The sequence below is a fragment of the Heterodontus francisci genome, chromosome 38 (assembly GCF_036365525.1).
Source record: "Heterodontus francisci isolate sHetFra1 chromosome 38, sHetFra1.hap1, whole genome shotgun sequence".
NCBI classification, from domain to species: Eukaryota; Metazoa; Chordata; class Chondrichthyes; order Heterodontiformes; family Heterodontidae; genus Heterodontus; species Heterodontus francisci.
The window spans coordinates 39519581-39591669 of record NC_090408.1 but is presented as its reverse complement, the minus strand read 5'-3'; the positions used below and the strand labels follow the sequence as shown (position 1 = coordinate 39591669).

The 72089-nt window shown below is 45.0% G+C and overlaps 1 long non-coding RNA gene across 1 annotated transcript; it reads right to left on the bottom strand.

The window, feature by feature from the left end:
* Positions 1 to 24151: 24151 nt before the first annotated feature.
* On the bottom strand, positions 24152 to 53615 carry LOC137352354 (uncharacterized). Its single transcript, XR_010969686.1, has 3 exons — positions 53533 to 53615; positions 52038 to 52141; positions 24152 to 24406 (listed from the first exon to the last, which is right to left on the bottom strand). It is a non-coding gene; the product is annotated as an uncharacterized lncRNA (long non-coding RNA).
* Positions 53616 to 72089: the final 18474 nt, after the last annotated feature.

Here is a 72089-nt window from a genome sequence, read left to right as displayed (position 1 = left end):
AAAAGCACAATGTTGTGGGAAAATAAATCATGCCTTCAGCATCCATCTCTTCTTTCTCTCATGTCTAAATCACCACAGTTGCAACATATGTTTTTGTGTGCTACCATAAAACTGATGGGATGTCATGTATGCCTGCAGCCCATATTATGCCAAGCCCATGTCCCGCTGCACTTTCATTCAACCTCCTTGTCTTTACGTATCCAAGGTTTATATTCAGAGCTATTGAACTGCCAGATTTTTTAAGCTGTTTGCCAGCTTTTGGTAGTTTCCTAAGTAGGCATGCATGCATTTGTGTCCTAATGACATGTCGCTGTGCCAAGCTGCAGCACTAATGCAGTACTTCCTGCACTAACCCAGGAATGTGTGCATGAACACAGGAGTCCCCGCACTAATGAGGAGTTCCCATTCAAGTCAATCAGAAGTCAGAAAATGTCAACTATGTCTGCTCTCTGAGCACCGTTATGGCCTTAAGTAAAATCACATCTCCTTTTGAGTCAGGAGCAAGTTATCTCCAAAAATTAAAATGTATCTTAGATTTCTCTTTGTGTCCAAAGGATGTTTCAAAGCATTTGTTTTCATTGCATGACAATAGTGTTTTTCCCTGGCAATCCATTAATGGAGCAATAAACACTGCATCCTCAATGGGAACAGGTGTCTTTACACAGCTGTTCATTCTCTGGTAGGTTAACCTGTCAGAGCCAAGTCTCTATCAGGAGCTGTTAAATCCTTATTCAGCTCAATAATAGGCCATTCGTTATTTTCTGCAGTTTTTTCACCACTTTGGCACTATTCTCCAACGTAAATCCCCAATTTTTGTTTTGTTTATTGCCCCTGGGATTGAACTGCAAATACGCTGTCAAACCCCACTCCAGAACACACAACCCAGGGTGCCAGGTTCAGTACTGAAGGAGTACTGCAATGCCAGAGGTGCCGTCTTTCAGACGTGGTGTTAAACTGAGGCCATGACTAGCTGTTCAGCTGAATGTAAAAAAAATCCCATTGCGCAGGGAGTTCTCCCAGTGTCCTGGCCAATATTCCTCCCCTCAACCAAGATCACCCAAACAGAATAATTGATCACTCACCTCCTCTTCTGTTTATGGAATCACACTGTGGACTAAATTGGCTGTTGCCATAAATACAGTGAGAGTGCTTAAAAAGTAATTTGTGTGTTATAGTGCTTCTAGAAATCCTGAGAACGTAATAAGGTATAAACTTATATTTTTACTTCATGCCCCATATTCCAATTCTTAGGCAATCCAAATGTGAGACTTTTGCCTTTTGCACCAAAACACGTGTGCACACAGGTGCACATGCAATACACTGTGGCATGCACACACACATGTGCACATACACACACACGATACACTACTTCTTTTCAACTGTGTTTGGTGATTTTTCTCCTCTCTAATTTCTTTTCCCGCAATTAAAAACTATAAACAGGGAACGCTACTCCTTAAAGGTGCCGTGTAGTATTATGGAAAGGGGTCCTTGCATTTATATAGTGCCTTATCGCATCCCTTGCAAATTCTCTCACTGCACTGCACTTACAATTAATTCATTTCAAGTGACAGTTATTTCCATAGGTGCTGATTTCTTAGGCTGCAAATGGAATGTTGCCATTTATTGCAAGAGGAATGGAATCTAAAAGTAGGAATGTTTTGCTACAGTTGTATAGGGTATTGAAACCATATCTGGAGTACAGTGTATATTTTGGTCTCCTTATTTAGGAAAGGATATAAATGCACTAGAGGCAGTTCAGAGAATGTTCCCTCGACTGATACCTGGGATTATCTTATGAAGAAAGGTTGGACAGATTGGGGCTATATCCATTGGAGTTCAGAAGAATGAGAGGTGATCTTATTGAAACATATAAGGTTCTGAGGGACTTCACAGGGTGAATGCTGAAAGGATGTTTCCCCTTGTGGGAGAGACTAGAACTAGGGGACACAGTTTAAAAATAAAAGGTCACCCATTTACGACAGAGATGAGCAGAATTTCTTTCTCTAGAGGGTTGCGAGTCTTTGGAACTCTCTTTCCCAGAGAGCGGTGGAGGCAGAGTCACTGAATACTTTTGAGGCAGAGGTAGATAAATTCTTGACTGACAAGGGAGTCAAAGGGTATCGGGGGTAGGCAAGAAAGTGGAGTCGAGGCCACAATCAGATCAGCCATTTTTTTCCCAAAAATATACTTTATTCATAAAAATCTGTACAAAATGCATTACAAACCAGTTCAAAATAACACCACGTTGACATTCCAAAAAGTGCAAAGGAAATCAGTTTTCTTCGATACAGGAGTGAATTGCCTCACAACCCTTCCATTCCATTTTACATGCCATGTACATTTTACAGCAAACACATATCTAGTGTATGCAGCCCAAGGGGTTTCCCATGGGTCCAGCCCCTCAGTTCACTTTTGTGGGATGACCTTACACAGTGGTCTTATTAAAGGGCAGAGTGGGCTCAAAGGGGCCAAATGACCTCCTCCTGTTCCGAAAGGTGTCTAGGGGTCCCTCCACCTCCTGATCGTTATGACCCAACTTCAGGTGTGCCAGCCTCCACCCGGTACTTCGCCCAAGTGACCATTTTTTGTGCATGAAGATGGGGCGTTGGGAGGCAATTTTCAACTTTCACAGTCCATCAACAATGCATCATAGTTGAAGCATCACCCAGGCCAACCTGGGACCCATTAATGTGACAAGACCTGGAATCATTTCCAAATCCACAAGACAAGAATGAGATACCATCCAGAGTAACAAGAAAAGACTTACAGCTATGTTTTCCCTGGCTGGGGAATCTAGAACACAAGAGTCACAGTCTCAGAATAAGGGGTTGGCCATTTAGGACCGAGATGAGAAGAAATCTCTTTACTCAAAGTGTTGAGAATCTTTGGAATTCTCTATACTAGCGGGCTCCATCCTGGAATATATTCAAGACAGGTCGATAGATTTTTTGGCACTAAGGGAATTAAGAGATATGGAGCTAGTGCAGGATGGTGGATTTGAGGTGGAATTTCAGCCATAATCCTATTGAGGTGAGGTGAGAGTGATGGAATACTCTGTGTGATATCAAGAAACGACTGAAGGCACTGGATACTGCAAAGGCTATGGGCCGTGACAATAGTTTAGTTTAGTTTAGAGATACAGCACTGAAACAGGCCCTTCCGCCCACCGAGTCTGTGCCGACCATCAACCACCCATTTATACTAATCCTACACTAATTCCATATTCCTACCACATCCCCACCTGTCCCTATATTTCCCTACCACCTACCTATACTAGGGGCAATTTATAATGGCCAATTTACCTATCAACCTGCAAGTCTTTGGCATGTGGGAGGAAACCGGAGCACCAAACCCACGCAGACACAGGGAGAACTTGCAAACTCCACACAGGCAGTACCCAGAATTGAACCCGGGTCGCTGGAGCTGTGAGGCTGCGGTGCTAACCACTGCGCCACTGTGCCGCCAATAGTACTGAAGATCTGTGCTCCAAAACATGCCGCATCCCTAGCCAAGCTGTTCCAGTACAGTGACAACACTGGCATCTACCCTGCAATGTGGAAAATTTCCCAGGTATGTCCTGTACACAAAAAGCAGGACAAGTCCAACCCGGCCAATTACCGCCCATCAGTCTACTCTCGATCATCAGTAAAATGATGGAAGGTGTCATCAACAGTGCCATCAAGTGGCAGTTGCTTAACAATAACCTGCTCAGTGACGCTCAGTTTGGGTTCCGCCAGGGCCACTCAGCTCCTGACCTCATTACAGCCTTGGTTCAAACATGGACAAAAGAGCTGAACTCAAGGGGTGAGGTGAGAGTGACTGCCCTTGACATCAAGGCAGCATTTGACCGAGTATGGCATCAAGTAGCCCTAGCAAAACTGAGGTCAATGGGAATCAGGGGGAAAACCCTCCTCTGGCTGAGTCATACCTAGCGCAAAAGAAGATGGTTGTGGTTGTTGAAGATCAATCATCTGAGCTCCAGGACATCACTGCAGGAGTTCCTCAGGGTAGTGTCCTAGGCCCAACCATCTTCAGCTGCTTCATCAATGACCTTCCTTCAATCATAAGGTCAGAAGTGGGGATGTTCGCTGATGATTGCACAATGTTCAGCACCATTCGTGACTCCTCAGATACTGAAGCAGTCCTTGTAGAAATGCAGCAAGACCTGGGCAATATCCCGGCTTGGGCTGAGAAGTGGCAAGTAACATTCACGCCACACATGTGCCAGGCAACGACCATCTCCAACAAGAGAGAATCTAACCATCTTCCCTTGACATTCAATGGCATTACCATCACTGAATCCCCCACTATCAACATCCTAGAGGCTACCATTGACCAGAAACTGAACTGGAGTAGCCATATAAATACCGTGGTTACAAGAGCAGGTCAGAGGCTAGGAATCCTGCGGCGAGTAACTCACCTCCTGACTCCTCAAAGCCTGTCCACCATCTACAAGGCACAAGTCAGGAATGTGATGGAATACTCTCCACTTGCCTGGATGCGTGCAGCTCCAACAACACTCAAGAAGCTCGACACCATCCAGGACAAAGCAGCCCGCTTGATTGGCACCCCATCTACAAACATTCACTCCTTCCACCACCGACGCACAGTGACAGCAGTGTGTACCATCTACAAGATGCACTGCAGCAATGCACCAAGGCTCCTTAGACAGCACCTTCCAAACCCACGACCTCTACCACCTAGAAGGACAAGGGCAGCAAATGCATGGGAACACCACCACCTGCAAGTTCCCCTCCAAGTCACACACCATCCTGACTTGGAACTATATCGCCATTCCTTCATTGTGGCTGGGTCCAAATCCTGGAACTCCCTTCCTAAAAGCTCTGTGGGTGTACCTACCCCACATGGACTGCAGCGGTTCAAGAAGGCAGCTCACCACCACCATCTCAAGGGCAATTAGGGATGGACAATAAATGCTGGCCTGGCCAGCGATGCCCACATCCCATGAATGAATAATAAGAATGGCGGAGCAGGCTCAAAGGGCCAAATGGCCTACTCTCATTCCTATTTCTTATGCTGTTATGTTCTTTTATAGTGCCTGTCAAACCCTCAGAATGTACCACAGTGCTTTGCAGCCAATGAAGTACTTCTGAAATGTAATCACTGTGCAATGTTGGAAGTGTACCAGCCTATTTGTGCACAGCAAGCTCCCACAAATAGCAATGTGATAGTGATCAGATAATCTGCATTTTGATGATATTTGTTGAAAGATAAACATTGTTCAGGACACTGGGGAGAACGCCCCTCCTCTTCTTCATAATAGTGCCATGGGATCTTTTACATACACCTCAGAGGGTATGGTTAAATGTCTCATCCAAAAGATGGCACTTCCGAGACTGCATTGCTCCCTCAGTACTGGACTGGAAGTGTCAGCCTAGAACTTGTGCTTAAGAATCTGGAGTAGGAACTTGAATACAGGACCTACTGACTCAGAGGTGAGACTGCTACCCACTGAGCTCATGTGAGTACAGCTAATGATTGATTTGGTGCAAAATGATTCCACATGCCATTCAAGTGTAACATCAGCATTTCAGATTGAGCGCTTATTCTAGAAAGTGCCTGATTTTTATCTCCATTAATAAATTGCCAATCCGCTTCCTGCTCAGGCAGTGAGTTGTAAAATCTACCCACCTATGTTTAATCCCTTGATACACGTCTAATAATCCCCAATTCTACTCAGAGAAATGTGGTAAACACATCTCTATTCAACAGCTATGTCATTAAATATAATTTAGCCATGGGCTTTATTCATATTGACTGAAATATTCTCAGATCCTTTCTTTATCAAGAAGACCTGTTTAAGTGTTGCATTTGCCTGCAGTCATACACCTCCATTTATCTTCTGCCTTTGAAAGAAAAAAATATTTGTGAGAAAGTAAAAGCCAGATAGAGCCAGAGGGGGAACAATGCGGTTTCCAGATGGGTCAACTGTTTTAGACATGTTCGAGCTGAGTAAAATCATGTCAGGAAGTATGTTAATAAAAACATGTGTCTGCAGAACAGATGCTGTTTAGGGTGTTCAAGTACTGACCTGGAATATTGGATTCGACCAAGTCAAGGAAAGATTCTGCACAGCAAACCTGAAATTATTACAGATTTCAGCTCCCCCCGACATCCCAATTGGGTTAAAACATCACCTGGTGAGGTACTGAGGCTTACAAACCAGGAAGGTTCCAAGTTCCAGATTCAATCTCTGCTGGTTTAGCTTATCTCGGTTGGGTCAGTAGCAGGAGTACAACAATTGGCCTCATTGCTCCTGGGATAAATTGGGGAATAAACCCAGCCTGGTTTCCTAATCCAAACTGCTTTCCAGTGAATCCTGCTAAAGAGAGCACTTGTGTGGATATGTGAACAGAGGAATTAGAGGAGGTCATTCAGCCCCTTGAGCCTGTCCCTCCATTCAATTAGATCATGGCTGATTAGTACCTCAACTCCATTTACCCACCTTTGCTCCACATCAATTATCCAACAAAAACCTAATCAACTGGGTCTAGAAAGTTTCAATTGTCCCCATGCATCCATAGCCCTTTGAGGGGCTCGTTCTGGATTTCCACCACACTTTGTGTTGGACTTTTTGCACCCACCGCCGGGAGTGGCAGCAGGCAAAAAAAATGGCAGCCCCCCCTTGCAGACCACACGCTGCCGTACCGCCGCGATCTTCCTTGTGGCAGCCCACAACAATATGCCAGTCGGGCCACCCAACCCCCCACAATCACGTGGAGGGGGCGGACTCGCTGATGCTGGCAATGGCATCAGCTGTCTGTGCGCAGGCGTTGATGCCATTTTTAAAGCCCTGCCAGCTAATTTAAATTTTTAAAGTTATATTCCCCCCAATAGCAATAAAATTCATGATTTGCCCTCTCACCCCCCCCCCCCCCCCCAAAAGCACTTACGTTCCACAAGACCTTCCCCCCCTGCAAACTGAACAAAGTGCACAGGTCACCCCTTCCCACCATCCCCTATACTGATGATGTAGATTTGACCCAGTTTCCCCCCCCCCCCATACTAAAAATTTTAAGTTCCCCCCTTCCCCATCATTGCAACGCCTACTTTCCCCAGACAGGAAAGTGAAGGAGCGTGAGTGCTGGTTGCCACTCTGAACATTGCAGCCCGATGGTAAGATTGGAGTTAATTTTATTTAAATATATGCATTCTGCTAATTTGAATATTTTAATCCAGGTCCCATCGTCCAATGGCAAGGGGGCCGCCCCGGAGCCTTGCCGCCGCCGGGAAGATCGGGACTGGCCCTCCCATCGCCGGGCTCCATGGCGGGCCATTGCCGGAATAATCTTCCAGCCCCCCACTCTGCCACAGAGCCCGCGTCAGGAGCTTTGTAAAATCCCAGCCTTTGTGTGGAAAAATTGCTTCCAGACTTTACTCCTGAATGGCCTAACTCTAATTTTAAGATTGTGCCCCACTGGAGGAAATCGTTCCCTACACCTACACTATCAAATCCTTTTTATCTTTTAACCATCTCGCTCAGGTGACCTCCCCCCCCCCCCCCCCCCCCCCCACCGATCTCCACTACTCAAAGGAGTACAAGCTAAGTTTATGCAATCGGTCCTCATAAATGAACCTTTCCCGCCCCAGTATCATTCTGGTGAATCACGCTGCACCCACTCCAAGTTCTCTACATCCTTCCTGAACTGTGGTGCCCAGAACTGAACACAGTCCTGCAGTTGGAGTCTGTCCAAGCCTCTGGATGAGAGAAGTATTTTTTTCTCCCCTTTGTATTCCAGCCCCCTTGAGATATTGGGGAAAAGTGAGGATTGGAATCAAGTGTGTTGCCTGCTTCCATCAAATATTCTCTGGACACTGAGCTTGGACATGAAGAATGGTCACTTGGTCAAGGTGCCAGAGGGCAATCGGCTCCCATAAACTGAGGACCAACAAAAAATATGTACACTTTTACCAGGGGCCCCATTGGTCTGGTTTTTGCACCATCCCAAATCCCAAGGGTATGATTGTAGCCTTGTGGAGGGATGTGGCTCGGTTCATTTGATTTCAGCCATGGTGTGTAGGGTTTGATTGCTGTAATGTGCCCCAACTCAAGCATATCCCTTGTCCCACAGAATTTCATCAGACTGGTCTAGACATTCCTTTAAACAATTGGGATTGTATAGACTGGGGAGAATGTGCCAGCTACCTGGCATCCACCCATCCAATTATCTCATTATGTGGCTCAATGTCAAATTGTATTTGATAACGATCCTGTGAAGCGCCTTGGGACATTTACCATGTTAAAGGTCCTATAGAAATGCAAATTGTTCTTCTTGTTATTGTTGTGTAGGCATAAAGTCACTTTTGTTGTTAACTATGTGCTAATCACACCTACAACATTTTTTCATTTTCCCATGGTACTTTACCGCTGCCAGTACAATAAACCATCAAATGTCTTTGTTAATCTGTTTAACCAGTTTACCCAGTCAGAAACAAGACTGTTGACTGCTGGAAGGTATCGAGGCTCAATCAATCTGACTACTATTGTACATCAGGCCAACTTCATTGAGAATGAGAAAGTCAACATTTGTTGAACTGGATGTCCATCTGATCATGCAGGAGATGCTAAAGATGCAACAGATGAAGTGTGAAAATCACAACAGTGACTTGCACCTTTAACCTTACACAAATCAACGATTCTCGGAAGACCGCCATCATTAACAACGAGCTCAGTAGACTCAATGTGGGCATTGCAGGACTTCAGGAGATACGCCTCCCTGCAAGCGGATCTCTAAGGGAGCAAGACTACACCTTCTTCTGACAGGGTAGGGATCCTGAAGAACCAAGACAGCATGGAGTGGGCTTCGCTATCAGAAACTCTTTGCTCAGCATGATAGAGCCACCTTCAAATGGCTCGGAACACATACTGTCCATCCGACTGTTCACCGCCTCTGGTACAGTACACCTCAGCATCTATGCTCCAACACTCTGCTCACCACTTGAAGTTAAAGACCAGTTCTACAAGGAACTCCATAATATCATCAGTAGCATTCCTAATACCGAACATTTGTTCCTGCTGGGAAACTTTAATGCCAGGGTTGGGGCCGACCATGACTCTTGGCCCTCCTGCCTTGGGCGCTATGGCATTGGAAGGATGAATGAGAATGGACAGAGACTGCTGGAGTTGTGTACCTATCACAACCTCTGCATCACCAACTCATTCTTTCATACTAAACCCTGTCACCAGGTTTCATGGAGGCACCCATGATCACGTCGTTGGCACCAGCTGGATCTCATCGTCACAAGGCGAGCCTCTATAAACGGTGTCCAAATCACACGCAGCTTCCACAGTGCGGACTGCGACACCGACCACTCCCTGGTGTGCAGCAAGGTTAGACCAAAGAAGTTGCATCATTCCAAGTAAAAGGGCCACCCGCGCATCAACACTCACAGAATTTCTCATCCACAGCTGTTACATAAGTTTCTAAGTTCACTTGAAAAAGCCCTTCAAAACACTCCTGCAGGGGATGCAGAGACCAAGTGGGCCCACATCAGAGACGCCATCTATGACTCAGCAATGACCACCTTTGGCAAACATGAGAAGCAGAATGCAGACTGGTTTCAATCTCACTTTGAAGAGCTGGAACCTGTCATAGCCACTAAGCGCATTGCACTATTGAACTACAAGAAAGCCCCCAGCGAGTTAACAACCGTAGCACTTAAAGCAGCCAGAAGCGCTGCACAAAGAACAACCAGGCACTGTGCAAATGACTACTGGCAACACCTATGCAGTCGTATTGAGCTGGCCTCCGACACCGGAAACATCAGAGGAATGTATGATGGCATTAAGAGAGCTTTTGGGCCAACCATCAAGAAGATCGCCCCCCCCCCATCAAATCTAAATCAGGGGGCACAATCACTGACCAATGCAAGCAAATGGACCGCTGGGTGGAGCACTACCTAGAACTGTACTCCAGGGAGAATGTTGTCACTGAGACCACCCTCAATGCAACCCTGTCTCTGCCAGTCATGGATGAGCTGGACGTACAGCCAACAAAATCGGAACTCAGTGATGCATTGTTTCTCTAGCTAGTGGAAAAGCCCCTGGAAAGGACGGCATTACCCCTGAAATAATCAAGAGTGCCAAGCCTGCTATACTCTCAGCACTCCATGAACTGCTTTGCCTGTGCTGGGGTGAGGGAGCAGTACCACAGGACATGCACAATGCCAATATCATCACCCTCTATAAGAACAAGGGTGACCGCAGTGACTGCAACAACTACCGTGGAATCTCCCTGCTCAGCATAGCGAGGAAGGTCTTTGCTCGTGTCACTTTAAACAGACTCCAGAAGCTGGCTGAGCGTGTCTACCCTGAGGCTTTCGAGCAGAGAGATCCACCATTGACATGCTGTGCTCCCTTCGTCAGCTACAGGAGAAATGCTGCGAACAACAGATGCCCCTCTACGTTGCTTTCATAGATCTCACCAAAGCCTTTGACCTCGTCAGCAGACGTGGTCTCTTCAGACTACTAGCAAAGATCGGATGTCCACCAAATCTACTAAGTATCATCAACTCATTCCATGACAATATGAAAGGCAGAATTCAGCATAGCGGAGCCTCATCAGACCCCTTTCCTATCCTGAGTGGCATGAAACAGGGCTGTGTTCTCGCACCTACACTGTTTGGGATCTTCTTCTCCCTGCTGCTCTCACATGTGTTCAAGTCTTCAGAAGAAGGAATTTTTCTCCACACAAGATCAGATGGCAGGTTGTTCAACCTTGCCCTTCTAAGAGTGAAGACCAAAGTACAGAACTCCTCTTTGCTGACGATGCTGCATTAACATCCCACACTGAAGAGTGTCTGCAGAGACTCATCGACAGGTTTGCGGCTGCCTGCAACTAATTTGGCCTAACCATCAGCTTCAAGAAAACTAACATCATGGGACAGGACGTCAGAAATGCTCCATCCATCAATATCGGCGACCACGCTCTGTAAGTGGTTCAAGAGTACACCTACCTAGGCTCAACTATCACCAGTAACCTGTCTCTAGATGCAGAAATCAACAAGCGCATGGGAAAGGTGTCCGCTGCTATGTCCAAACTGGCCAAGAGGGTGTGGAAAAATGGCGCACTGACACGGAACACAAAAGTCTGAGTGTTTCAAGCCTGTGTCCTCAGTACCTTGCTCTATGGTAGCGAGGCCTGGACAACGTATGTCAGCCAAGAGCGACGTCTCAACTCATTCCATCTCTGCTGCCTCCGGAGAATACTTGGCATCAGGTGGCAGGACCGCATCTCCAACACAGAAGTCCTCGTGGTGGCCAACATCCCCAGCATATACAGCCTACTGAGCCAGCGGCGCTTGAGATGGCTTGGCCATGTGAGCCACATGGAAGATGGCAGGATCCCCAAGGATGCTATGTACAGCGAGCTCGTCACTGGTATCAGACCCACCAGCCGTCCATGTCTCTGCTTTAAAGACATCTGCAAACACGACATGAGGTCCTGTGACATTGACCACAAGTCATGGGAGTCAGTTGCCAGTGATCGCCAGAGCTGGCAGACAACTATAAAGGCGGGGCTAAAGTGTGGCGAGTCGAAGAGACTTAGCAGTTGGCAGGAAAAAAGACAGAAGCGCAAGGGGAGAGCCAACTGTGTAACAGCCCCGACAACCAATTTTATCTGCAGCACCTGTGGAAGAGTCTGTCACTCTAGTATTGGCCTTTATAGCCACTCCAGGCGCTGCTCCACAAACCACTGACCACCTCCAGGCGCTTACCCATTGTCTGTCGAGATAAGGAGGCCAAAGAAGGTTGAGGATAAATATTGGCCCAGGGCACCGGGAAGGTCTACCCTGCTCTTCTTCCAAATAATGTCGTGGGATCTTTTAAGATCACCTGAGAGGGCAGATGGTGCCTCTTTATTGTACATTTTCTCCTGGCCTTTCTTCCTTTCCTTAATAGTTTGTGGAGTTAAATCACACAATGCCCTCAAAGCACAAGTATGAGTCTGAAACCCACTCTCCTGGACAAATATTTGGCCAGTATTTATCCCTCAATCCACATCACTAAAATAGATTATCTGGGCATATTGCTGCTTATGGGAGCTTACATATTGGCTGCTCCATTTACTACATTGCAACAATTATACACTTCAAAACTTCTTCATGAAAGGCGCTATATAAATGCAAGTTTTCTTTTTTTCCTCATGCCTACTTGTCCAACCTTTACCTGGGCATCTCAATTAAAAACTAAATACAACCTGGGAATATGTCACACAAATGTTAATGCACAAGAAGACTTGTCATTTTATGTTTCAAATAAAATTGTTAGATTTTGAAAAGGTTTGTAACTATGAAGATATCCCAAAATACCTGGAGTTTGAATTTGCAGTCTGGCTCTTCATCTGGTCTTGCCCCCAGCCTGTAGCCTTCAAGACAAAACATAAAGCAGGACTGCTCAAGTAAGCCGATAATGGCAGTCAAGCAAGACCAAGTGTAAATGAAATCTGTGCCCTTATGTGTTTCCATGCGTGCCTTCTGAAAACTATGGCTTCCAGGGTCCCCCTTCCTCCTTTGTGTTTTCTATAATAACAAATCCTTGCAACTAAAAGATAGCCTTTATACCAATTGCTCATGTACTGGTACTTGAAATCGCAAGGGCTCTCTATTTAATCCTCTTATCACAATGTCATCTCTCTCACTGACACATTATAGTCAACTGAGTATGATACTATTATCTTGAGATATTAACTAACAGTTACTTTTTTCTCTGTTTTGCAAAAAGAGTGCAATATTTCAACTGAAAAATGATGTTATCTCTCAGTATTTCTCCTAGGGTCTGGATAACCTGTCAAACATTCTGAGCTCGACACAGAGAGTAAAAAATATTATTTGTAAAAGAAAGAACCTGCATTTATATAGCACCTTTCATGATCTCAGTCTGTCCCAAAGCACCTCAAAGCCAATGAAGTACTTTTGGGGTGTAGTTACTGTTGTAATGTAACCAGTTTTGTGCACAGCAAGGTCCCACAAATAGTCTTCTTGGGTGGATGCAAAAGATCCCATGGCACTATTATGAGGAAGAGCAGGGGAGTTCTCCCTGGTGTCCTGGCAAATATTTATCCCTCAACCAACAACACAAAAACAGATTATCTGGTCATTATCACATTGCTATTTGTGAGTGCTTGCCGTGCGCAAATTGGCTGCTGCATTTCCTACATTACAACACTGACTACTTTGCATTAGCTGCAAAACATCCTGAGTTCATGAAAGGCGCTATATAAATTCAAGTCTTTCTTTCTTCAGTAATTCTATTTGGAATATCCAATTTTTTTCCCTGATTTCCATAACTTTTTATTGATGAACACGACCACGTTCACTACACGACCGCCACACACCTGTATTGCAGACTTTTTGCCCAGTGTCAGTCAGATGCACGTTTACAAATGGCTGTAAAGATTGTGTTTGACACTGGGTCGGATGAATAATTAATCAGAAAATCTTTAAACCCTTACTAAATATGAAACATATATACATGTCATATGTAAGAGTCAAAACACATTCTACTGCCTGACTATAATGCTTATGCATAGTCCGATTAATGTCTGAATGTATGATTTATGAATACAATGGGTTTAAGTTACAGGGAGCTGCATGCATTGTAAACTATACCTTTAGCAAACTCTGCACCTCGGTTACCATGGGGATGTGTAACTCAGATTAAAATAACAAATCTTCAATATGCCAAAGTCAGAAAAATGCTGATTTTTCTTTAGGCGAGGGGCTGTGTTAGCAGTGGAGTATTTAGCCCACTCCAGGTAAGGTATAGCCTGGTTCCAAGCAGATTAAGGTTCACTCTGTTCTGTCCCAACCTTAGAAATGTTCCCTACAAGACACCAGAGTGACAATTTTCCATTTCCTGCCAGTTTTCCTGAAGTAAGGTTTTCAATTAAGTGCCAGTGTCCACACCCACTCAGGACTAGATCAAGTCTATCAAGACTTATTTCAGCCCGAACAGCCATCAGAGATGAGTTCCATTCTGTCCGTCAGGAGCTAGATTTGAACGTGGGCCTCAGAGGTGCAAGGTCAATATACCACCCAGATTAACCAGGCTTCTAATGGAGAAACACCATAGGAAAAAATAGTTAGGGTTTAACATTTATGGTCTAGGGATTGAAAAACATATTGAATTGGAGAATGTTGTTAAAATGTGTTTAAAGGAGGTTTTAGTATAAATGTATCAAATGATTTGAAAAAATTAGCAGCAACACACTCTAAGACGTACTCCTAAAAAACCCGACCCTTGTCCTCCCCAAGCTCAGTGGGTAAATAGTATGGTACTGAGCCACACAGGCCACGCCCAACACTCTGCGGTGAGTCATTTGGACTCAGCTATCTTACAGAACTGGGGAGGGAGAAAAATCATCAGACGGGGGAAGAATTTTGCAATTCATGTCATTATCTAAAGAGATCTGCTGGAGATGAAGGCACAAATATGGGGAGATGAGAGAGAATTCCTCTGGCATTAGAAATGGACTCAAAACGAACATTTTTATGATGGCATTCCTCCAACTCTGGCCACGTTCATCCACCACACCCTTCGCCCCATCATTGGCGGCCATGCCTTCAGCCATCTCGGCCCCAAGTTCTGGAATTCCCTCCCTAAACCTCTCCATTTATCTCTCTCTGCTCCTTTAAGTTCCTCCTTAAAAACTACCTCTTTGGCCAAACTTCCGATCACCTGACCGAATGTCTTCTTCTTTGTCTTGGTGTCAGTTTTTGTCTGTTTACGCTCCTGTTAAGTGCCTTGGGACACATTACTACGTGAAAGGTGCCATAGAAATGCAAGTTATTATCGACATATATGGCAACCCAGACCTATACTTGGCCCCACCAGGTGAGCATTGGATCTGGCTCGGTTACGGTACCCCCTGTAGTGGTGCAACCAACCTACACTCATTGACAAGACTCAGATGTGAAGAATGGGTATTTAGGTGGGATTCTGGGGGGGGGCCTGCATGCACCCCACTGGGATTGTACCCTAGCATAGAGTTTCAGAAGGAGGAAGAGACTGGGACAGGGGAGATAAACAGAATTTGGGGATCGTTCTGAGTTCCCCCAGCCCAGAAATCTGTGAGCAATGAATGTCAACAAGACAAATTCACTGCTAAAGAATATGGTCTGTGTTACTAAATCACAATATGTCTGTGTATATTATATTTTGTTTCTGAAATGAGTCATATAATCCCTTTGCGTTATTGTTCCATTTTTTACATTTTTGTGAAATTAGTCACAGCGTGAGACATTTTCAATTATTGCGAATAATCTTTTTAAAACTTCCTCCCATTGTGCAATCTATTCTCATTTCATTAGATAAAGATCGAGAATCCATCTGTGCCAGATAAAACACGCAGGGAAAGTTAAATGCCACATTAGTGTTAGTGCAAGAAAATGTTCCCAATTTTCTCTCCTCCTGAAGGTGCTATGTTTTCTGATATGTCCTCAGGATATGAGCAATCTAGCAAGGCCACTAGCTCTGACTCAATTGGTAGCACTCTTACCTCTGAGTCAGAAGGCCGTGGGTCCAAGTCCTTCTCCAAGATATGAGCACCTAATCTAGGCTGACACACCCATTGCAGAGCTGAGTGCTACACTGTCCGAGATGCTGGCTTTTTTTTTTATCCAAGCAATGTGGGGGTCTTTGGAAAGGCCAGCATTCATGTACAATCCCAAATTGCCCTTGAGAAGGTGATAGTGAGCAAGCAGCCTTTGTGAATACAACTGAGTGGCTTACTAGGCCATTTCAGAGGGCAGTTAAGGGCCGACTGTATTGCTGTTAGACTGGAGTCACATGTAGGCCAGACCAGGTAAGGACAGCAGATTTCCTTCCCTAAGGGACATTAGTGAACCAGGTGGGTTTTTATGGCAATCCAGCAGTTTCACCATCACCATTACTGATAGTAGCTTTTTATGCCAGATTTATTAGTTGGATTAAATAAAAACAAGAAATGCTGGAAATACTCAGCATCTGTGGAGAGAGAAGCAGAGTTAACGTTTCGGGTCACTGACGGATGCTGCCAGACCTGCTGAGTATTTCCAGCATTTCTTGTTTTTATTTCAGATTTCCAGCATCTGCAGTATTTTGCTTTTATTATTAGTTGGATGTTGGATGAGATGTTAAGCTGAGGCCCCATCTGCCCCCGTAGGTGGATGTAAATGCTACTATCTACAGCCACTATTTCAATAAGAGCAGGGGAGTTGTCCCCAGTGTCCAGGCCAATATTTATCCCTCGACAAACACCTAAAAACTGATGACCTGGTCATTTATCTCATTGCTGTTTGTGGGATCTTGCTGTGTGCAAATTGGCTGCTGTGTTACCTACATTACAACAGTGACTAAACTTCAAAAGTAGTGCAGTCATTGATTGCAAAGCACTTTGGGGAGTCCTGAGGTCGTGAAATGTAAATGCAATTATTTCTTTTATAACCAACCGCGAGTTCCCTGTCTGCTGAGTGAATTGTTAAGCTGCTGCAGAGGATATTACAGGTCAATCACAGAACATGGACGAGGCCAGACAACACAGGATCCCTTCATTAAATGTCACAAGTGAACCAGTTGAGTTTTTACTAACCCACCAATGACCAGATTCATCAAACTTAACTTCCACAGCAGGTTTGAAATCACAATCTCTGAGCTCACTTCCCAGAGTGATTAGCACACCCTCACTGGGATACCACTCCACAGACAGTCCCTCACTGGGGTACCACTCCACAGACAGTCCCTCACTGGGGTACCACTCCACAGACAGTCCCTCACTGGGGTACCACTCCACAGACAGTCCCTCACTGGGGTACTACTCGACAGACAGTCCCTTGCTGAGGTACTACTCGACAGACAGTCCCTTGCTGAGGTACTACTCCACAGACAGTCCCTCACTGGGGTACCACTCCACAGACAGTCCCTCACTGGGGTACTACTCGACAGACAGTCCCTTGCTGAGGTACTACTCGACAGACAGTCCCTTGCTGAGGTACTACTCGACAGACAGTCCCTCACTGGGGTACCACTCCACAGACAGTCCCTTGCTGAGGTACTACTCCATAGACAGTCCCTCACTGGGGTACTACTGCACAGACAGTCCCTTGCCAGGGTACTACTCCACAGACAGTCCCTTGCCAGGGTACTACTCCATAGACAGTCCCTCACTGGGGTACTACTCCACAGACAGTCCCTTGCTGAGGTACTACTCCACAGACAGCCCCTCACTGGGGTACTACTGCACAGACAGTCCCTTGCCAGGGTACTACTCCACAGACAGTCCCTCGCTGGGCTACTACTGCACAGATAGTCCCTCGCTGGGGTACTACTCCACAGACAGTCCCTTGCTGAGGTACTACTCGACAGACAGTCCCTCACTGGGGTACTACTGCACAGACAGTCCCTTGCTGAGGTACTACTCCACAGACAGCCCCTCACTGGGGTACTACTGCACAGACAGTCCCTTGCCAGGGTACTACTCCACAGACAGTCCCTCGCTGGGCTACTACTGCACAGATAGTCCCTCACTGGGGTACTACTCGACAGACAGTCCCTTGCTGAGGTACTACTCGACAGACAGTCCCTCACTGGGGTACTACTGCACAGACAGTCCCTTGCTGAGGTACTACTCCACAGACAGTCCCTTGCTGAGGTACTACTCCACAGACAGTCCCTTGCTGAGGTACTACTCCATAGACAGTCCCTCACTGGGGTACTACTGCACAGACAGTCCCTTGCTGAGGTACTACTCGACAGACAGTCCCTCACTGGGGTACCACTCCACAGACAGTCCCTTGCTGAGGTACTACTCCACAGACAGTCCCTTGCCAGGGTACTACTCCATAGACAGTCCCTCACTGGGGTACTACTCCACAGACAGTCCCTTGCCAGGGTACTACTCCATAGACAGTCCCTCACTGGGGTACTACTCCACAGACAGTCCCTTGCCAGGGTACTACTCCATAGACAGTCCCTCGCTGGGCTACTACTCCACAGACAGTCCCTCACTGGGGTACTACTCCACAGACAGCCCCTGACTGGGGTACTACTCCACAGACAGTCCCTTGCTGAGCTACTACTGCACAGACAGTCCCTCACTGGGGTACTACTCCACAGACAGTCCCTCACTGGGATACTACTCCACAGACAGTCCCTCACTGGGGTACTACTCCACAGACAGTCCCTTGCCAGGGTACTACTCCACAGACAGTCCCTCGCTGGGGTACTACTCCACAGACAGCCCCTCGCTGGGCTACTACTGCACAGACAGTCCCTCACTGGGGTACTACTGCACAGACAGTCCCTTGCCAGGGTACTACTCCACAGACAGCCCCTCACTGGGATACTACTCCACAGACAGTCCCTCGCTGGGGTACTACTGCACAGACAGTCCCTCGCTGGGGTACTACTGCACAGACAGTGCCCCCCATACCCCCCACCGAACTTTGTTCAATTCTTGGTGACCAGGGAGTGCAGCCATCCTGTTCAAGAGGGGAATGATAGTGACTCCCAATCCTCTTCACCCACACTGCCACCACCTCCCCTCCCCATCCACCCCCAGCGGCCCTACTTCCAAGCTGCAGACACTTTCCATACCAGCAGGAAGGAGAATTCGTTTTCCCCCTCCCTATCCTTAGGAGCACCGGAGGGGCAATTGTAAAAGCCTGTCTGCTTTCCTGGCTTAGATCAGTTATATCAGCACAGCCCTGTGTCCTAATGGTCTATGCCAATTAGTACTATACTGGGCCATAACTCTCCCTGCTATGTCAGCAGGCACAGTTAAAAATGTACACTTTAAACAAATAATAAATCATTAATCTCGATGTGTTGCAACTCGATGTAGAGGCCACATTTTTTTTATTTATTCTTAGGATGTGGACGTCACTGGCAAGTCCAGCATTTATTGCCCATCCCTAATTGCCCTTGAGAAGGTGGTGGTGAGCCGCCTTCTTGAACCGCTGCAGTCCATGTGGGGTAGGTATACCCACAGTGCTGTTAGGAACGGAGTTCCAGGATTTTGTCCCAGCGACACTGAAGGAACGGCAAAATATTTCCAAGTCAGGATGGTGTGTGACTTGGAGAGGGACTTGCAGCTGGTGGTGTTCCCATGTGTCTGCTGACCCTTGTCCTTCTAGGTGGTAGAGGTCGCAGGTTTGGAAGGTGCTGTTGAAGGACCCTTGGCGAGTTGCTGCAGTGCATCTTGGAGGGAGTGAATGTTGAAGGTGGTGGATGGGGTGCCACTCAAGCAGGATGCTTTGTTCTGGATGGTGTTGAGCTTCTTGAGTGTTGTTGGACCTGTACTCATCCAGGCAAGTGGAGAGTATTCCATCACACTCCCGAGGGAAGGTCATTGATGAAGCAGTTGAAGATGGTTGGGCCTAGATCACTACCCTGAGGAACTCCTGCAGCAATGTTCTAGGGCTGAAGATGATTGATCTCCAACAACCACAACCATCTCCCTTTGTGCTAGCTATGACTCCAACCAGTGGGGAGTTTTCCCCCATTTCCCATTGATTTCAATTTTGCTAGGGCTCCTTGATGCCATACTTGGTCAAATGCTGCCTTGATATCCAGGCAATCACTCTCACATCACCACCAGAATAAGAACCCATTAGGAATTATAAAATCATAGAAACCTTCAGTTTGTCTCAGTATTGTAACTGTCAGGAGATAGTATTGGATCCAACCTGCTCTTTCTTCAGTTAATAATTGTTGTCTTCCAATTCCTCCTTCACTTTGTCAGGGCAGCCATTTTCAATTCAGGTCTCCAAGCCTTCCCATCATGCAGCTGGCTTTACCTCTGGTAAATATCATGGAGGGTGAAATTGGGAGTGAGCACAAAATGGGTGAATCAGTGGCTCATTTTACACAAGTGCCCAAGAGGAAGACATTTCCAGTTATGAGATGCCTCCATCAGAGACAGAGGAGGAAATAAAGTAAGCCAGTGTTCCTTATCACTATTGCTGGATTGTGTGTGATTGCTGAACTCCTCCAATTTAGTCCTCTAGAGCATCCTGATTCCATCGTTGATAAGTAAATTGGCCACTGTAAAAAAAAAAATTGCCCCTAGTGTAGGTAGGTGGTCGGAGAATTGAGGGAAGGTGGGGATGTGAGAGGGAAAAATAGGATTAATATAGGATTAGTATAAATGGGTGGTTGATGGTCGGCACGGACTCGGTGGGCCGAAGGGCCTGTTTCGGTGCTGTATCTCTCTGTGACCATTAGCAGCCGTGCTTCAGCTGCTTCCACCCTAAGTTCTGGAATTCCCTCCCAAACCTCTCCATCTCTCTTGCTCTCTCCTTCTTTAAGACGTTCCTTAAAACCTAATTCTTCGACCAAGCGTTTGATCACCTGAACTAATATCTCTTTATATGGCTCAGGTTAAGGGGAGATTTAATTGAAGTGTTCCAAAATCATGAAGTGTTTTGATAGAGTCATTAAGGGGTAACTTGTTTTCAGTGGCAGAAGGCGAGACAGATTTAAGGCAATAGGCAAAAGAACCAGAGGGGGAGGTGAGGAGAATTTTTTGACACAGCGAGTTACTTTGTCTAGAAGGCACTGTTGGAAAGAGTGGCGGAAGCAGATTTAATCATAACTTTCAAAAGGGAATTGGATAAATCCTCGAAGGGGAAATAATTTGCAGGGCTATGGGGGAGAGAACAGCAGGGGGAGCAGGATTAATTGGATAGTTCTTTCAAAGAGTTAGCACAGGCACATGGGCCAAACAAGCTGTAACTGTTCTGTGTCACTCTATGATTCTATAAGAGGAAGCTAATCGGTGAAACAGAGGAGGTCAAGTGAGATATGTGTGGAATGGTGACTATTAGCAAGCTGGGAAGATAAGACAGTCAATACTGGGTAAACTATCTGAGGCGCCAGGTATTATAAAGAACCAAATCTATTTTATAGCTGTGGTTAAATATTATGCAGGAGTCTGTGGCTCGGAGCTGGTGTAAGCGCTGATCAATGGAGTGCTGCTTTGTTATATTACTCCTTATCACCACAGACTGAAGCATGCAAGCTGTTTTCATTAGGTTCCAATGCAGATTAAAAAGTCATTAAAACAGCTCTTGCATTCAGGTCTTGCTGCTGCTGTGACTGATGCATCATTGATTCAAGGCAGTAAGAAACAGACCAACAGCTGGCCCTGACCTCCTGTATTATCTGATGTATTCAACATTTATAGCCCAATGAACAGAGAGAAAAAAAAAACAAGCTCACAGCAGTCAGACCGACGGGCTCCTCTCAATCCAGTTGTACAGACAAGAGTGGGGGTGGGGTGGGGAGGGGACCTCTCTTTACAGGCATTGCATTCCCTGGGGTCAGCCAAACGCACTCCTGCACCCCTCTCCCTCAGCATCCTCAGATGCAAAAAAAAAGCTTGCTGGGACCTGTCACTATCTGTGCTATGAGCTCAACAGTCTGCAGGGAGAGTGATTCTGAAAGAAGCAGGTTTGCATTTGCAAATATTTCACAAGGTGCCTTACAACCAGCAGAGCTCCTAACTCTTCCCCACTGTGAACCATTCATTGCAAAAGCAATATGCACCTGCCTAAAGTGATTTTTTTTCTGCAACGTATATCCTGCCAATGTTTAGATAATCGACTTAAAAAAGCCACCTTTCTTTCTCATTTAAATGCCACCTTCCTCCTCCCCTCTATGCGCCCGGCTATTTTTAGCTGCGTTCCTGGAATCTCCCACCTCGTCACCAGACAATTGCCCGTATCTCAGACGTCAACCATCGCCTGCGTGTTGTCACAGAGGTTACATTTCCCAGTCACGAAGTCTTAGGAGATTAAACTGGAGAGGTAGCACCAAGTTAACCCTGTCCGTGCTGTAGCCGAAGCTGTTATTGAAGAAACATTTGTATTTGATCTAGTACCTTATACATCTCTCAGAAGCATCTCCAAGCGCTTTGCATGCAATGAATTCTGTTTAAAACACGGTGACCATTGTAATGTAGGCAATTTCGGCAGCTATTTTGCATACAGCAAAGTTCCACAAGTAACAATGAGACGTATGAATGATGAGCTGATCTTGTTTTTCTGTGGGGTTTTCGTCCTTGTTTCCAAATCTCTCCCAAGGCCTTGCCCTGCTCTTTAATCTCCTCCAGGCCCACAATCCTCCAAGATCTCTGCACTCCTCCAATCCTGACCCTTGAACATCCCCAATTTCCATTGCTCCACCATTGGTGGCTGTGCCTTCAGCTGCCGAGGCCCTAAGCTCTGGAATTCCCTCCCTAAACCTCTCTTTCCTCCATGAAGACCCTCCTTAATACCGACCTCTTTGCTGTGTCCTAATACCTCTTTATGTGGCTTGATGTCATTCTGTTTGATGATGCTCCTGTGAAGCACCTTGGGACATTTTATTACATTGAAGGTGCTATATAACGCAAGTTGTTGTTGGGTTGAGGGAGGAAGGAACTTTTTTGAAGTGTAGTCACTGTTGTAGGAAGCGGTGCAGTCAATATGTGCACATTAAGCTCCCACAAACAGAAATTTAGTTAAATGACCAGGCAATCTGCTTTTTAGTGATATTGGTTGAAGGATAAATATTGTCCAGGATACCGGGGAGAAGTCCCCTGCGCCTCTTCGAAGCAGTGGCCACAGGATCTGCTACATCCACCTGAGGCAAACGGGGTCTCAGTTTAACACCTCATCCGAAGGCTTTTGAATACAGGCAGGTTAGCAGTAAGAGAAAGCTGTTAAACTTCAAAGGCGTCTGAAATAAACTGTGCAGAACTAAAGAGTCCTCAATATTTTCAGTCAACAAACCGTGACCTCTGTTCTGCAAAGATGACAAGTGTCTTGTTGGAAAATCAAACAAGCTGCAGAACAGACTTGGGTTGCTATTCTTCCAGGATTATCCTGGAAACTGCTGTGAGCAAAGGCCTGGGAGAAAATTCATCGGGGGCAATATAAATAATTGTGTGTTGTTTATTTTCATTCTGCTTTGAACACTTGAGTTAAGATATTGGAGATGGTGGGGAGGGGGTTGAGGAAAAAGGCTTTTGGACCAGACGATGAAGTTGGAGGTGGTGTTATCATGGTATGTGATATGGCAGAGAAAGAGGTAATTCGGCCCATTGTGCCTGTGCTGTCTCTTTGGTCGCACTGTCCAGTTAATCCTAATACTCCTGCTCTTTCCCATCGCCCTGCAATTTTTTCCCTTTCATGTATCTATCCATTTCCCCTTTTGAAAGTTACTATTGAATCTGCTTCCACTCCCCCTTTCAGGCAATGCATTCCGAATCACAAGTCACTGCATTAAAAAAAATACAATTCAGTGAAATCTCCAGAAATATGTCCAGCCAAAGTTGGCAGCCCTAGGGCAGGTCCCAGAATTACTGACCAACTATTTTCAGTCTGTTGATTTAAATCAAAAGTGCAGCAAGATGAGTTTGGTCCTGCGCACAGCTTTATTGACTTTCAACAAACATCTGTCAACATCTGGCATGAAGGACTCAGGGGAATTATGAAGACGTGTGTCTTCTGTCCCCTGACGTCGTTAACCTTGCAAGGAAGTCCAAATATCCCAAAGTGAAGTGAGAGTTGCTGGAGTGCTGACTGTGGCTGTTTTCAAACAATACTAGGCATGTGTCAAGGTTGTATTTCCTCGCCATATCTATTCAACGTTGTGCTCTGAACTACAATATAATGGACATGATTTAAGAACTTCTCTTGTTGCAAATGATTTTCTTTTTTTTGTGTGAGACCCTCTGCAAAGGTTACACACCCCCGAGAACCCCATAAAAAGTTAAACACTGCCAAGGACCTCCTGTGAATAGTTACACATTCCTGAGAGCTTCCTGCAAATATTTACACACTTTCAGGGACCCCCTACTAAAGGAATGACATTAGTGGGAACCCCTAAAAATAATTACACTTTCCCAGGGAACCCTGCAAAGAGCTACAACCCCTGGGAGTCCCCTGCAAATACTTCTAGGATGTCCCCTGCAGTTACATACATCGAGGGACCCCCTGCAATTACACATTCTGAAATGATTACAGACCCCTGGGGACCCCTGCAAATGCCTGACTTTCCTGGGGACCCGCTGACCTCATTTCTGATAGAAAGTATCATTTGTCCAAAGGAGGACTGCACTATCATTGAGAACAACATTTTATTTATTAGATCACAGCAGAGTGACAAAGCTCTTCGCCTTCATGAGCCACATACTGGTGCTCTCAGTGACTGTGGGCCATGTCTGTGGGCTAGTGTAGTGAGGCTGTGATCCTGCTGGGAAAAGAATTCAGGTGTGGAGGTCAGTGCGTCCGAATTTAAATCCACAGAATCCTACAGCACAAATGGAGGCCATTTGGCCCATCATGCCTGTACCGGTTCTTTGAAAGAGCTATCCAATTAGTTCCACTTCATTAAAAGCAAAATACTGCGGATGCTGGAAATCTGAAACAAAAACAAGAAATGCTGGATTCACTCAGCAGGTCTGGCAGCAGCTGTGGAAAGAGAAGCAGAGTTAACGTTTCGGGTCAGTGACCCTTCTTCGGAACTGACAAATATTAGAAAAGTCACAGATTATAAACAAGTGAGGTGGGGGTTGGGCAAGAGATAACAAAGGAGAAGGTGCAGATTGGACCAGGCCACATAGCTGACCAAAAGGTCACGGAGCAAAGGCAAACAATATGTTAATGGTGTGTTGAAAGACAAAGCATTAGTACAGATTAGGTGTGAATATACTGAATATTGAACATCAGCAAGTGCAAACCTGAAGAAAAACAACCTGAAAAAAACAGTGGGTAAGCAAACTGAACAAACTAAGATGAAATGAAATAAATGCAAAAAAAGATTGTAAAAAATGTAAAAAGGAATGCAAAAAAAAAGGAAGAAAAAATAACTAAAAATGACTAAAAATGAAAGTAAAGTGGGGGGCTGTCATGCTCTGAAATTATTGAACTCAATGTTCAGTCCGGCAGGCTGTAGTGTGCCTAATCGGTAGATGAGATGCTGTTCCTCGAGCTTGCGTTGATGTTCACTGGAACACTGCAGCAATCCCAGGACAGAGATGTGAGCATGAGAGCAGGGGGGAGTGTTGAAATGGCAAGCAACCGGAAGCTCAGGGTCCTGCTTGCGGACTGAGCGGAGATGTTCCGCAAAGCGGTCACCCAGTCTGCACTTGGTCTCCCCAATGTAGAGGAGACCACACTGTGAGCAGCGAATACAGTATACTACATTGAAAGAAGTACAAGTAAATCGCTGCTTCACCTGAAAGGAGTGTTTGGGGCCTGGGATAGTGAGGAGAGAGGAGGTAAATGGGCAGGTATTACACCTCCTGCGATTGCAAGGGAAGGTGCCCTGGGACGGGGACGAGGTGGTGGGGGTAATGGAGGAGTGGACCAGGGTGTCGCGGAGGGAACGATCCCTTCGGAATGTTGACAGGGGAAGGGAGGGGAAGATGCGACTGGTAGTTCCACTTCATTGTTCTTTCCCCAAAGCCCTGCACATTTTTCCACAAACATTTCCATGTTGTGAATAATTAGCAAATAGATCTCAAATTGCAGATATTGATAGATCTTGATGCTTGCATTTAGGGCATCTTCACTAATAAGAAGACGTATTTATATAACAATTTTCATGACCTCAAGATGCCAATGAAAAACTTTTTAAAGTGTAGTCACTGTTGTAATGTAGGAAACGGAGCAGCCAATTTGCACACAGCAAACTCCCACAAACAGCAATAAGATAATGACGAGATAATCTGTTTAGTGATGAACTCCCCTGCTCTTCTTCAAATCATGCCATGGGATCCTTTATGTCCACGTGCCTCGCTTTAAAACTCAGCCGAAGGACTGCACCTCTGGCAGTGCAGCACTCTTTTAGTACTGAACTGGAACGTCATCCCAGATTATGTGCTTGTTGCACTGCACAGTCCCGTTAAGATTGCTGTGCAGCCGCCCACATGTGCATCTTAAAGGGTACATTGCGTGGCTGTTTATTGCCTGCACAGTACGTTCTAGATTGCTTCGTGGCCACGCATCTGTGCAGCTTAGAGGGAACATTAGTGAGGTAGGGTGGAGGGCAGAATCTAAAGTTGAGATATAATCGAGAAATGATGGTGGGTGAGTGTGGAATACGTTTCTCCAACATACTGCTATATGAAAATGCCACAGGGGATTATCCTATTTCTTTATCTAAGTGGAGTTGCACTATTATCCGTTGGCCATCATAAGTACTATTCATTAACTGGCCTGCCACATGGCAATGATATTACCTTCCTGGGATGTAAGAGTTTGCCTTGGAGGAGAGATTGAGTAGAATGGGCCTATATTCTCTGGAATTTAGAAGAATGAGAGGTGATCTCACTGATTCATATAAAATTCTTAGTGGCTCAATAGGGCAGATACTGAGAGGTTGTTTCCGCTGGTTGGAGAGTCTAAAACTAGGGATCATAGTCTCAGAATAAGGGATTGATTAGGGATTGATCTCAATTAGGATTGAGATGAGAAATTTCCTTACTCGGAGGGTTGCGAATCTTTGGAATTCTCTACCCCAGAGAACTGTGGATATTCAAGAATTGTTGAGTATATTCAAGACTGAAATTGATAGATGTTGGGCACTAAGGGAATGTAGGGATAGGGGGGAAAAGTGGAATTGAAGTAGAATATGAGTCATGATCTTATTAAATAGCAGAGCAGGTTCGAGTGGCAGACTAGCTGACTCCTGCTCCTACTTCTTATGTTCAATCTGGACTGTAGCATTTTCACACTGTGTCAGTAATCATAGCAACACAATAATTCCATTTCTTCTGGAAAATTCTGTCAATGTTGCCTTTTCAGCCATTATCCTTTTCCTTTCTTGATAAGGTCCACAATGGAAAATGGCCAAACAACAATTGAGTGCAGCCAAGTAAAACTTTGTATAAAAACACAAATCAAGCCACAATCCACATAAGAAATTGGACAGTGGAAGGGTTCCATTTTAAAGCTGGAGTTTCCTGTTCGGCCGAGTTTGTACCATCATATTACAACCAGGCCTACACTTGAGAAACAACGTGAGGATAATGTCTTGACAAACTCCCTCAGTACCCACATCCCAGTACCAATCTGGGATAGCTTTTTGTTAGATGCTTCCGTTTGTAATGGAAGGGGTGTCAGTCTTGTGTATGTAAACATGTATTTGGTGTGAGTATGAAGCACTCCCTGCTGAGTCATGGCACAGATTACATACAGACCAAAGATCCCTTCACTGTGTCTGAGCAAGGTGCCAGTGTCTCGTTTTCCTTGTGATCTCTCTGAACAACACTGCCAATTTAATACCTATTTATCCATCCATCATTCATTCTACTTGTCCATCCATCTATCTGTCTGTCTATCATTCTAGCTATCTAACTGCATGTCTATTTGTCTATTTATTTACATCTGTCTATCAGTCTTTCTATTATTCCATCTTTCTATCTATCTATTTACTGTTACAAACTCTTATTGTCCCTGTAATGTAGTGTAGTGGGACTTCACCTTTAAGAAACTGTACCTTTAAGAGATCAGGCCACTGAAACAACTGATGACATCATCATACATATATAAGGAGGTGATACCATTTTGAGAGACACCCTCAGCACATGGCTTGCAAAGAGTACCTACATACACCAGCCAGGAAAAGACCTGGAACTGAGATCATGCAATGCAATGCAATGTAAGTAAGTAAATGCTTGTGTTGAATCCGAATAAAAAGTCTGTGGTCATCATTTAATGAAGACTTAAGAACAGAGCACAACACCACAGCCTATAACATTGCAGTGAACCTCGAACATTGCTGATTGGCCATCATACACTTGGGCCAAACCATTATTTTGGGGTCGTCTGTGAGAACACACCAGAGCAAATGTGAAAAAAAATCAAGACTTCCTCATGGAGTGGCAACCACACCCCACCCCAAGACATCAGGGGGAAACAAACTTTGGGGTAGATTTTCCACCTGTTAGTGTGGGTGCTAACCTGACAGAGTGAGCATGTGCCCAGTTTAGAGCCTCCATGTTGGGAGCTTGCATTGAATGAGTAATGAGGCAGGGAACAGGAAGTTAGTGCAGGGATAGTCGTGTGCAACTCAAACTAATGCAAAGCCCAATGTACACTGTTCCAGGCGCTAGAGCATGGGCAATAGAACATCCACTCCCACTGACACGTACTGGAGTAACAAGGCATTGAGAAATGCCCATACTGTATCATTACAATAGGTGGCTGAACATACACACAAACAATGATGGACCAGAAAAAAACACTCTGCTCCATCGAGCCTGTCCCACACAATTGTGATGCCTTGTGCTTCACAAGATAGACGCTCCCTACTCTCCCCAAAAGCCATGTGATCTCTTGAGAGAGGCGATTAAACAGATAAAACAACAGGAGAATTTATGAAAAAATCTGGGAAATTCCTCTCTGACTCCCAAGGCAATCGGAACTAGTCCAGGTGACCAGTCTGACACCGATAATTCTACAGGGTGCCTATCTTTTGCCCAAGGTGATCTTAGCCCCTGGTCATAAACAGGTCCAGCTCTCACTTGAAGATGTTGAGCACACCGACATGAAGTTTGAGTGGTAGTATCTGAGAAATAGGCATCCCGGGGTTGTTGGCACCTTTGCAGCAGTACCCTGATTCTACACTTGCAGGAGAGAAAACTGGGGGGAGAAAAATTCAAAACAACCATGAGCATTTGAGCTGCCTGGAACCAGCTGCTTCGTGAATTTAAAGCTGAATTTACAAGCGTTCACGTATCAACTGCCTTTCTTGGAAAAGGAATCCCTCCTCTTGGCACAATAGAGAGGCAAAGCACAAAGCAACAAGGAGCTGGTGGCAGACAGAACAAGGCAGAATTAAATGAAAGCAGCAGGAAAGTGAACTCAGTGAGAACATGACAACAAGGGCTGAAGTGGGGGAGAGGTTAGAGGTGGATGAAGGAACAGAGACTGAAGAAGGCCCAAGACCCACAGTGCAAGACAACAAACAACAGTTAAGTCTATAAGATAATTAAAGGGCTGGTTAGGATCTCTCTAATGATAGATTATTAATACAGTTGAACAGATTGGTGAGTTTAAAATATGGAATAGATTGAATGTTGGGGTTTCTTCATTTACCAAAGAGTAGTGAACCTCTGGAATGTGTTGCTGGTTGGTGTGGTGGACGCTGTCTCTTTGGCTTCAAGAGGAGGGGGGGAAACGATCACATCATATCTATGTCTGCATAGATAACACCTTGCCATCTCCTGAATCACCTGAGGGGGTCAGACAGGAATTTTCCAGAGCATCTTTTGCCCCTAGGTTTTTTTGCCTCTCCCAGGAAACTACGTGGCTGTGTGGGGGGGTGGTGGGTGGATGTGAGGTGGGGGAATAGGGCAGTCGTGGGGGAGGGTGGTCGTTTGGTGGGGGGAGAGAGGAAGCGTTTAATCGCAATGCTGCATCCATCTGTATTTCCCTGTCTGTCCATGTCGTATGTTTTTAACAGAAAAGGGGTTAATTAAGGACCACTGTGCAAGCGTATAATCACAAAATTGTTACCCCTAACCCATGATGTTCCGTGCATTAACCACGGATAAAACTTACATTATCTGTTTTCATGAGGAGGGAGTGTCTGACATTACCTATATACATTTCAGAGGTGAAATATAATTGATAAACACTTTGGGATAATACTGTCTATGTGAGCATCTAATATAGTGTATCTGGAAGTGGGCTACACCATCTGTACGAGGATGGGAGTCACATCTGCTCGAGGAGGAAGTGAATGGCATTGCTGACTTCATATGATGGAGTATCTGCCAGAAAACAAGAGATGCACTTTTGTCAAGGCCTTGGAGAGGATGCAGAGGAGATTTACTAGAATGGCATTAGGGATGAGGGTCTTCAGTTATGTGAAGAGAATAGAGAAGCTGGGATTATTCTGCTTAGAGCAGAGAAGGTTCAGGGGAGATTTAATAGAGGTGTTCAAAATTATGAAGGGTTGATAGAGTAAATAAGGAGAAACTATCTCCAGTGGCAGGAGGGTCGATAACCTGAGGACACGGAGTTAAAATAATTGTCAAAAAACCCAGAGGGGGCATATAAGGAATATGTTCTCAATGCAGTAAGTTGTTGTGAACTGGAATGGGCTGCCTGCAAGAGTGGTGGAAGCAGATTCAATTGTAAGTTTCAAAAGTGAATTGGATAAATAGTTGAAAGGAAAAATGTGTAGGGCTATGGGGAAAGAACAGGGGGAGTGTTAATCTGTTAATTGTGTATCAATGGTTTGATTATATAGGTGAAGCGTGTTAATTGGGGTCTTGGTTGAGCACTTAAAAGCAGACACTCACTAAGACAGGTGGAGGGTTTAAGTGAGGAGCTACCTGTTTGTAATCCTTTTACTCTGCACAATAAATGTGAAACTGAGTAAATATAGGCTCCAGCATTATCCTTCCTTAACAAGCTTTCTGGAGTTTAACAGGAAGTGGGGCTAATTGGATAGCTCTTTCAAAGAGCCAGCACAGGCATGATGGACTGAATGACCTCCTTTTGTGCTGTATGATTGTATGATTCTATCCATATGAGGGTATTCACATTGGCTGATAGTAAGCTAGAAATCAACCGATCCCTTTTCCAGTTTCTTGCTGATTCTGGGTCTCAGGTCTCAAACAGTTAAAGATGGCTCTGTAAATATTTCCACAGTGATGAACCTGGAATCAGTGTTATTTATCACCCTACCCTTTGCCTGATCCTGCCAACCTCTGATTGTTATCAGTTCATAACACTGCGGGTAGAGTACACCTGATATTAATCTTTGATCCTCCAAAGCCCATTAACTAGTTCACTACTAAAGCCAAAGTTTGGTATTGTTCCTAATCCCAGTACGATGCCAGCTTCATTTTCATTTTGCCTCTAGACTGAGTGTCTGTCGTAGCCACGCAACATGAAAGCAATAACATTTATAACAGGCAATTATACTACCTCATTTATATTCTGTCTATATACACTCTACTCTTAATTCAAAGTCTCTTCATTTAAATTATCTATTAATCTGGATGGTACAAACATTGCTTTCGATGCTGTAGAATTTAAATTGCTTAATTCATTGTTTGAATAGTTTGAATTTTTCAAGTCAAAAACAACTTTTAATTAACGGGTAGATTGCATTGGGAAAAATACTTGTCCCTGCACTTTTTACCTCAATTTTCCCTCCTCCATTCCTGAAGAATGAAAGAAAGAATTGCATTTCTCTGCCGCCAGCCACAGCCTCAGTATGTCCCAAAGTGCTTTACACTCAATGAAGTGCTTTTAAAGCGTAGTCACTGTTGTATTTTTGGAAACATTGGAAGGTGCAGATTGCTGCTAGGTTATAGCTTAATGGCCATCAGTGGCCCTTTGCAAGTGGCCATTCTTAATGTGTGAGCCCACACAGATGACCAGCCTATTCAATCATGGTAGGCCTCACCACTGAGTCCTCACTCAACCTTCACACATTGGAACTTCCTAGCAGGAGTCAATGGGTAACAATCACGAGCCAATGGATAGGAAGCAGAGGCAAATGGATAGCAATTATGAACCAATAGATAATAAGCAGGACTGAGAACCTTGGTAGCACACAGTGTCTGTGGATACGCCTGAGGCCTTCTGTAACTGGTGGGTACCGGAGGGACTGGAATGCATAGCCGACACAACAAACAGCATCTTGATTTGATATGTTTTTCTTTTTGTTTGAATTTGGGTTTATTGTTTGTGCCCCTTTTAAAAGGGGACATTCTTGTTTAATTGATAGCTGATTGATGACACTGGCATGTAATAAAATAAAACAGGTGAACATTGGCTGATCTTTTTTGTTCCTTAGGCCAGGGATGCTGAGGTGAACTGTAGCAGCCCAACCATGTGCCCAGTTGACATTCATCTAAGGGACAACCCGAGGATTGAGCTTGGCGTGTTTATTTATTTATTTAGCGATACAGCACTGAAACAGGCCCTTCGGCCCACTGAGTCTGTGCCAACCATCAACCACCCATTTACTGCTAATCCTACATTAATCCCATATTCCTACCACATCCCCACAATTCCCCTACCTATACTAGGGGCAATTTATAATGGCCAATTTACCTATCAACCTGCAAGTCTTTGGCTGTGGGAGGAAACCAGAGCACCCGGCAAAAACCCACGCAGTCACAGGGAGAATTTGCAAACTCCACACAGGCAGTACCCAGAATCGAACCTGGGTTGCTGGAGCTGTGAGGCTGCGGTGCTAACCACTGCGCCACTGTGTTCTTGTCTCATGCCTCAGTACCGCCCACTCCAACTATTAAACCCCACCCTCCCTGCAGCAAATCAGGGAACTCTTGCTGTCAGTTTAATTTTTTATATTTCTATTGGCACAATTTTGATGATCAGATGTTCAGAGAGACTTTGGTGTCCAGGTACACAAATCTTTAAAGGTGGATAAGGAAGTTGATAAGGTGGTTCAAAAAACATTTGGGTTACTTGGGTTTATAGACAGAGGCATAGAATATAAAAGTAATGAGATCCTGCTTGAAGTGTATAAATCACTGATCAGGCCTCAGCCGGAATATGGTGGACAATCGGGAAAGATGTAAAGGCCTTAGAAAGGGTACACAGGAGGTTTACCAGGCTGTACCAGCTTATGAGGAGAGGTTGGAAAAGTTAGGACTGTTCCCCTTGGAACAAAGGGCATTAAGAGGTGACCTATTAGACGTTTTGAAGATGATGAATGGTTTTGAGAAAGTAGATAGAGAAAAACTATTCCCCCAGCAAGTGGTGAAAACCAGAGGTCATAGATTTAAAATCATTGGCCAAAGATCTAGAGGGGAAATGAGGATAAATGTTTTCACTTAGAGTCATCGGCATTTGGAACTCTCAACCTAAAAAGGTGTTGGAAGCTGATTCCATAAATAATTTTAAAAGGGAGTTGGACAAGTACTTGAGGACAGGATTACTTACAAAAAGCAAGGGTATGGGACTAAGCACAAATGCCCTTTCAAAGATCCAGCACAGACACAATGGGCCAAATGGCCTCCTTCGGTGCTGTAAGTTTCTATGATGCTATTTCTGTCTTTCTTAACCCATTCATCTCTTTTTGAGCTGTATCTCATGCGCATTCCTCCTAAAGCTATCTCAGCAGTTCTCACTGTTATCTTCATTGAAGGCTATTTCCTGGAGACTTATACTTTAGTCTTCATTTCAACCATGTTAGAAATCATTAGAAACCAGAAACATCAACATCAATCTTTTATCTATAGTGAGTTGGTATAATCTGGAATGTACTGCCTGAAAGCAGATCCAATTATAACTTTCAAACATGAAAAGGAAGAAGATACCGGGCTATGGGGAAAGAACAGAGGGAAGTGGGGCTAATTGGAAAGCTCTTCCAAAGAGCTGGCACAGGCATGATGGGCCAACTGGCCTCCTTCTGAACCATATGATTCCATGGTGAGGTACAGTGACTAAAGTACTGTACATGATCAAGGTGAGTGTTAGAGATGACTGCCTTATCTATTATATAATATAAACCTACATTTGTACGTGAATTCCCATTTACAAAACATTATTTGTTGTCATCTGTTTGTTACACCTTTGCATCAACTTTTTCATTATAAATTGTTACACTTTTATAGTGGAAGTCCCCTATGTAAACCTGTCACATTGTAATTACACTTTACTGCCAGTGGTGGTGCTGTAGTACCCCAGTTGGGCCTCTTCCAACTCCTCTGCTTCCCAAACTGCTGTAAGGTTTGCTATTCAACTATAAATAGTAATATAAAATCAATTATCTAAAAAATAACCAGGGAATGTCCGAATTTAACAATTGAATTATGTCCGTGTTCCTTACACAAATTAGAAGTTAGAGATTTAACACTTTGCACCATTATCCCTTTTGGCATTTAACCATTCCTGTTCTACACCTTATCACAGACTTTACCCTTTTATTCCTTCCTCCCTCCACACCTTTTTCCTGGCTCTGTACTTGCTTATAAACTGTTAAATCCCTAACTTCTTCCAGTTCTGATGACAGGTCATTGATCTGAAATGTTCACTCTGTCTCTCTCTCCACAGATGCAGCCTGATCTGCTGAATATTTCAGGCACTTTCTGCTGCTATTTCTTGAGAAAACTGTCTCATACTTAATCCTGCTTCAGAAATAATGACAGTAAAGTTAGAGCATGTTAATTATAAGGGTATAAGAAAGCATGAATTAGGCTTTTGACATCTGGAAGAGTATGGGACAGCTGTTCCCCATAGTTACCATGTCCTGCGTATTGTACTATAGCAGATACTTAGTTAATGATTTTAAACCTTATAGGACATCCCTTAAATACACTAAAAACATCCATCCTTTCTACATGATGACATCTAACATGGAAAAGCTCTGCTTGTTGGCCTTTATTTCCAAACACTCACCTTGTCGTAATTATTTCCGGATTTTCCAGAACACTTTCAAACCTTTCCATTATTTTCAAGAGTACTTATTTACTTGTTCTCTAAAATTGAATTTAAGTTCTGCCAGTAACCGAAGGTTTCCTCTGTGTACCCAGTATTGGCTGCTCAATGAGGAAGGACATACAATCTAAATAGTTTCATCTATATTCATAATTAATATATCGGTTTTGGCACTGAGATACTCCCAGTGTGCAGGAATCAGTCGTTTGCAGATCCAGTCCATACAATCCAAGTCACAAATATTTTGATGAAGAGAGCAGTTCCGAGCAATGCCATGATTGTGGGTCATTTTTCGGAGTGTTTCCATATATCGTAAGCTCCTAGTTTCAATCTTGCAGAACATGCACTTCCCTACGGGACGAGAAAGAAAAATCTCTAGGGCCAACAATTCGCCTCTTAGTTAGAAGGTTCAGGATTTCAGCTCATTGCCACGATATCAGCAACAACAACTTGCATTTATATAGCGCCTTTAACACAGTAAAATGTGCCTGGGTGCTTCAAAGGTGTGTAATTAGGCAAAATTTTACACCTAGCCACGTAAGGAGATATTACAGCAAGTTGATAAAAAGGTGGATTTTAAGTAGTGACTTAAATGATTAGAGAGGATTAGGGAGGGAATTCCAGAGCTTTGGGCCCAGGCAGCTGAAGACACAGCTGGGTATGGTAGGGTGAGGGAAAGCTAGGCTGATACTGCAATGCAGTAAGGAGGGAATGCTGTGGTATGGGAAATGCGATTTTTTTGATACTAAAACAAGGGCCCACTGAACTTCAGGTGGATGTTAACCATCCCATGGCACTATTTTAAAAAGAGCAAGGTGTATTAGCCATTATTCTTCCCGTGGCTATCACCACCAAAAATAGATTATCTTGTCATTCCGTTATTAGTGGACTCTTGCTGTGTACAAAATTGGATGCCGTGTTTGCCTACAAAATGACAGTGATTGCACTTCAAAAGTGATTCTGAATTGATTTACAATGTCCCGAGCCACTACAACATACAGGATTGTGGTTTCTTCCTCTTGCCACAGTGCTTGAGAACCATAGAATGAGAATTGAACCTGTGACCTTCCAGGCTTTATAGGTCAGCAGCGCACTGACCGTTGCCTCATTCAATCTTTCAAACTCATGTTCGTTCAGTAAGACCAACTTGTTGGCGGACGTTTGAGGGGAATCATGAAGTACAAGAGTGGGGTGAAGCACAAACCATTTGTACCTTGACCCCTGAGTTCAGCTGGGCCCAAGGCAAGGATGAAATAGCTCCCCTTTTCTCTGGTAACTGCTAAAGTTCAGAGTGCCCTATTGCCTGGTGGCCTCTGAGCCTACGGCATGCGGTGACTGCCCTCTTAACTCAGCAAGTTTCAGCTGTGTGAAAGAGCTCATTTGTGGTAATGTTTCTGATGAAAGCAAATGTCACTTGGTGTGGCCCCAGCGGAGGGTAGTGTTTGAGAAGCTGCAATTTAAGGTACATTGATTAAGCAATGTTAGTGTTGCAAGCGTTGCCAACAGAATGGAGTCATTAAATACACAGTGGAAACATTCCATTCCCAGGCAATGTTAGGCCGAACCCTCCATTCAAAACACTTCTTGAATGCCCAGAGAATAGGACATTTCTCAATAACCCCTGCCATCTAGTGGACTCTGTGATACAGTGCTTCTCAGTCACAATGCTTAAATTCATTCAAAATGACCCCAATTAGTTTGTACTCAGTCTAGACGACCCTCTCTTTAAATTTATGGATTCCAAACATTCGTGTATTGCTTTTTATAATAAAACAAATTTCAGCAAATTTGCCTGATATATTTTTTGGAACTGCTACAGAGATTTATTTGTTTAGTTTTCACTGGAGCTTATTTTTTCACTTTGTATCTGGTTTATTTTTCTCTCACGTTCTCCAGTTTGGTCGCTCCGCTCCTGAAGGATTGACCCCTCACCCAGGAACAGTCACCTGGCCAACTTCTGGTAGTTTGCCCAAGGCCCAAGTCGCATTGGCATGTGTGAGCCTTGGAGATGAGGGCAAGCTGGCTATTTGACCATGGCAGGCATCACTCTAGGCTCACCTGACATCCACTCTTCCCGCAGCTGCCATTACACAATTATCGGGGATGGGAGCCCTGGCAGGACTTTTCTTACCCAGGGGATTCACTGTGAATACAATCATTTTGGAGGCCAGCGTTATGAACACTGGACTTTGTAGTATGGTTATGTTTTTAAAACTGCGATCTTTAATACAGTGTAAAATGGACATTCGGAGGAAACATGTGACCTCACACAAAATCTGCCCAGAGCAAGTCTTGGTTACCATGAGAACAAGGAACCCAGATCCTTTTGAAATCAGGGTTCAAGTTTATAAAGGACAATGGGTTTCACTCTCCCAGACTCTCAGATTGTAAACAGTGAGCTAGGGGCTCTAAATGCAGACCGAAGTTACAATTTCTAACACCTGGAAACAAAGGGAGGCCCAGGTGGTTTTGCTATGGTCAGACTTATGGTCCCTGAGAGTTGACAAAGGCAAACAACTATTGACTCCTGAACTGGATAAATTCAACAGGCTTTCCAAGGTCTAGAGACTGAAAGGAAGAAATGAAGACCAGCAGAGTAACACAGCCTAAAGAGAGGGAGGAGTTTGGGACTTTTAACTGCAAGGGTACCTTTACGATGAGAACACTGTAACATTAAATGTGATGTGGGGTTTTCGAGTGTGTTAATAAGTTAATGGGAAATTGCTTTCTCTCTAATTTAATATATTAGCTACTTATTAAGTACTGTTTAGTTAAAGTTGATTTTTAGAGTAGATAGTATACTAAAAGTCTTAAAATGTGAAATCTTGTGTGATTCTTTAATTGGTTATGGGGAAGTTCACATCTCTTGTTTTAAAGTTAACGGCCTTTACTGAGGTCATAGCAAATGGGACTCCCCCCAACAATGTTAATGTTATGTGTCACCCCTGGCTTAGTGTGTAGTAGCACTTTCACTTCTGAGCTCAGAGGTTGTTGGTTTAAGTCCCACTGATGATTCTCGAGCACATAATGCAGGCTGACACTCCCAGTGCAGTATGGAGGGATTGCTACACTGTCAGAGGTGCCGTCTTTCAGATGAGATGCTAAACTGAGACCCTGTCTGCCTTCTCAGGTGGATGTAAAAGATTCCATGGCACTATTTGGTAGAAGAGCAGTGGAGTTTTCCTGGTGTCCTACCCATTATTTATCCCTCAGCCAACATCACTAAAAGAATAGATTATCCTGCCATTTATCATATTTCTGTTTGTGGGAGCTTGCTGTGCGCAAATTGGCTACTATGTTTCCTACATTACGACATTAGCTACACTTCAAAAGTACTTCATTGGCTATAAAGCACTTTGGGATGTTCTGAGGTTGTGAACATTGTTATTATAAATTCAAGTCTTTCTTTTTATTCATTTACTGTATGAATTAAAGTAAACATTCTGTTAGCTCACCCAGTTATTCCTCCTCCTGAAGACGTTAATTCTTTTTGCATCAACAATCTAAGTAGCCGTACTTGTGTGTAATCCCAGGCAATGAGACTTGACTGGCTAATCAACTGTGGAGGGCACCACACTCAAGCCCAATTTTGCCCTCACCCAACACATACACTTTACACAGTAGGAGGTCACTTTGTAGAGATCAAGAGCATGAAATTTGTCTAAATTTCTTTCTTAACTCCTCCTGAAACCAAAAGGGCTGAAGCTGATCACAGCATCACTAGTAAAAGAAAGACTTGCATTTATATAGTGCCTTTCATGACTTTACAATGTCCTATAGCATTTTACAGCCAATTAAATACTTGTTTGATGCCTAATCACTGATGTAATCTGTTGCAGAAAACATAGCAGCCAATTTGTGCACAGCAAGCTCCCACAAACAGCAATGTGATAATGACCTGATTATCTGTTTTTAGTGATGCTGGTTGAGGAATAAATATTGGCCAGGACACCGGGGAGAACTCCCCTGCTCTTCTTTGAAATAATGCCATGGGAATCTTTTATTTTCACCAGAGAGGGCAGACAGGACTTTGGTTTAACATCTCATCCAAAAGACAGCACCTCTGGCAGTGCAGCACTCCCTCACTCCTTCACTGGGAGTGTCAGGGTTGATTTTGTGCTCAAGTGCCTGGAGTAGAACTTGCAGTCGCATCCTTCCAACTACACAAGGCAAGAGTGCTACCCACGGAGCCACAGCTAAAACCTGGTAGGACAATCGGCTGTCCAAGCCAAGATCAACCTGAAACAGAAATGGAACATGGCACCTTTTGATTGGTCGAGCTCAGTAGCACACTGGGTACTAAACGATCATTAAATTCCCACCCAACCACTCAGCAGTGATGGGACTGAATGAATTCACTCCTTTGTTCTTGATTCTGAACTAGCTAGGCTGCTACAGTCATCTGTTTCCCTGTCTGTGACAAGTCAAACTGGACATTGTCTCTCCAGTGCCTCGTTGGTATTCTCCCCTTTTTGCTACCTGTACCTCTGTGCACAGGACCACGAGAGGCATTCGAGCTCTTTGCATTCTTGAAACTTGCCCAAACCACCGCTGTCGTCTTTCTTGGATCATCTACATAAGTATCGCTTCTTGTCTGTGACATGTTCTCCTAACCACACTGGGTAAACCTTTTGAATTTTTTTTCAGCAGAATTCTACAGAAGCTGAGGCTTGTTCTAGGAATTTCCATGTTGATGTTTCTCTCCTTCCCTATTTGCAATTGCCTGGCTTTCCTGTTGCACATCCCAAACACCACCCACCCCCCATTTCCCCCGTCCCCCACCCCCCCTCACCACTACCAAACAGTTACAAGCAGAAAGTTGTATATGAAAGGGTATGCGAGGGGGAGTTATAGAGGTGTAAACTTTTGATTTTTTTTTGTGTGAAACATAGGAGTAGGCCATTCAGCCCCTCGAACCTGTCCTGCTGTCAATGAGATAGTGGCTGCTCTGTATCTTAATTCCATCTAACTGCTTTGGTTCTGTAACCTTTATTACCCTTGCCTAACAAAAACTTATCAATCTCAGTTTCACATTTTCAATTGACCGCATCAACATGAGGGATCTTAAAGATAGGGACAGGAATAGTTTCTCACTTTCAACATCCAGTGAAAGCTTCAAACACTCCCCAGATGAGGTACATGGTCAGATGCAGAGTAAAGCTCACTCTACACTTTCCCAATAATGGGCTTTAGTTCCAAACTCAGGAGAGTGCCCTTTACTGTATCAATGTGACATTTTTTAAATTTTCCTCACCAGCTGTAAACCAGTATGAGTGAGATTGCCAATTTTGGATGATTTTGCATTGTGGGTCACAGCACACTAGGAACAGAGTTCAGACTGTCCTTCATCCCATTGGTCAGATGGATTATAAATTACGGCACCTCTCAGGCTCCCACACAGATTGCTCCAACCAACTCCGTTGAACTAAACTTCCATGATATAGTCTTGCTGGTGATATAGCTGCAACTAATTATTTTTAATATTCCTTCACAGGATGTGGGCATGGCTGGCACAGCCTCAATTTATTGCCCATCCCTAACGATACAGCTAAGTGTCTTTCTAAGCCACTTCAGAGGTTAAGGGCTAGATTTTCGGGCCCCCCAAAATCAGGAGCGGAGGTGAGGTGGGGGGCGGCGGGGGGGGGGGGGTGCGGGTTGTCAGTTTCAGGACGCCATTCACAGCACTGGCAATGTTCACTGGGGCAGGGGATGGGGGTGACAGGGAAAGGGCTCATTAAGACCTTGTTGGAGGGGAGGGTGGAATATTTAAAGGGGCGCGCAGGTTTCAGGAGTTGTTAGTTTCTGATCAGATGAAGAGAGGAGGATACAGAGTGGGGAGCCAGTCAATACTTTCCCAGGGCATCACCGCAGCCCCATATGAGTACCATTGCGGCAATCGGGGACTCAGAATTTGGTAAAGAGGTGCCCTGGCGCTACACAAGTGGCGGGGAGAGTGGGCACACTGCATTGAAATGGTTCATCACCCCCCTGGCATCGCAGGAGCAGGAGAGCACGAGGCAAGACTGCCAAGGGCAATTCAGCAGACTCCTGTCCGAAAGGAAGGCGCCAATAGGGGCATGAATGTAAGATTTTGGGCCCAGTGGCAATGAGGGGCATCACCCTCGGCAAGAAAGGCAGAGCCCAAGGAGCAGGAAGGCACGGGAGAGGAAAGAGAGGCAGGAAGGCAACAGGGGCCATACCATCAACAGAGGATCTACCACCAAAGGTGGAGCTACCTGGAGGTGACTGAGACCCAGTGCCACCGGAGACTGCGACTCTCCACGCAGATGGTCACTGACATCTGTGCCCTTGTCGATGAAGACCTCACACCTCGCAGCACTGATCGCCATGGCCTGTCAGCAGCCATCAAAACACTGTGACCTTCAACATTTTTGCTTCTGGCTCCTTCCAAGGATCAGCCTAGTGCCACCTTGAAAATAGCAGCACATCACTGTTGCCCTCTTTGCCAGAGCTGGGCAGTATATTCAATTCAGGACAGACGCAGCCTCACAGGGACAGAGGGCACGGGGTTTTGCGGCTGTCATTTGATTCCCCCAAGTGCAAAGCAACATCAATTGCATCCATGTGGCCGGCCAATCAGATTCATCAAAAGGAAAGGCTTCCACTCCCTCAACATCCAACTGGTCTGTGACCACAAGAGCTTCCTCCATGTGTGCACTCAGTCACCTGGCAGCTACAATGATTCCTTCATCCTCCAGCAGTCCATGCTGCCTCATATCTTTACTCCAATCCCCAAAGGGGACAAGGGATATCTCTTGAAGACATGGTCACTTACCCCTCTATGGGAGCTCAGTCAGAGGCACTACAACCAGTGCCACCTGCTCTGTAGGACAACCATTGAGCAGGTCATTGGGCTTCTGAAGAGGCGATTCTAGTGCCTGGACCAGTCGGGTGATCCCCTCCAATACCCTCCTGCATGGGTCTCGGTCATTGTGGTGGTCTGCTGAAATCTCCATAATATTGTCCCCCCCAGAGAGGTGTGGATCTTGAGGACAGTGAGGCCATGGAAGGAGACAGCTCACGGAGGAGGAGCAGGAGGTAAGAGGAGGAGAAAGAGGAGGCAGAGGGAGATGAACGACAAGGTGGCCTCCTCCTGCCACCCTCTGGGAAGTGGTCCTTCCTCCTCTCCCTGATGGCTTCCAGCATTTGATTCAGGTTGTCATCAATGAAGTGACGGACAGCCCTGCCCAGGTGCCAATCCTCCAGCTCCCCTGTGACATCTCGCTTCCCTCTGGTACTGTGGAAGACTTTGGCACAGGACAGACCCAGCAGAGGTGGCGGGACAGTGGTCTACAGTAGGGAGGGAGTTGCCCTGGGAGTCCTCAACATCGACTCCGGACCCCATGAAGTCTCATGGCATCAGGTCAAACATGGGCAAGGTAACCTCCTACTGATTACCACTTACCGCCCTCCCTCAGCTGATGACTCAGTACTCCTCCATGTTGAACACCACTTGGAGGAAGCACTGAGAGTGGCAAGGGCACAAAATGTACTCTGGTTGGGAGACTTCAATGTCCATCACCAAGAGTGGCTCGGTAGCACCACTACTGACCGAGCTGGCCGAGTATTAAAGGACATAGCTGCTAGACTGGATCTGCGGCAGGTGGTCGGGGAACCAACGCAAGGGAAATACATACATAACCTCGTCCTCACCAAACTGTCTGCCGTAGATGCTTCTGTCCATGACGGTATTGGTAGGAGTGACGACCACACAGTCCTTGTGGAGACGAGGTCCTGTCTTCACATTGAGGATACCCTCCATCATGTTGTGTGGCACTATCACCATGCTAAATGGGATAGATTTCGAACAGATCTAGCAATGCAAAACTGGGCATCCATGAGGCGCTGTGGGCCATCAGCAGCAGCAGAATTGTACTCAACCATAATCTGTAACCTCATGGCTCGGCATATCCCCCACTCTACCATTACCATCAAGCCAGGAGACCAACCCTGGTTCAATGAAGAGTGCAGGCGGACATGCCAGGAGCAGCACCAGGCATACCTCAAAATGAGGTGTCAACCTGGTGAAGCTACAATACAGGACTACTTGCATGCCAAACTGTGTAAGCAACGTGCTATAGAGCTAAGCGATCCCATAACCAACGGATCAGAGCTAAGCTCTGCAGTCCTGCCACATCCAGTCCTGAATGGTGGTGGACAATTAAACAACTAACTGGAGGAGGTGGCTCCACAAATATCCCCATCCTCAATGATGGGGGAGCCCAGCACATCAGTACGAAAGATAAGGCTGAAGCATTTGCAACAATCGTCAGCCAGAAGTGCCGAGTTGATGATCCATCTCGGCCTCCTCCTGAAGTCCCCAGCATTACAGATGCCAGACTACAGCCAATTTGACTCACTCCGCATTATATCAAGAAATGACTGAAGGCACTGGATACTGCAAAAGCTATGGGCCCTGACAGTATTCCGGCAATAGTACTGAAGACCTGTGCTCCAGAACTTGCCGCGCCCCTAGCCAAGCTGTTCCAGTATAGCTACAATACTGGCATCTACCCGGCAATGTGGAAAATTGCCCAGGTATGTCCTGTACACAAAAAGCAGGACAAGTCCAACCCGGCCAATTACAGCCCCATCAGTCTACTCTCAATCATCAATAAAGTGATGGAAGGTGTCATCAACAGTGCTATCAAGCAGCACTTGCCTAGCAATAACCCGCTCAGTGACGCTCAGTTTGGGTTCCGCCAGGGCCACTCAGCTCCTGACCTCATTACAGCCTTGGTTCAAACATGGACAAAAGAGCTGAACTCAAGAGGTGAGGTGAGAGTGACCGACTATGGCATCAAAGAGCCCTAGCAAAACTGGAGTCAATGGGAATCGGGGGGAAACTCTCTGCTGGTTAGAGTCATACCTAGTGCAAAGGAAGATGGCTGTGGTTGTTGGAGTTCAATCAGCTGAGCTCCAGGACATCACTGCAGGAGTTCCTCAGGGTGGTGTCCTAGGCCCAACCATCTTCAGCTGCTTCATCAATCACCTTCCTTCAATCATAAGGTCAGAAGTGGGGATGTTTGCTGATGTTGCACATGTTCAGCACCATTCACGACTCCTCAAATACTGAAGCAGTCTGTGTAGAAATGCAGCAAGACTTGGACAATATCCATGCTTGGGCTGATAAGTGGGAAGTAACATTTGCGCCACACAAGTGCCAGGCAATGACCATCTCCAACAAGAGAGAATCTTACCATCTCTCCTTGACATTAAATGGCATTACCATCGCTGAATCCCCCACTATCAACATCCTAGGGGCTACCATTGACCAGAAACTGAACTGGAGTAGCCATATAAATACCATGGCTACAAAAAGAAAGAGAAAAAAAAGAGCAGGTCAGAGGCTAGGAATCCTGAGGCGAGTAACTCACCTCCTGACTTCCCAAAGCCTGTCCATCATCTACAAGGCACAAGTCAGGAGTGTGATGGAATACTCTCCACTTGCCTGGACGGGTGCAGCTCCAACAACACTCAAGAAGCTCGACACCATCCAGTACAAAGCAGCCCGTTTGATTGGCACACTATCCACAAACATTCACTCCCTCCACCACCGACGCACAGTTACATTACCAAATAGTTTCAAACAGCATCAAGTCAAAAATTACAAACAGTGCAAAGGAGATCAGTTTCCTTCAATACAATCATGAGTTGCCTCACAACCCTTCCATTTCACACATTTGTCATGCCAGATACATTTTTACATTTTACAGCAAACGAAAATTTTCCCAATACAGTTCGAGGGCTTTCCCATGGATCCAGCCCCTCAGTTCAGCTTGGTGGGGGAACCTTACACAGTGGTCTTTCCCCATTGAGCCTTTACTGCAGCTGCCCCAAGCTTTAGTGCGTCCCTCAGCACGTAGTCCTGGACCTTGGAATGTGCCAGTCTGCAACATTCGGTTGTGGACAACTCTTTGCGCTGGAAGACCAGCAAGTTTCGGGCAGATCAAAGGGCGTCTTTCACCGAATTGATAGTCCTCCAGCAGCAGTTGATGCTTATCTCGGTGTGCGTCCCTGGGAACAGCCCGTAGAGCACAGACTCCTGTGTTACAGAGATGCTTGGGATGAACCTCAACAAAAACCACTGCATCTCTTTCCACACCTGCTTTGCAAAGACACATTCCAGAAGGAGGTGGGCAACCATCTCTTCCCCACCACAGCCACCGCAAGGGCATTGTGCGGAGGGGTTGAGACTTCGGGCGTGCAGGAAGGATCTGACGGGGAGGGCTCTTCTCACTACCAGCCAAGCTACATCTTGCTGCTTGATTGAAAGTTCTGGTGATGAGGCATTCCGCCAAATGACTTTGGTGGTCTGCTCGGGGAGCCATCCGACAGGATCCACCGTCTCCTTTTCCCGTCGGGCCTTGAGGACATTCCGTGCAGACCATTGCCTGATGGATCGGTGGTCAAAGGTGTTTTTCCGCAGAAACTGCTCCATGAAGGATAGGTGGTACGGCACAGTCCAACTAGATGGAGCGTTCCGCTGCAATGTGACCAGGCCCATCCTTCGCAACACCGGGGACAGATAGAACCCCAGCACGTAGTGACACTTGGAGTTTGCGCACTGGAGGTCTACACACAGCTTGATGCAGCCACACACGAAGGTAGTCATCAGGATGAGGGCGACGTTGGGTACATTTTTCCCACCCTTATCCAGAGGTTTGAACATTGTGTCCCTCCGACCCGGTCCATTTTAGATCCCAAGATGAAGCGGAAAATGGCTCGGGTGACCGCCATAGCGCAGGAGTGGGGTATGGGCCAGACCTGCGCCACGTACAGCAACAAGGTGAGCGCCTCGCACCTGATGACCAGGTTCTTACCCACAATGGAGAGAGATCGCTGCTCCCACATGCTCAGCTTGTGTTGTACCTTGGCTACTCGCTCCTCCCAGGTTTTGGTGCACGCCCCTGCCCTTCCGAACCATATCCCCAGCACCTTCAGGTAGTCTGACCTGACGGTGAAGGGGACAAAGGATCGGTCAGCCCAGTTCTCAAAGAACATGGCCTCGCTCTTGCCGTGGTTAACTTTGGCTCCCGAGGCCAGTTCGAACTGGTTGCAAATGCTCATCAGTCTGCGCACGGACAGCGGATCCGAGCAGAAGACGGCGACGTCATCCATGTACAGGGAGGTTTTAACCTGAGTGCCTCCGCTGCCTGGGATTGTCACCCCTCTTATGCTCGCATCCTTCCTAATCGACTCAGGAAAGGGTTCAATACAGCAAACAAACAAGACAGTGGAGAGAGGATAGCCCTGTCTGACTCCAGATTGGATCGGGAAACTTTCCGATTCCCACCCATTGATTGAGACTGCGCTACTGATGTTTGTGTAGAGCAGTTGGATCCAATTGCAGATTCCCTCCCCAAACCCCATTTTGGAAAGCACGTCCATCATGTAGGTGTGCGATATCCTGTCAAAAGCCTTCTCCTGGTCCAGGCTGATGAGGCAGGTGTCCACCCTCCTGTCCCGTACATAGGCGATCATATCCCTGAGTAGCGTGAGGCTATCGGAGATCTTCCTGCTGGGTACAGTACAGGTCTGATCAGGGTGGATCACCAACTCCAGAGCAGACTTGACTCGACTGGCTATGACTTTGGACAGAATCCTGTAGTCAACATTAAGCAGTGGGTTCCCGTCCAAGTCACACACCATCCTGACTTGGAACTATATCGCTGTTCCTTCACTGTTTCTGGGTCAAAATCCTGGAAGTCCCTTCCTGGGTGTACCTACCGCACATGGACTGCAGCAGTTCAAGAAGGCAGCTCACCACCACCTTCTCAAGGGCAATTAGGGATTGGCATTAAATGCTGGCATAGCCAGTGACGCCCACATCCCATGAATGAATTTTTAAAAATCTCAGCAGATCTCTCCCTCAGGACAACCAGCAGCCACAGTGATGGCTGCCTTGGGGGATCTAAATCAGTCCCACACTTCATGTGACCCATCTCCGTTCTAGCCCCCCCCCCCCCCCCCCCCCCACTGGACAGGAAACACAGGTCTCCTTCTCTAAAGGGCATTAGTGAACCAGTTGGGTTCTGACAACAATCTGACAGTTTTGTGGTCACTTTGGACTGATACCAGCTTTTTATTTCCCGAATTTTTAAACTGAATTTGAATCTCACACTGGCAGCATGCGATTTGACGTCACAGTCTCTGGATTAACAGTCATGGTCTCTGGGTTGCCAATTCAGAAATGTAACCACTAATTCACCAGACCCCAGTAATGACCAATCTGTGTGTTGATTTATATTATTTTCGAGCGTGTATGTTCATGAGCTCAATAAAACTACACGTGTATACACACAAACCTCTGCTCAGGACCACCCGATTCAGATTCCGATTTTATATAATATGTGGACAGTAATCATTTACATGGTTAAACATCACACTTCAAACATGAACCTATCATTTGCCTTCCGCCTGCTGAACTGCTTGCTTACTTATTTCATTTATTATTTTTATATAAAAAGAAAAACATCTACATTTTAGAGCACCTTTCACAACCTCAGGACATCCCAAAGTGCTTTACAGGCAATGAAGTACTTTTGAAGTGCAGTCACGGTTGTGACGGAAACGCAGCAGCCAATTTGTGCACAGCAAGATCCCACAAACAGCAATGCCGTAAATGACCAGGTAATCTCTTTTAGGTTTAGATGTTGGTTGAGGGATAAATATTGAGAAGCCACTGGAGTGAACTCGCCTGCTCCTTTTCGAAATAGTGCCGTGAGATCTTGAGAGGGCAGACGGGGTCTTGGCTTAATAAAAAGACGGCAAATCGAACTGTGCAGCACTCTCTCAGTACTGCACAGGAGTAATGTGGTCTTTATGTTTGACTTCTAGCCTTAAGACATCACAAGGATATGGGGTAGAATGGCAGCCAGGAACAGGTGGTGGAAAGTTGCAGGATAATGGTGCACATCATGATATATGAATGTGCATTTTACAGGAGTATCATTTTCATTCTGAAGTACCCTTACACTCAGTGTATTATACAGAGTGTTATAAATATCTAGGAGTGGATTGTGAGGCAGTAACACATCAAGCAGTTCACATATCATCATAAATCGTAAGAGCAAAGGTCAAGTGTTTTGTCAATCCTATCTCGCCATTTCAAAAACACGGTCCAAAATAAATTATTTATCTTAAAATCATGAAGAACAGTTTAAAAAAAAAAAAAATTGGAGTTGTCAGAGTTGAAACAGACAAACGTTGTTTGTTGACAGTATCATTACCACATCATTCCAACTCGTGTCGTGTGACTTTTTCTACTCTCCGTAAGCTTGAAGTCATCCAAACTTCTGCTGCCCATGTCTGAACTCACACCAAGTCCCGTTTCCCTATCTCCCCTGTGGTCGCTGACCTACACTGGCTCCCGTCAAGCAACATCTTGATTTTAAAATTCTCATCTTCATTTTCAAATCCTCCCATGGGCTCATCCCTCCCTATCTGTGTAATCTCCTTCATTCCCACAATCCTCCACGATCTCTGCACTCCTCTAATTCTGGCCTCTTGTGCATCCCTGATTTTAATTGCTCCACCATTGGTGGCCACGCCTTCAGTTGCCTTGGCCCCAAGCTCTAGAATGTCCTCCCTACATATAGGTTTAAGGTGCGAGGGGCAAAGTTTAGAGGGGATGTGCGAGGCAAGTTTTTTTACACAGAGGGTGGTGAGTGCCTGGAACTTGCTGCCAGGGGAGGTGGTGGAAGCAGATACGATAGTGACATTTAAGAGACATCTTGACAAATATATGAATAGGAAGGGAATAGAGGGATATGGGCCCTGGAAGTGCAGAAGGTGTTAGTTTAGGCAGGCATCAAGATCAGCGCAGGCTTGGAGGGCCGAATGGCCTGTTCCTGTGCTGTACTGTTCTTTGTACACCTCTCCACCTCTCCACCTTGCTTTCCTCCTATAAGACACTCTGTAAAGCCTACCTCTTTAACCAAGCTTTTGGCCATCTGACATAATGGCCAACATTTTATGGGCCCTGCTGAGGCAGGGAAGGAGGCTCGGGGACACAGAGTATCACAACGGGTGGCGGGGGGTGCGGGGGGGGGTGGTGGGCCTGAGGGCCCGTCGCCTCCCCATCGCCAAGAGATCTTCCTGGGGATGGGATAGGCCAACAACAGCCTTCCCGCACAGAGGCCAATTGAGGCCCTTAAGTGACCTATTAATGGCCAATTAAGGACCTGGTCCTGCCATCTCTGGGAACTTACCAGCAGCAGGGGAGGGGCGGCAGCGGATGGTGGGCTCTGCCATGCGGGGCAGACGCCTTGCAACATGAGGCGCCCTGTCTGCGGGCTTGTGGCGGGACCCTCCTCTATGGGCAATCTGTAGCCCATGGAGGACCCCCACTAGGAACAAATTTACCCCCCACCCCCCGGGACCCCCCTCAACCTGGACTTCACAATCACCCACCCCCCAACCCCCTCTTCGCCAGGGCCATCCTGACTGACCCCGGCAACCCTGCCTCACTTAGCTCTGGTCCGGGGTTCCAGCACTAGGCCTGGGTCTGAGGCCTCGACAGTACCGGCAGTGGCCACTACTCCTGGTGGCCCTGCTGAACTGCCAACTCTCTGATTGGCCAGCAGTTCATGGAGGCGGGATCCCCTTCTTTAAAGGAACAGATATCCCAGCTCATGAATCATTAATTGGAAAACACCAGCGGATTGGTGCGGGGGACTGTGAACATGCAGAGACAGGGCTTCCTCCCCGCCCCCCTCCACCCCCGCTTTTTCGGCCTGGCGCCAGGAGCCCCGTCTCCCATACAAAACCCAGCCCAATGTCTCCTTATGTGGCTTGGTGTCATATTTTGCTCTTTCACGCTCCTGTGAAGCACCTTGGGAAATTTTACTAAATTAAAGGCACCATATAAATATAAGTTGTTGTTGTAACTAGGTTCAGAGAAGAATGAAAGAGGCTGCATTTATGTGTCACCTTATCATGCCTTTTGGATATTGCAAGGCACTTCACAACCAATTACATTTGACGTTCAGTCAATATATGCGGGCGCAGCTGTCATTTTCACACACAGCAGAGTCCGACAGAAAGCAAATGAGATAAATGATCAGTTAATCTCATTTACCCATGTTGGCTGAGGAATAAATGTTTGCTGAAACACCAGGGAGAACTCCCCTGCTGTTCTCTGAATAATGGCTGCGGGACGTTTTATGTCCATCAGAGAGGGCAGAAGGGGCCTCAAGTTAGCAGCTCATCTGAAGGACAGTACTTCCTCTGGTGCAGCACTCCCTCAGTCCTCCACTGAATAAATGAGGGTGATTTATGATCCCAAGCTCCGATCGGCAGCCACGCTCACAGTGAGGAGGGTCATAGAAATACGGGGTTACAATGTTGTAGCCCCATCTTCCCCTCAGGCTCACTCTGAGTGCAGAATCAGCAACCCCCCCCCCTTCAACAAAGTCAATGCATGTGTAAACAGTTAAGATATAATTGATAGTCAATTAATTGCCAGTCAGAGGTAGGCTTAGTCATCATTGTTAATATAAAACTCAGCAAGACTCATAAAACAATGGATCGCCGTTCAAATCTATTGCTCTTTGAATTTGAACTTTGACTGTTTTGAAAAAGAAAGGTTTACTGCCGGTTTCTATTGGTTTGCAATGGTTGATAAACAAGAATCCAAGTAACACGGAGTGACGCACGTAGCTAAACAACCACAGATCCCCATTCCCACCCCTCAACCTTCCCTTCCTTCTACAATCTTTAGGCTCTTGCAAATACCATAAGAAGCAACATAAGTTAATGAGGCCATCAAGAGTGCGAAGTACCTGGGTTATTTCTAGAGCTTAATGGAATGCGTTTGTAATGTTAGGTTTATATAGGTTGGTTACACCACATTTGGGGGACTGCATGCAGTTCTGGTCTCCATACAACAAAAATATTGAAGGACTGGAGGAAGTGCAGTAAAGGTTTACAAGCGCTTTGATTTTAAGTTGAACTGGGATCAGTGCATGCAAAGCGGATGTGGGGTCCTGTGCGAGCAACACGCTCACATTTCAGAACCCGGAGAAATTTTGACTCCCAGGCCTAATTTACATATTCAATCCCTCGACTCCTGCCCAAACCCATCAGGAATTAATGCCTGAGCAGCAGGAGTGGGAATTCAGGAAGCAGAAAGTCAGCGTGGGAACGGTTCCCAGCATTCAAATTAATATCTTGGCACGAGAAGCAACCAGTACTGGAATGGACTGAATGGCCAATACCCAATTGGGAGCCAACTCTGGTTGGGTGGATTCCTGGATGTTTCATCATATGAGCCCTCACTGGCTTGCCCCCAAACTCCTGCCATTGGTCCATCCTCCAGGAGCAGTACCTTCCCACAGCCAATTGGAGAGAATGCAAGCAGCAGCTGTTGATGCAGCAGGAAGAATCAAAGCCAATCGGAAGGGGAACACATGTTTTGTTACCCAATTGGTTTAATCTTGACTGTTAGTGAAACAACCTTTCTCCCCAACTCCAATATTTTTATCATTAATAAATAAAAGTGATCGAAGAAAATTAATTTTTTGAATACCCCTATGTGTTTGTTCCCATGTGGTGCTCACAGCCATGCCTTGAAGATTGGAGACTCCAGCGTAATCCTGGAGGGTTGGCAACTCTAAGACCACATCACCATACTCTAGCGTCCTCAAGAGAGGAGAAAAATTGGGGATAGAAAGGTCGATAATGATAAGTCTCCTTGATTCAAAATACTTATGTTGTTAAGCCAAAGCTAACGTAATTTGATAACCCCTAATACTCCAGGACTTAAACCAGTGGGTCCCAAGGACACATGGGTAGGGAAGGGCACTGTGACCTTTGCCCTTTTGTCCTGGTCTTAAATATGCCACCTTTGAGTACTTGTCTTTTATAATAAAAAAAAGATAAAGCGAGCCAGATGTAGTATTGTTATAGAGTTACAGATGTGGTTTCTTTCAACAAAGATGGTTTTGCAAGCAAAATAGGAAACAATTATTTGAAGGAAAAATGATCCCTAAAATTCATTCCACAGGGGTGCAACCCTGATCCTTCTGCTGCATTGACCATGGCTGCTTGCAATGTTTCTCTTTGTCTCTCTCAGTCTGTCTCTCTCTCCCTCTTTGTCTCTCTCTGTCTCACTCACTTTCTCTCTCTGTCTCTGTGTATCTCTCCTTCGTTGTCTCCCTCCCTCTGGCTTTCCCACTTCCTCTGTCTCTCTGTCTCTCTCTCTGTATCTCTCTCACCATCTCTCTCCTTCTGGCTTGCCCTCTCTGTCTCATAGTCTTTTTCCCTCTCTCTCTGTCTCTCTCTCTGTCTCTCTCCTTCTGGCTTGACCTCCCTTTCACTCTGTCTCTGTGTCTCTCTTGTGCTCTCTCTCTCTGTCTCCCCCTCACTATCTTTTTCCCTCTGGTCTGTCCTCTCTCTCTCTCACTGTCTCTCTCTCTCTCTCACTGTCTCTCTCTCTCACTAAGTCAGAGGGTTCAAGCCCCATCAGGCTGACACTCCAGCGCAGTGCTGAGAGGTTGCTGCAGTGTCAAAAGTGCCATCGAAGTTGGCGGGGTTAGGTTGGTGAACTAAAGACTCCGGAAACACGAGCGGTGCAACACTATCTCAGTACAGACCAGTTCCAAACTCAGGCAATGCATTTCCCTCCTGTTCCTTCACAGACGATCCCAGTTGTAATCTCTTTTTTATTGCATGAGGATTTAGCTGGAGCCTGGACGGTCTATCCACAAATAAAAACATGTAATTAATAGCAGAGTCACTGTAATTAGCAGCTTAAGACCAATAATTTTTAGCCTTGTTCTCATGCACATTGTTACCTTCATCTTAAAACATTTTATTACTGATGGGCTTAGCAAAAAATTATGAACCACTCAAGGGCGCAAAAATTGACGCAATTGAACCGAATTAGTGGATGAGCTGCAATCACAGGTGATCAGAATGTGATGTTAAGCTGTTAGCGCAGTGAAATTATGAAAAACCGAATAAATCATTTCATGACAAGTGCCTGAGGTATTCAGTTTATTTCTTTTCCTTTGGGTCTTTAACCAGTGGCTCAGCCTGGACCATCACTCCTGAGTTAACTGGTCTGACCCTGCGGCAATGTGGTGACTAGTTCCTGTATCCTTTTTTAAAATTCATTCATGGGATATGGGTGTCACTAGCAAGGCCAGCATTTATTGCCCATCCCTAAATGCCCCTGAATAGAACCAAGTGGCCTGCTGGGCCATTTCAGAGGGCAGTTAAGAGCTTTGCCGTGGGTCTGGAGTCACATGTAGGCCAGACCAGGTAAGGACGGAAGATTTCCTTCCCACAAAGCCATTAGTGAACCAGATGTTTTTTTTAACAAGAATCCAGTAGTTTCATGATCATACTAGCATTTTAATTCCAGATTTATTTAATTTAAATTTCCCCAGCTGCTGTAGCGGGATTTGAACTCATGCCTCTTCGATCATTAGTTCAGATCTCTGGATTACTAGGTCCAATAACATAACCACTATGCTACTCTACCTATGGCCTTCTGGCCATAGAGGGGATCAAATTATCTGCCAGGAATTCTGCTCTGACCATTAATTAGTGACTCCTGTAGGAAGGTGGGCATGGTTCATTTGTGAAGCCTCGTACGGCCTAATAGCCGGCTGACACTCACTGTCTGGGTTCGCGCATGGAGAATGGACATTTGGATGAGATACTGGGGTGTTGGGGAACGGTGGAGGGGGAGAGTGATGTCTGCGGAGCTGCATCCCATCATGAATCAGGAGAAGAAAGTGAACAAGGCAACAAAAAACCCAACAAAACCATTTAAAGACCGTACCTCATAAATAGTTAAACCTTTGTTTTAAATCTTGAACTGTAGCTCTTTCCAGGCCAACCTCCCAATCAGCATGTTGGAGTCATATGACCGTTCCATGGAATGCAGCTGGTATGAAGTCTGCCACTTATTAGCAGAATTTGGTTTTGGTTTAGTTAAAAAAGAAAGGAGAAAGTGATGGTTCGTATGAAGGAAGAGTATCATAGAAACCTTGACTTAGGCTTTCCCCTTTTGGAAGTCCTGTTGAGATGGGAGTGTAATTCCCTAAGGCAATATCAGCTTGAGAAAAAAGAAATACTTGCATTTGTATGGTGCCTTTCATGACCTCAGGACATCCCAACCTGCTTCACAGACAATGAAGTACTTCTTAAAGTGCAGTCACTGTTGTAGGAAATGTACCAAAGGTCAGATTCCTACTCCTGTATCCTGATACTCTGTGGCTGTGTGACTGTGACCCATTTATAGTCAAAACCTGGAGCTGGTTATTGGGACAGACTCTCCCCCATTTCCAATAGCCCATTGGATAACAGCACTGCCCAGGACACTCCTAACCGAAATAGAAAATAAAGTCTAGATTTCATCTTGGCCAATATTTATCCCTCAACTAACATCACTAAAAACTGATTATCTGGTTATTATCATATTGCTGTTTGTGAGAGCTTGCTGTGCCAAATTGGCTGCCCCTTTTCATACATTACAACAGTGACTACAGTACTAAAGTACTTCATTGGCTGTGAATTGTTTTGGGATGTCCTGACGTCAGGAAAGGAGCTATATAAATGCAAGTTCTTTCTTTTGCCTTTATTACTGGCTTGTGCTTGATTATGGAGAAGTATCTCAGCTGTTCTCAGAGACCCTGCTTAGGGATTGGGGGAAAGAACCAGCCAAGGTTCCTACTTCTGATCACTAGTGGACAGAGGACAGATGGTTCAGCCAGCAGTCTCACACTAGAGGAGGGCTATATAGGGGCCCGGGAGTCCCTGAAGGGGAAGGACAAGAGCTAGGTTTAGAGGATTTTCATCACTTACTTTTATGCATAACTTTGTAATACTCTTTCTGCAAGAAACTAGTGTCAAAGCTTGACTGCCTGCAAGACTTGATGGACAGAGATGACTGAAATAGGTCAATGAATGGCTGGTTAATGCTGAATTGACATTTGTAGAGTCTGGAAAACATGTTTTTCTGCACTTAAGTAAAAACAATGATAAAAAAGGTCTCGTCGTTAAAACCACAATGCAGCAGAAATAGAACTATCTCAGAAAAAAGGGGAACTTTAGGTATCTGGCAAGGGTTAAAAACAGGAACCATCTCTGAGGGGCTATGTGCGAAGCCATCATGAGGCTAGGAGCAAACAATAATGCAGTCTTAACCTTATAATGTTGGCTGAATTAGATCATGGCCTAATATGGCAAGACAGAGACCCCCCTCCCCACCCCCCAAGAGGGATAAAAAGAGGAGAATTTAGGACCACAGTGGCACACTTAGAGAGGAGTTAATGGAACATCGTTGGCAGACTTAGAAGAAGAAGATAGACTACGGTCAACAACACAGCAAGAGAAGAAAGAGAGAAGTCCATGCCCCGGCAAGCTCAGAAGCAAGAACCGGTGCTGAGTGCCGCTGCATACCTATTGCCGTTGTTAAGTATTAACTTTGTATATCAGGGTTAAACCTAATAAACTCTCTGACTTGATCACAGAACTTGAGTCTGTACTTTGTAGGTCTACCTTGATCAAGAATCCCAAGATGAGGCGGGTTGGGTATACTCTGTTTCACCTTTATTCAGGTAACATCTACCTGAAAACTTACACAAGTGCCAGACCAGAAGACAAAAGTGGTTCAGGACCTTCCTGCAATGGATGATCAATTCCCCAAGAATAGATGAGAGATTAAAACTGTGGATCGGAGGGAAAGGGCCAAGGCTGCAACATATGAGGATGGGCTCCAAGTGGAAATGCCTAGTGACTCTGACTAGAAAAGGGAGGGTGATGAGAAAATGACTGGACTCAGCTGCGAAAGTCACTCACAGGTGAATAGTTTCCACCAACTCTGTTGTACCTGAAGTAGGACAGTTTGATTGGGCACTGCACAGGGTGCTTTACTCTGCATCTACAACAACAGCAGCAACTTGCATTTATATAGCGCCTTCAACATAGTAAAACATCCCAAGGTGCTTCACAGGAGCGTTATCAAACACAATTTGACACAGAGCCACATAAGGATAGGTGACCCAAGGTTTGGTCAAAGAGGTAGGTTTTAAGGAACATCTTAAAGGAGGAGAGAGAGGTGGAGAGGTTTAGGGAGAGAATTCCTTGGCTTGGAGCCCAGGCAGCTGAAGCCACAGCCACCAATGGTGGAGCGATGAAAATCGGGGATTCACAAGAGGCCAGAACTGCAGGCATGCAGAGATCTTGGAATGTCGTAGGGTTGGAGAAGGTTACAGAGGTAGGGAGGGGCAAGGCCACTGTGGGATTTGAAAACAAGGTGTGTTGTGCCTGATATGGGAGTGCTGGATGGGATGAAATAGGAAAAGTTCCATTCCTCAAAACTAACATCCCTCACAAAAATCAAAGAAAAAGAACAAAGCCACAGTTAAGATTCACCCTGTGGCATGCCAGTAGTACAGGCCATTGAAAACAGAGGGAGCAATACAATATAATTGTGCAATGCTGTGAGTGGGAGATCCACTATATAAGAAGTTATGATTTTCAACAAGGTATCCCATTACTTGATGGAATTTCAAAAATTTACCGCTGGTGACCTAGGCTGGGATTTAATCTGCAATGCAAAATGCTTTGAATGAATACATCCTTTTGTTTCTGAACCGAATAATAACTGAACTTTCAGAGAAGTTTAGTGAAGGTTGTTCGGTCTACAGATATGTGCATTTTACAAGTAATAGGGAAAAGCTGCATTTGTTACACGAATACACATTCTCTGGTGGAGTTTCCAGATGCCCTTTTCAACAGGGACCACTGATCCAATGACATTGCTTGTAAAACAATTATATAGGATGCATTGTATATCTGTGTATAATAGATGGAGGGATGATGTGTTTGTGACGGTTCACTCCACCATTGGCAGCTGTGCCTTCAGCTACCTGAGTCCTAAGCTCCAGAATATCCTCCCTAAACCTTGTCGCCTCTCTACCTCTCTCTCCTCCTTTAAGACGATCCTTAAAACCTACCTCTTTGACAGAGCTATCAGTCGCTTATCCTAATATCTCCTGAAGTGTCTTGGTGTTTATTTTTGTTTAATTAATGCTCGTGTGAAGCTCCTCGGGACACTTTATTACATTAAAGGTGCGAGTCTGGTCTGCTAGTTGTAGTATGGTGCCCCAAGCACCTTAACCAAATGGGGTGTGTAACCTTACATGGCTCCATGTCAAGTTGTGATTGATGATGTTGCTGTGAAGGGCCTTGAAGCATTTTACTACATTAAAGGTGCTATATAAATGCAAGATGTTGCTCTGTCATAGACTGTGGCCTTGTTCTTTTCCTTTGACTTTCATGAGGGATGTTAGTTTGTGACACCTCTTTAACCAGTCAATACTCAGTGTATGGGATGTAGTGCTGAGCCACACAGAGCAGAAAGGCTGTTGTAAAATGCTCGTGTATGGATAGTGAGGAAGCGAGGCTGTGATATGCCTTTGTAGTTGACTAGCTTGCAGCCTGAGTATAGTCTGGAAGAATGGTTAATATGGTAAGGTACTGGGAGGCAATCAGTACCTGGTCAGTATCCCTGGGCAAGTCATTTATCTACCAAAGATAAACAAAATGTAGAAAGTTATTGTAGCTGTCTTTATTATTTTAAAAAAAAGCAGATTGTGATCTAGTTTATGGTTAGAATTTTTTTTTGAAAATTGTCATTATACGAATCTGAAATGTAACATGTTTAGTAATATCAATAAATTTGTTACCATGGCAATATGACGTCAGTGTAAGCAAAGGGGATGGCATTGACAGTCTAAAGATATAAAATACATGTCAACAATAATTGCTAAAGTATGTTCTGCCACACACCCAGTGATTGCTGTGAGAATGGTATTCTTACATTGCGTCTCAACTGAGTGACAGGCTGTGCTTGGGTTCTAGCTGATCCTGCACCGATGAGGCCCCTCTCTGTAACACAATAGAGCGATACAATGTGTGAAATTGGCTGTCAGCAGTTTAAGAGGTTCCCATGATGTAAATGTTGAATTGCCCAATATTGTTGCATCCTTAAACATGCTTTTATGCAGGATTGGGTGGTGTAGTGGGTTTGGTAATAATCGTTTAGCTCTGGGACTAGGTTCAAATCCAATCTAAACAGATGGGTTGAAAGGCTCCTGCATCTGTTGGCTGTAAAGGTTCTACGTGAAATCAGTTTAGGCAGCCTCCACCCAGTTTATCTGGTAATATAAAAAGCTGGTATCACTCAAAGTGACTGTGAAGCTGTCATGAAAACCCAACTGGTCCACTGTATTCTTAGGAAAGGAAACCTACTGCCCTTACCCAAGTTGGGCCTATATGTGACTCCAGTCCCACACCAACGTGGATTGACCCTTAACTGTCCTCTGAAATGACAGAGCAAACCACTCAGTTGTACAGGGCAACTGAGAATGAGGCAATAAATGCCGGCCGCTCAGCAACACCCATATCCCAAGAATGAATAAAGTAACTGTCTCTACTTTGACGCTTTTCATTTTAGGCACCTATTGTAAGTATGAGGCACAGTTAGCTGCAGAGTGAAGCTCCCTCGACATTCCTCAACAATGTGCTTTACCCAAACCTCACATTAGGCCACCATATTGCACTGATGCCCTTCCCATATGCTGTGGCCTCTCTATCTAATTTAAGTGCCAAATTAAGAACAGTTCAATGTTGTGGGCCCATATATAGCATTAGGAAGCTGAATTGAGATTATGGCCAGCACACATGGGAAACTATCCTCCCATCAGTGTGAATTGGATTCAAATCCAGGTCCCAGAGGTGAATGCCCAGTGCCTAAGATGTTGCGTTACCCATTTTAACCTGTTAACCCGGGGCTTAAATGGTTAACTTACGAAGACAGGTTGCATAAACTTGGCTCGTATTCCCTTCAGTCTAGAAGACTGAGGAGTGATCTGATCGAGGTGTTTAAAATATTAGAGGGATTCTATACGGCAGATAGAGAGAAACTATTTCCTCTGGTGGGGGAATCCAGAACAAGGGAGCATTATCTTAAAATTAGAGCCAGGCCATTCAGGGGTGAAATCAATAGCAGTTTTTCACACGAAGGATAGTGGAAATCTGGAACTCTCTCCCCCAAAAGGCTATGGATTCTGGGGGCCAAATGGAGCTTTCAACAATGAGATTGTTACATTTTTGTTTGGTAAGATAATCAAGGGATATGGAGCTTAGGCAACTTGAGGTAGAGATGAGCTACTGAATGGCGAAGAAGGCTGGATGGGCTGAATGGCCTACTCATGTTCCTATTTTAAATTGAAGATGCACAAAAATGTTTACCTTTTATGTGTGAGATTAGTATTTTTGTTTTGAGGTCATTTTAATCATTCCACCAGCATTTTGAGAGGTTCCTACACAATCCCTACCTCTTTCCCACCCAGATCCACTCTCCAGACGACGCCAATTAGGAGCAGAGCTGACGAATCCAGCTGCAGTTCACAAGCCCCTCGGAAAAACACGTCTCCATTGCTGTCTGGATAAAACAAGTTAGTCCCTTTATATTGCCCAATGCAGCTCATGTGAAAGCCGGATCACAATTCAGCACAAATTAGGGGTTGTCAACTCTGGTTCGATGCAGTCCTTTTCATCACATGACCTCCAATCACCCACTCCCATACTCCCACTATTGGTCGCCCAACACGTCCATCCTCACAGCACCCCACTTTCCCGTAGCCAATCAGAAAGCACGTAATATCTTTGTTATCTGATTGGATGGCTCTTGATAGTCAGTCAAATAAACTTTTTATCTCTACAAAATATTGATAACTAATAAACAAAATTGGTCAATGAAAATTTAAACATAAGCATGATTTTTTTTTAAATGCCCCAAGTCTGTTTCCCCCAGGTTTTTGCCCCCAACAGTATCCTGGAGATTTGTCTTTAATTCCTGGAGACTCCAGGGCAATCCTGGAATGTTGGCAACTCCTACCACATGGCCTGCCTCTCCTCCAGGCGTTTAAGTGACTTTCAACTAGTTGCATTTTTATCTGTAAATTAATCTCCACTAATTAATACTCTGCATGTTCTGTGAGATTAAACAATGCAATTTTTGCATTTGATGTCTAGCCCGTTGCTTTCAAATGTTTTTGTATCATTATTTTCTCATTATCCCAGCAGTCATTTTGCACTCTTCGCTGAGATTAATCATTATTAGGCCAGGTTACAAAAACTGCCAATAAATTAATTACATTTTGGCAGCACTACAGTAAAACGTTAGGCCTTGTAATCACTGTGGAGAGATTTGTGGTAATCAAATGTGTTAACCCTTAACCTGCTGATTTACCGGCACTGCATACAGTTTCGGCAACAGTAAATCAGAAAGATGTCAGGGCTCATACTTCTACCAGTGTGAGCTGCTTAACTCCCCCACTGTTTCTTCCCTCCTATAACAGCAACTTGCATTTATATAGCACATGCAGCCTTGTAAAATATCCCTTGGTGCTTCACAGGTATATAGTCAAACAGAATTTGATATGATCTGTAGACTTCTATAACCCAGATTTGGCATCATCCAACGACCTTAGTTTTTGGATTTATTTCATCACAATAGCTCAGTGAGTAGCAGTCCCACCCCTGAGTCAGAAACTTGTGGTTTCAATCCCACTCCAGGAACTTGAGCATAAAATCTAGGCTGACACACGCAGTGTGGTACCAAGGGAGTGCTGCGTTGTCGGAGGTGCCATCTTTCAAGTGAGATATTAAACTGAGGCCCCGCCTGCCCCCTCAGGTGGATGTAAAGGATCCCACAGCCACTGTTTCAAAGAGCAGGGGAGTTCTCCCCGGTGTCCTGGACAATATATATCCCTCAACCATCACTAAAAACAAGACTAACTGGTCATTATCACATTGCTGTTTGTGGGAGCTTGCTGTGTGCAAATTGGCTGCTGCGTTTCCAAAATTACAACAGTGATTATACTTTGAAAGGTATTTCATTGGCTGCAAAAATTTTTGAGATGTCCTGAGTTTAGGAAAGGTGCTATTTAAATGCAAGTCTTTCTTCGTCTTTTACTCTTCTGTGTCTTGGTGTACATGGGAACCTGCATCTAGGTTTCTTAATAATAGAATAGTACATTTCCTTCCCTTTTTTAGTTGATCAAAATTTGCTCAGTGCCTCAATGGGTAAGTATATTGCTCAGTGTATAACTGATGCAAACCAGTTCAATCCTTGCTCTGTGCTGGGGCTAGTTGTTCTCAGCCAGGTTTGGGTAACGGTGCTTCAGTTGGCCCCAGCACCATTGTACTAGAATGGGAACCAGCAGCCAGGGCTCCATTGCGCAATGATCTCCTGTGACCGCTGAGGGAAAATGGATGTCGTGTGCGAACAGGATCGGATTCAGATTTAGAACTGGTCTGATGAACAGTCATCCACTTGAAACATTAACTGTTTCTCTCTCCACAGATGCTGCAGGACCTGCTGACTATTTCCAGCATTTTCTGTTTTTGTTGTAATTATATAGCACCTTTCACGACCACTGGATATCCTAAAGCACTTTGCCGCCAATGAAGTACTTTTGAAATGTAGTCACTGTTGTAATGAGGAAACGTGGCAGCTAATTTGTGCACAGCAAGCTCCCATAAACAGCCATTAGACAATGACCAGATAATGTGTTTTCTTTATGATGTTGATTCAGGGCTACATACTGCCCATGATCTAGGGAAATCTCCCCTGCTCTTCTTCAAAAAAGTGCCGTGGGATCTTTTACACTCACCTGAGAGGACAGACAGGGCCTCCTTTTAATATCTTATCCGAAAGACAGCACCTCTGTCAGTGCAGCACTTCCTCAAACTATTCCTGACTCAGAGGTGAGTGTGCTACTAACTAAACCATGACTAACACAGACAAGAGCCTGCGATATTCACTACATACCTTGCACGTAACATGGCCACCCAAATGACACATTGGAAGACTGCCCAGCTTTAACCAATGCTACACCAGCAGTGTGACTGCTTCCGATGGTTATCCAGAAACACTTGCTGAAACTTGAGGGAAAATCTGTGGGCTTCAGGTGTTGGTAGGATCAGGTTGAACTGTGTTGCCCTCTCTCTGGTCAAGTGACTGACTGGCACTGACAGTCTTGGCCAACACATAAAGACTAGCCACTTAGGGCAAGTACAGGAAGGCTGGTGTCGCCCATGTAACTGCATTCCAGTGTAAGTCACCATCTTAGGAAAGGTAGGGAGAAAATTGGACAGAAGACTGGAAAATAAATTACATTAATGTCAAACCATAATGATTGGTGGCTGATGATTAAAGACAATGCTCTCACTAATAGCTTTCAACAGATGATGAATCAGATTGTAGAATGCATCCCCCTCCCTATTGCGAAGAACCCCTATTGCTCCACCATATTGAAGTAGAAGCTGATGATATTTATACTGCAGTTTATGACATAGACCCGGGACTTTCTAGAATGTATGTTTTCTCAGAAACCATTTCATTTTTCATGTTGAAAAATTTGATAAACTACATTAACAAAAACATTTCTTTTGTCACTGTGTCTCTGTGATTTACATCACGATGTGTTGTCTACATTATTGATGTTCATCAACCAAGGCATCGCAGGCATCTAAACGTTTATCTTTAGGGTGGGATTTTCATTTCAGGGTCCCAATCCTGATGCCAGGTTGAATTCTTTGGTCACCTGTCCTAGTATCTCCTTATCTGGCAAATTTTATCCAATCATGTTCCTGTAAAGCACCTTTGGAATGTTTTCACTACATTGAAGGGATGAAGGAAGTGGGGAATGCACATGAGGCAGAGTTCTCGAAGGGGTTTGGCTGGGAGGGTTTACACAGATAGGGGGGATGAGGCCTCTCAGAGAGATTTGAACATGTGAATGAGAACGTTAAAATCCAGGCGTTGGTGGACAGGTCTCACAAATGGAAAGCAGTAACCTTAGCCACATCAGAGAATTTTCTTCCAATCTTTGAAGGAAAGTTTGATCCTTGCATTGTTTGAAACTAGAAGAGTACAAAAGCTGAATCAGGAACCTTTTCCCCATTGTTGGGAGCTGAATGATATGTTGTGAAGGTTCCCTATATAGTTTCAGTTTCGTTCTACAGTGACCAACCAGGCTCCCGTGCCCTTGAAATATGGTAATGCCCCCAACTGATGGCAATAAGGTATCAACTCTTTGGGCAGATGCAGCAGCATCACCTCGCCATCTTACTGCCTTCCAGGCCTACGTGCGAGCCGCAATCATTAACAATCTACATTGTGTGGAGCACAAATCAATTCTAACCAAATTAGCTCGCATTGAAAGAAGTGTGGGGAATTTTCTTCAGGTCTCCAAACATGCACAATGTGGATCAGCTCAAGTTTGCAGAAGCAACAAAGGAAAACACTACAGGCCAACACACCCCAACGCCCGCCCCACGCCCCCACCCCCACCCCCAACCCCGACAGTGTGTGTTATGCCTATGAGGTCATTTTCAGTTTACATTTGGCTGGTTAGCTCTGCAGACTTGCTTACCCAATCCAAAGTGCCAGTAACAAGACATCGACTGTGGAATCAGGACGGCTCACAGTGCTTGACCCACAAGGATTCATCATTGTATGTCTCTGGGAAACGGGCCAATAATTACACAAATTATATGAGCCAACTATTTATTTTCAGTGACAACTTGATGTTCTTGTGAGGTGACTTTTCGTATTAGGGACACCAGTGTTGAGCAGGAGAATGTTTCAACAGCACAAGAACATTCCAGTGCTTGTAATAGGCCGCAGTCTTTCATTAGGGGAAATAGGCTTCTTTAAATTGCTTTGATTTGGAGTCACTCCAAGATGTCAATCAATTCTACCTCCAAAATAGAACATGTCAATTCCCTGCTAAACACAACACTCACTCAGAAGACATATTTCACCTGAGGGCATCATAACAGGCCTGACGAGGCAATGTATCTGTCGGTTACAATCCGGGGTTTTTTTTTCCAGCATGATGTAATAACAAAAACAGATACAAAGGGATGTAAAGCTAAGCGCAGCTGACAAAATGCAACTGTATCTGTCACTCCAATTATGTAATGTGTTCTTTCATTTTAAACTGTGCCCTGTATCCTACCTCAGTATCCCAGCAACAGAGGATCATCAAGGAGAGCAGGCTGCAGGCTGAAACCTAGGCCTTTCCCCATGTCTAGAACAGGGGGTAGAAGTTATCCTGCGTACGTGTGAATCCATCCCCTTTCCTTCCAATTTTCCATTCACTTTCTTGAGCCCATATGTACCTTTTCTGGCCTGCGGTAAATCAGTGAAGAGTGGAGGCTACATTGCCACTTGCCTCCATTCCATTGGGCCAATGTATTTCACCAATGAATTCTGAATGGAAAACCACCATTTCCTTTCTCTTCCCTTCCAGAGCATCTTTGGTATTGTCACTGACACAACAAATAGGTTCCATTTACTTCATTGAGAGGTTGTAGCCTTGGGCCAACCAATCAGCTGCCTGACTCTTGGGAAGACTGCTGACTGAGTAGCTTAGCTGTTATATCGTTTTTACATCAATGGCTCTGGAAGGAAGTTGAGTCAAAATGGTGGGTCTCTGTTGAAGCACATAGACGTTGTGGAGAGTATTTTGAAGAAAAAGTACTCCCCAGACAGGAGATTTATGGCCAAATGTGTGTATGATGGAGCCTGTGGAAGCCAAGGTAAAGCTAAAAGATGATGTTCTAACCAAGTTACAAAAATCTCAAGCTGTGGATAGTAACAGATCTTTGATTTAGGATTTATGCACCAATAAAATAACATTGCTAAAAATAGCCCTTCCCAAACCTCCAGTCCCACAGAATTGGAACAAGACAAACCAAAGAGTAAGGTTTTGAGGGCTAGATTGAGATTGCTCAAGAGCCATTGTTTGAGGGCCCCTGCTCTTTATTTTTCTTCCTCTTTAATATCTCCTCAGGTACTGTCCCCTCCCTTTCAAATCTGCCATCGTCTTAAAAGAAACACCCTTGGCCCTTATGTTCTTAAAAACTACAACCCCATCTCCAAACTCCTTTTCCTCTTCCTCTACAAAGTCCTTGAAGGTGTTGTCACCTCCAAAATCACTGCCCATCTTTCCATGTTTGAACCTGTCCAATCATGTTTCTGCCCTTGTCACAGCACTGAAGCAGCCCTAATCAATGTCACAAATTACTTCCTTTGTGACTGTGACTTTGATGCGCTCTCCCTATCCAATCAGAGGTGCAGATTTTCCTCCAATGGTTTTTCTTTCCAACCCTACACTGCTACTTCTGGAGTTCCTCAAGGATCTATCCTTGGTCCCCTCCTATTACGTTTTGCCCCTCAACAACATCATCTGAAGACATGCCGTCAGGTTCCACATGTACACTGACAACACCCAGCTCTACCTCACCACCACATCACTCGACCTCTCCACTGTTTCTGTGGAATCAGCCTCCTCCCATTCCATCAACAACTCAAATTTAAAATTCACATTCTTTATGCTCAAATCCCTCCATGGACTCACCCTTCCCGATCTCTGTAATCTCCTCCTGCCCTACAACCCAACAAGATCTCTGTGCTCCTCCAATTTTGACCTCTTGTGCACCCCTGATTTCCTTTGTCCCACCATTGGCAGCCATGCCTTCCATTACCTGGGCCCTAAGCTTTGGAATTCTCTTCCAAAACATCTCTGCCACTCTCTCTTCCTTAAAGTTGCTCTTTGAACCTAAACTGAGCATCGGTGAGCAGGTATTTGCTGAGTAAATGCTGCTTGGTAGCACTGTCAACGATACTTTGCTGATGATCATGAGTAGACCCATGGGGTGGTAATTGGTTGAATTTGATTTGCTCCACTTTTGGTGGACAGTACATACCTGGGCAATTTTCCACAATGTCGGGTAGATGCCAGTGTTGTAACTGTAATGGAACTGTCTGGCTAGGGCCACGGCTAGTTCTGGAGCACGAGTCATCAGCACTATAGCTTGGACTTTGTCAGGACCCATAGTCTTTGCTGTATCCAGTGCCTTTAGCTGTTTCTTGATATCACATCTGAAGACTGGCGTCTGTGATGCTGGGGACCTCAGGAGGAGGCTGAGATGGGTCATCCACTCGGCACTTCTGGCTGAAGATGGCTGCAAATGCATCATTCTTGTCCTTTGCACTATTGTGCTGGGTTCTGCTATCATTGAGGATGGGGATGTTTGCGGAGCCTCCTGCTCCAGTTAGTTATTTAGTTGTCCACCACCATTCATGACTGGATGTGGCAGGATTGCAGAGCTTTAATTTGATCTGTTGTTGGGTCGCTTGGCTCTGTCTATAGCATGCTGCTTCCTCTGTTTAGCATGCATGTAGTCCTGTGTTGTAGCTTCCCCATGTTGGCATCTTATTTTCAGGTATGCCTGGTGCTGTTCCTGGCATGCTCTTCTACATTCCTCTTTGAACCAGGTTTGGTCTCCAGGTTTGATGGTAATAGTAGAGTGAGGGATATGCCTGGTTGTTAGGTTACAGATTGTGGTTAAATACAATTCTGCTGCTGTTGATGGCCTACAGCATCTCATGGATGCCCAGTTGTGAGCTGCCTGATCTGTTACAAATCTATTCTATTTAGCACAATGGTAGAGACAGACAACATGATGGAGGGCATCCTCAGTATGAAGACGGGACTTTGTCTCCATAAGGACTGTACGGTGGTCACTCCGACTGTTGCGACCAGGTGAGAAAGGTGTCTAGGGGTCCCTCTCAGCCTTCATCTGGTCTTACCACAATATGATTTAATTTTAAACACCACCATGTTTTTAGCTCCCCCTTGGTGAATCCCGATTCCATGCTGTCCAATTATAAGGCAAATAAACCAGCACAAACATGTTTTCTTAGGTTTAAAGAAGAAATTTTGAAATTTATTAAACTTGAACTTGAACTCTAATTCGGTTAACGCCTACAGATACATAACGTGCCCCACGCTAGTATGCATATGCGATACACACATGCAAATAGAGACAGAAAAGAGCAGAAGAAAAATAAAGTGGAGAAGTTTGATGCAATATCTGAAGAGTTTTAGTTATGGTTCTTCAAGCTCACTGTAGAGTCCTTGATTGTAGATAGAACTTGCTTTTCGTTGGGGCCCAGTATTCTTCTTAAACCTTGTTTGCTATAGGAGACTTTTCTCTCTTGGGGTTCATGTGTTTTCAGTGGATTCAGAGACTTGTGAGAAAAAGATGGGAGCAGACAGGAGAGATCTTCTCAGTCCAGGAGAAAATAGTCTTTCGGAATTCAAACTCTCGGTGGCTAGTTCAAAAGAAAGCCCTGGAACAGCCAGTTAGTCATGTGACCAGCAGGTCTAACCAGTCCTGGCCCCTGTATATTGCATCACCCAGCTGGCCCTGGAATGCGCTTCCCCAGTCCCTCACTGTCCGGTGATCAACATCCATTGTGGGTTGAATGTATCAGGGAATGGTCCTTTGTCCTTCCAAATACTGTCTGTTAATATGGAAATGTCTTTTCCAGCCACGGCTGATCTGTTTAACAAGTCATTTCCTCACTCCAGCAACAGTTAAAAATCAATGATCATGACAAAATTAATGTGCCTCATTCTTGGCAGTTGGGGGGCTAGCAAGACGCCGACCAATACTGTCATGGACAGATGTTTGTAGATGTTTCCTACATAATTCATCTCTGGCCTCTTGAACATCACCCATTCTCTTTGCCCACCATTGGCTTTCCATCCTCTGGGCCCAAAGTTTTGGAATTCCCTCTCTAAACCTTTTGGTCCCTCAACTTCTCTCTTGCCTCTTTTAAGACCCTCCTAATGTCCCTTCTTTGGCTTGGTGTCAATCCTTGTTGAATTGCACTGTTGTGAAATGCCTTGGGTTATTTTCCTAGACTAGAGGCATTATAAAAATGCAAGTTGTTGTTGCAATAAATTGTAGATTCAATCATATAATATTGGCTGTAATGATGCATCTGATTAACATCAAGCTCAGAGTCATCACTTGACTTTCTTGGCTTAATCTTCAGCTATCATAACACATGAAATCCGGAACACACAACCTCACCACCATGGTGATTTTTTAAGTCTTTCTGATTAGATATTTTTTATAATCCACCTCATAAAGACCACAGCACACATTTTTTGTACATCTCATGTCCCAAGAATGCTTCCTAGAAAAAAGGGTTTCATATTAGATTTTCCAGAAGGAATTGGATGAATACTCGAAGGAGAAAAAAATGCAGGGATATGGAGAAAAAGCGAAGAATTGGAACTAACTGGATAGCTCTGTGAAAGGGCCAGTGTAGACTTGATGGGCCAAATGGCCTCTTCTGTACTGTAGTACTCTATGATTCTAAATACTTATAACATAGAAAAAATGATCTTATTTATAGGGACACTTGGGTATTGAATGCACAATGTGATGCTATACTGGGCCGTCCAGGTCAGGATTTGATACCTTGTCTAGGCTGAGCTATTTGATCTCACTCTAGAAACAACTGTCTCCACTATCTATGGGTTGACCAGACCATCCTCCTCCAACGCCTTTCCACTATCGTCCAGCTGGGTGGGACTGCTCTCACCTGGTTCCATTCTTATCTATCTAATCGTAGCCAGAGAATCACTTGCAATGGCTTCTCTTCCTGCTCCCACACCAGTGCCTCTGATGTTCCCCAAGCATCTATCCTCGACCCTCTCCTATTTCTCGTCTACATGCTGCCCCTCAGCGACATCATCCAAAAACATGGTGTTAGTTTCCACATGTGCACTGATGACATTCAGCTCTACCTCACCACCATTTCTCTCCACTGTTGCTAAATTATCAGACTGCTTATCTGACATCCAGTACTGGATGAGCAGAAATTTCCTCTGATTAATTATTGGAAAGACTGAAGCCATTGTTTTTGGTCCCCGCTCCAAACTCTGTTCCCTAGCTACTGACTCCAGTCCTCTTCCTGGCAGCAGACTGAGATTAAGCCAGTCTGTTCGCAACCTTGGTGTCACATGTGGCCCCGAGATGAGCTTCCAACCTCATATTTGTGCCATCACTAAGACCACCTATTTCCACCTCCGTAACATCGCCCAGTTTTGCTCCTGTCTCAGCTCATCTGCTGCTGAAACCCTCATTCATAACTTTGCTACCTCTAGACTTGACTCTTCTAACGCACTCCTGGCTGGTCTCCCACATTCTGCTCTCCATAAGCTTGAGGTCATCCAAAACTCTACTGCCCATGTCTTAACTCGCACCAAGTCCCACTCCCCTATCTCCCCTGTTCTTGTTGACCTACACTGCCTCCCAGTCAAGCAACATCTTGATTTTAAAATTCTCATCCTTGTTTCAAATTCCTCCAAGGCTTGCCCCCTTCCTATCTCTAGAGGCCCCACAACCCTCCAAGATATCTGCACTCCTCTAACTCTGGCCTCTTGTGCATCCCTGATTTTAATTTCTGCATCATTAATGGCCACACCTTCAGTTGCCTAGGCCCCAAGCTTTGGAACATCCTCCCTACACCTCTCTGCCTCGCTTTCCTCCTTTAAGACACTCCTCAAAACCTACCTCCTTGACCAAGCTTTTGGTCATCTGACCTAATATCTCCCTTTGTGGCTTAGTCATAATTCACTTTATAATGCTCCTGTGAAGGGCCTTGGGATGTTTTATTACATTAAAGGCGCTATAAATACATAAGTTGTTGTTATTGTTAAAGAGTGGGTTAAGAAACAGCCACTGTTTCCACTCGTCCTTGCTACCCAATGACTCATGTTGCAACAACCTAGGGAGTGACCGTCAGGTAAGGGCAGGATTAGGCTTGGCTGTGGAACATTAGGAACAGGAGTAAGTCACTCGGCCCCCTTTGCCCCTGCTCTGTCATTCATTTAGATCGTGGTTGATCTGCACCTCAACTCCATTTCCCTACTTTTGCTCCATATCCCTTGATACCCGTACCCAACAAAAATCTATCAGTGTCACTCTTATAAGCTCCAACTGATCCCCAGCATCCACAGCCTTTTGGAGTGGGGAAGAGGGTTCCAAATTTCTGCTATCCATTGTGTGTAAAAGTGCTTCCTGATTTCATTCCTGAGTGGCCTAGCTTCCATCTTGTTCTTAATTTCCCCACTAGAGGAAATAGTTTCTTCACATCAACCCTATAAAATCTTTTTAACATTTTGAATACTTCAATCAGATCACCTCCTCAATCTTCAATGCTCAAGGGGACAGCCATTTAGGACTGAGATGAGGAGACATTTCTTCAGTCAGAGGGTTGTCAATCTTGGTATTCTCTATCCCAGAAGATTGTGAATGCTCAGTCGTTGAGTATATTCAACACTGCGATTGATAGATTTTTGGACACGAAGGGAATCAAGAGATATGGGGATAGTGTGGGAAGGTGGAGTGAGGTAGAAGATCAACTATGATCTTAGTTTAGTTTAGTATAGAGATACAGCACTGAAACAGGCCCTTCGGCCCACCGAGTCTGTGCCGACCATCAACCACCCATTTATATATTAATTCTACACTAATTCCATATTCCTACCATATCCCCACCTGTCCTTATATTTCCCTACCACCTACCAATACTAGGGCTAATTTGTAATGGCCAATTTACCTATCAACCTGCAAGTCTTTGGCATGTGGGAGGAAACCAGAGCACCCGGAGGAAACCCACACAGACACAGGGACAACTTGCAAACTCCACACAGGCAGTACCCAGAATTGAACCCGGGTCACTGGAGCTGTGAGGCTGCGGTGCTAACCACTGCACCACTGTGTAATCTTCTTGATTAGTAGAGCAGGCTCGAGGGGCCGAATGGCCTATTCCTGTTCTTATTTCTTCTGTTCCTTAGGGGAATACTTTCCATGGTCAAATAGGCTCACACATGACAAATCGCCACTTGGGTGAGGTACCAGAAAGCATAAGAATTGCACCTGAGCTCGACTCAGTGCCTTCAGTCGAATTTTTAAAATGGGACATAGTTGGGAAATGGGGAGCATAATTAAGATGGATTTTGTGAAAGTTTTCAAAAGGAGAGAGATGTAGAAGTGTTCTGGGGAGGAGTCCCAGTCAGCAGTGTAATTTTCCAATTTTGAGCTCCCCATGGTAGTATCAGCCATTGGGAGCAGGTATCAGAAACTCAGGCGACTGCTGTGTGCCCGCATTTCAAAGATGCATTGCTGGGAGATAAGACTTCTCTGCCAAGAACACAAGGTCAAAATATTACCCACACATTTTTCCTGTTTTTGTTGATCTATCAGCATGGTAACCAAGATTTTTTTGTAGCCAGGAATTCTACTGACGTCTGCCATTAGTTATACTTACCTTTACATCTTCAGGTTCCTAAATTTTTTGTGTAGCAAGCTGCTGAAAGTGTGAACTGATCATGTCGCAGTGAGGGAAACTGGGCATCTGGAACCTCAGTGAATAGGGCAAGCAATGGGGTGTCTCCTTAATTAATCAGATTGAAGGGTTGTGAAATTAACAGCAAGAGGACTGAGAAGGAAGTGTCAGTTTTAGTGGGTGAATTCAATGCCAAATCAGGTACAGAAAGAGAAATAAAGAGAGGGAAAGAAAAACGTGGATTGAGAGTAAAAAAAAGAGGCAAAAAGGAAAAGTAAAAAAAGAGTTAAAATTTTAGTCTCCAATTTTAATCTCCAATAACAATTAAATTGGAATGAGATTGCACACTTCTAATAGTTAATTTTCAGTACCGGAGAGGTTGATTGGCAGTAATTAACATTTATCACGTCGTTCAAAAGTATTTAGATTTGAAGTGACAAGACCTAACTTTCCGTGGTGCATTTAGTTTGTGTCCACTGTGGAAATACAGCAATTTCACAACTTTCAATACATTTCAATGGTGAACCAGACAGCGATATGCTGCTTTGACAAAGCTAACGGTAGAGAGAACAATATGAATGGCAACCTATGGATATTGGCATTTCTTGCCTGGAGTTGCTGTACCATTTGAATTTAAACAATGGGGGGCACCATTGGCCTCACCATTACTTTGATAGCAAAATCTGGGTCATTATTTCTGTGGCACAGTTATACTGGTTAAAACATAAAAATCTTCCAAAAAAAGCTAGCACTATTTTTCTGAACTTAGGGCAGTTAGGATCACCAGGAACGCATCAATATTTGCAAGAGGTCTCCGAGAATGTGTCAAGAATTTGCAAGATGTTCCCTGGCAGGATATCACTTGTTTTCAGGGGATTTTTGAGAATAAGTCAATATTTGCAGAGATCTCTGAGAATGTGTCAGTGTTTGCAAGGGGGCTAGAATGTGTCCAAATTTGTAATAGGTTTCTAGAAACATGTCAATTTATTTAAGGGAATCTGAGTGTATCAGTGTTTACAGGTGATCCCAGGGAATGCGTCAGTATTCATAGGGGATCCCAGGAGCATGTCAGTATTTGCAGAGGATCCTGGGGAGTGTACTAGTATTTACAGGGGTCCCTTGGAGTGTACCAGTATTTACAGGGGATCCTGGGGAGTGTATCAATAAGACCCTTAATAATAACAACAACATCTTGTATTTATATAGCACCTTTAACGTAATAAAACATCACAAGGCCCGTCATAGGAGTGATTATCAAACATAATTTGATGCTAGTAGAAAAGGTGGCGAGGCGGAGAAATTTAAGAGGGAATACCAGAGTTAAGGGCTCGGGTAGCTGAAGGCATGGCCGCCAATGGTGGAGTGATGGAAATCAACGATGCGCAAGAGGCCAGAA